Source organism: Rosa chinensis, chromosome 3 (assembly GCF_002994745.2).
Source record: "Rosa chinensis cultivar Old Blush chromosome 3, RchiOBHm-V2, whole genome shotgun sequence".
Taxonomy (NCBI): domain Eukaryota; kingdom Viridiplantae; phylum Streptophyta; class Magnoliopsida; order Rosales; family Rosaceae; genus Rosa; species Rosa chinensis.
Window position 1 is genome coordinate 40,118,132 of NC_037090.1, and position 72,089 is coordinate 40,190,220.

The 72,089-nt window shown below is 39.0% G+C and overlaps 4 protein-coding genes and 1 pseudogene across 5 annotated transcripts; 2 read left to right on the forward strand and 3 right to left on the reverse strand.

Annotated features, from left to right (window-relative positions):
• Window positions 1–27,048: 27,048 nt before the first annotated feature.
• LOC112195025 lies at window positions 27,049–31,371 on the forward strand. 2 transcript variants are annotated; one of them, XR_002934311.2, is made up of 3 exons: window positions 27,049–27,449; window positions 27,925–27,986; window positions 31,011–31,371. XR_002934311.2 is itself a non-coding variant. In XM_024335316.2 (3 exons), the coding sequence occupies exons 1-3, from the start codon at window positions 27,347–27,349 to the stop codon at window positions 30,153–30,155; spliced, it is 396 nt and encodes a 131-aa protein (XP_024191084.1). In that variant the 5' UTR covers window positions 27,049–27,346; the 3' UTR covers window positions 30,156–30,613. The 2 variants fall into 2 exon arrangements, 1 of the variants encoding a protein (XP_024191084.1); XM_024335316.2 differs by lacking the exon at window positions 31,011–31,371 and adding an exon at window positions 29,925–30,613.
• A 6,473-nt stretch (window positions 31,372–37,844) lies between these two features.
• Window positions 37,845–39,626, reverse strand: LOC112194578. The gene is made up of 4 exons (XM_024334800.1): window positions 39,098–39,626; window positions 38,588–38,706; window positions 37,988–38,053; window positions 37,845–37,889 (listed from the first exon to the last, which is right to left on the reverse strand). The coding sequence occupies exons 1-4, from the start codon at window positions 39,624–39,626 to the stop codon at window positions 37,845–37,847; spliced, it is 759 nt and encodes a 252-aa protein (XP_024190568.1).
• A 216-nt stretch (window positions 39,627–39,842) lies between these two features.
• On the forward strand, window positions 39,843–45,007 carry LOC112195020 (glutathione S-transferase DHAR3, chloroplastic). Its single transcript, XM_024335312.2, has 6 exons — window positions 39,843–40,206; window positions 40,308–40,398; window positions 40,508–40,651; window positions 42,808–42,925; window positions 44,034–44,174; window positions 44,717–45,007. Exons 1-6 carry the CDS (start codon window positions 39,999–40,001, stop codon window positions 44,801–44,803), a joined length of 789 nt encoding a protein of 262 aa, XP_024191080.1. The 5' UTR covers window positions 39,843–39,998; the 3' UTR covers window positions 44,804–45,007.
• A 256-nt stretch (window positions 45,008–45,263) lies between these two features.
• Window positions 45,264–46,370, reverse strand: LOC112195019 (geranylgeranyl pyrophosphate synthase 7, chloroplastic). The gene has a single exon (XM_024335310.2). It carries the CDS (start codon window positions 46,344–46,346, stop codon window positions 45,264–45,266), a length of 1,083 nt encoding a protein of 360 aa, XP_024191078.1. The 5' UTR covers window positions 46,347–46,370.
• Window positions 46,371–47,307: 937 nt separating this feature from the next.
• On the reverse strand, window positions 47,308–48,706 carry LOC112194579 (annotated as a pseudogene).
• Window positions 48,707–72,089: the final 23,383 nt, after the last annotated feature.

Genomic DNA, 72,089 nt, shown 5'->3' on the forward strand with positions numbered 1-72,089 from the left:
CGCTGCTGCACCTCGCCTCCGATCCCAGCAGCCCACCGATCGCCTAGCCGCTGCCTCGCCTCGGCCGCGCAGCCCCGATCGCCGTCTCTGACAGAGAGGACCAAGACCACCGGCATCGCCCTTGAGACTCACCGATCTCGAGCATCAGACCCGATCTCGACTCTATAGCACGACCCAACTTCTCAGACCGTATTCCTCTTCGGATTCCGACGTCACTGCACTTGTCTGTAACGGCAACCCGGCTCCGGAAGACCGACGCAGCCGGATGACTCGTTGCTGCCCTCGACCCGATTCGGGTCCATCTCCAATTGGGCTGTTGACCCAAAATCTGAAAAAAAAAAAAGAAAAAAAAGAAAAAAAAAAGGGCCTTGAGCTCAAACAAAAACAAAAAAACAAAAAAAAGAGAAAAAGGGTGGTTGACCCGGCCCAGCAATAAAAAAAAAAAAAAAGGTGTTACCCTGCCCAAAGTAAAGACCCGGCCCAAAAATAAGAAAGAGGCCTTGCGGCCCAGAGAAAAAAAAAAGAGGAAAAGAAAAAAAAACATAAGAAAAGAGAAAGAGAAAAAAAAAACTCCGGCTCACTACTGAAAAAAAACATCGTTACGCACGCCTGCATCAACACGCGCGTGTTCTAGGATTGTTTTATTTTCTCCAAACCAAGTATGTTCTCTTTTATTTATTTAAATTCATACTATGATATATTTGATTATTTATAATTAGAACTTTTGAGCATGTTTAGTTAGATAATTTTGATTCTTTTAAGCATGACTTGTTATTTATGTTTTACATAATTATATGTAAGCATGTTATGCTATTGTTTATACTTTATTTTGAACATGCCATATATATTTTATTAAATATTATTTATGCAATTGTGAGCATGTTTTGTTAATTTTATTTACGCTCATATAATTATTCCTAAGCATGCATTTATATTATGTTATTGTTTTTATTTTATTTTATGTATGATATATTATTGCTAATTATTATGTGTAGTATATAATTTATTGTATATGTGTGAAATTTGAGCATGCCATGTAGTTTATTTCTTATACATGCTATGTTTAAATGTGTTATGCTTATTTTTAGAATGCAACATATATAATCCGCTTTGCCATGATAATGAAAATTCATGAGCATTATACATACATACTTACCGTGATAATGCATTTTCACGTAGCAACGAAAAAAAATGTGACCATTACGAATCTTGGTCTTGAAATCTAATTCATATTTTTTGGAAAATAATTCACGTGGATGTCTTTATGACTGCGTAATTTATATCTTCCCTATTGTTTATGTAGATGGCTGATACAACTCGACCTAAATTTGACATTTTGGACTCAGACGGACTTGAGTACCACCGTTGGGTTTCCGATGTAGAAACTGCCTTCGTGGCAAAAGACTACACTGCCACCATCAAAACTTCCACTGACCCCAAAGACGATGGACCGTCTGACAAGGTGAAAGCAAATGCCTTAATGTTTCTGAGGCGACATATTGATCCTAGCCTACGCTGGGAGTACCTTCAGTTGAAGACACCCAAAGAACTGTGCGATGCCCTTAAGGGACGTTTTGGGAACATTCATGACACCTTGCTCCCAGAACTAACCGTTCAGTGGAATGAAATCCGCTTGCTTGACTATAAAAGGGTCAATGACTTCAACAAGGATATGTTGCGCCTAAAAGCACGTCTAAATTTCTGTGGAAAGGAACTCACAGAAGATGATATGATCCAGAAGACTCTTTCCACTTTTCGTACTTCAGCAATTATACTAGCGAACCAGTATAGGCTGGAGTATGATAACAAAAGAATCACAACCTTCAATAAGCTGATCAACCTACTGCAAGTGGCTGAGAGGCATAATGAGGTTCTTTTGAACAACAATGCCAGGCCTATTGGGACAAAGAAAATTCTCAAGGCTAATTATGGCAAAGTAAAAGATGGAAAGAACCCCAATGCAAAGGGGATTGGACGTGCTGATCCCTACCCACGTGGCAACAATGCACCACGTGGCAAGGGACATGGGGGTCATGATATGGGCCGTGGAGGCCCTCCCAATGTATGGCACAGAGATGGTGGTGCTGGCCCTAGTGGTCATGGAAACAAGGTGCAAAGGGTACCTAAGAACCCTTCAGTCAAACAGAATAGAGTTGGCAATGAACCATGCAATAGGTGTGGAGCCATTGGGCATTTACAAGAATTGCCAAGCAAGCAACAGAGTAGCAGCCCATTACAAGAGGTATAGGGAGTCTAAAGAACAAGAGACTCACTATATGGAAGAAGGAGGCCATGACCCAGACGTCAACCTCACAATTGCAGACTTTAATGGCAACAAGGAACTTGATCAGTCAACCGATGCCTCAGATTTTGACTGATCTGCTTTATTTACTTTATTTTCAAAAAACAGTAGTAAAGGCATAATGCCTTATTTTTAATTAGACTATTACTTGGTCTTAAAGTTTATTTCAACAATGGTTTGATGAATTAGAACAAGACCTTGATTTGATTATCGTTGGCTCATTAATAAATTTTGAATTTTATTCTCAAGCACTGAATTAATTCAAATTTATTTACTACACATATTTACATGGTTCGAAATTGCAATATAAGTACTTTTAAGTACTTTATGGTTCTGGTGGATACTTCGACACACTGGTCACATGTCGCTTTATTGTCCACAAGAAATGCTGCAAAATTCATTTTAAGTACTTTATGGTTCTTGTGGATACTTCGACACACTGGTCACATGTCGCTTTATTGTCCACAAGAAATGCTGCAAAACTCCTAGCACAGATTATACGTTTAAGGGCTCACTACCCTGATAACCCTATCAAGTCTATAAGGCTTGATAACGCTGGAGAGTTTACATCAAAAGTATTTGATGAATATTGCATGCCTATTGGGATTGATGTAGAGCATCCTGTACCCCATGTGCATACACAAAATGGTCTCGCAGAAACCACCATCAAAAGGCTACAGATGGTGGCTAGGGCATTGGTTATGCGCACCAACTTGCCTATATCTGCATGGGGTTATGCAATATTGCACGCAGCTTTACTTATTCATTTCAGACCCACTACTAGCTAACCATTTTTTGCGTACCAGTTGGTAACTAGATATGAGCCTGACATTTCATACTTACGCATATTTGGTTGCGCAGTATATGTGCCTATTGCACCCCCACAGCGCACCAAAATGGGTCCTCAGAGACGATTAAGTATTTATGTTGGATACAAATTTCCAACAATTATCCGCTATTTGGAACCCTTGACAGGCGATCTCTTTACCGCTAGATTTGCGGATTGTCACTTTGATGAGACAGTCTTCCCGTCGTTAGGGGGAGATAGGAAAAAGGATTTTCCAAGGGAACGACAGGAATTATCGTGGTTTGTTCCCACTCTGTCTCATTTTGATCCCCGCACTTCACAAAGTGAAAGTCAAGTGAAAAGAATAATCGATCTTCAGAACATAGCAGATTCGAAGCCTGATGCGTTTACTGATATCGCAAAAGTGACGAGATCACATATACCAGCTGCAAATGTGCCTGCAAGGTTAGAAGTCCCCAACAAGGGGCACGGTGCCGCAGATAGAGGCACTACAACCGCACTTAGTGGAGGTGTGGTTGAGGCCGTGGCTCCCCAAGGAAGAGGGGGAGGTCACTTGGTTCGATTGACACTCACCCAAGGAAGAAAAGGGTGAATAAGGCACAAACCAATCATCAATGTATAGAATCCCTCTCATGAGATTGTCTCTGATTATAGTTATGTCCATGAATCAATACTGGAGACGCTCCGATGTTAAAAATGATTCCAGAGAACAAAGAAATCTCAGAGGATTATGAGAGTGCATATGAGTTGATAGAAAGATCTTCCATACACATTGATGATATATACTGTTGCTCAAGGAATCATAGAGCACGATGATATCGAACCACGTTCTGTTGCAAAATGTCAACAAAGAGTAGATTGGCCTAAATGGAATGAAACAATCCAGGCAGAATTAGATTCTCTGACAAAGAGACAGGTATTTGGTCCGGTAGTGCTAACCCCACCAAGTGTAAAGCCTGTAGGACATAAATGGGCATTTGTCAGAAAGTGTAATGAGAAGAATGAAGTCCTAAGGTACAAGGCTCGCCTTGTGGCGCAAGATTTCTCACAACGCCTTAGAATTGACTACGAGGAGACATTCTCTCCCAAAATGGACGTTATAACAATCCGCTACTTAGTAAGCTTAGTAGTTTTCAAAGGACTGGAAATGCAGCTCATAGATGTGGTTACTGCATATCTCTATGGGGATCTAGATTCAGATATATATATATATATATATATATATATATATATATGAAAGTGCCTGATGGCATTACATTACCCAAGTCAAGTGACTCTAAACCACGGAGTGCGTTTGCAATTAGGTTGAAAAGCTCACTTTACGGATTGAAACAATCTGGGCGGATGTGGTATACCCGTCTAAGTGACTACTTGATTGGGAAGGGATATAAGAACGATGAATTATGCCCCTGCGTATTCATAAAGAAAACAAGTTCTGGATTTGCAATTGTAGCAGCATATGTCGATGATATGAACATAATAGGTACTCTTGATGAAATAAGAGAAACCGCGAGCTACTTGAAATTTGAATTTGAGATGAAGGATCTTGGGAAAACTCGATTATGTCTAGGCCTTGAACTAGAACACCGATTTTATGGAATACTAATCCACCAGTCTGCATATGTCCAAAAGTCAGTCAATTTAACATGGACAAAGCGCATCCTGCTAGCACTCCCATGATCGGTCGAAGCTTGGATGCAAGGAAAGATCCATTTCGTCCAAAGGAAGATGACGAAGAGGTGTTGGGAGTTGAAATTCCCTATCTAAGTGCAATAGGCGCATTATTGTACTTAGCCCAATGTACTCGACCAGACATTACATTCTCAGTGAACTTGTTAGCTAGATTTAGCTCAGCGCCAACGCAGCGTCACTGGAATGGTATCAAGAACATTTTCGATACCTAAAAGGAACCTTTGACTTGTGACTATTCTTTCCCTACAGAGAGACAAGAGGGACCGCAGATGGAACTGCAATCCCTAAAGGAAATATTGATGGCGAAAGAGCCACTCCCTACACCCAAACGCCAAATGACGTTTTGGTTGGTTTTGCTGATACTGAGTATCTCTCTGACCCACATAATGGTTGTTCCGAAACTGGTTATGTATTTACTAGTGGGAACACAACGATATCTTGGAGATCAACCAAGCAAACCCTTGTGGCTACCTCCTCGAACCACTCAGAGATCATTACTCTACATGGGACGGTTCGTGAGTGTGTATGGTTAAGAGCTATCATCACACATATTCAAGGGACTGGTAGTTTGAGTTCTGCCACTGAAGAGCCTACTTGCATTAATAAAGATAATCCAGCTTGCATCGAACAGATGAAGCTAGGGCATATCAAGGGTGATAATACAAAACACATATCACTAAAGTTTTCTACAATCAGCAACAACAAGCCCTTCTCAAGATTCAAGTGAATCAAGTAAGGTCTGAGGAGAATGTGGCAGATTTGTTCACCAAATCATTGCCTAAGGCCATATTTGAGAAACATGTGAAAATCATAGGAATGTGAAGCCTTTCCAAACTCCCTTGATTAATGTAAGGATCAGGGGGAGGTGTAGACGTTAGGGAGAGTCTAACACACACATGTCATCCTCAAATGTAAAAGGTGCGTTGTGCTCTTTTCCTTCGACCAAGGTGTATTTTTTGTCCCACAGGGTTTTTATTGTTACTTGGCAAGGTTTTTAGTAAGGCAACAACTCATGCACCATTTCATCTTTGACTTGGCACAAGGGGAAGTGTTAAAGGAAAAACACATTATGTGCCTTCGTCAAAGTGATTGACGGAGAGGGAATCAAGTAATTAGCAATCACCATCAATCAGCATGCATCAAGGACCAATGTAGTTATTGTCATTGATGTAATCGATATTTTTGTTGTAATTCTCTCCCTATATAAAGGGGATATGAAATGAAATGAGTAGACCAATTCCATCTCATTTTTACTTTAACATTATGTCAAAACAAGGATATAATGTTTTGTTTCATTATTTTGACAATATAAAAGAAAGCATTGGTGGAATTGTCATGAGATTTTAAATAAAAAGGTCTCATATTCAAATCTCATCATTGTAGTTTTTAAATATTTTTAAAAACAAAATGAAATTTTGTGTTTGTAACGGGCCGGCCCACAATATGTCGTGCTCGGGCCGGGCCAATGGGCCAATATTTTTAGGCCCAGCCCGACCGGTTATTTTAACGTGCTCGGGTCGTGCCGGGCCACTAATGGGCTTGGGCCGTGCCGGACCACTTTTAGGCGTGCCGGGCCCGTGCCGTGCTTGTGCTTAGTGGCCTGTTTGCCACCTCTAGTCTACTCATTTCATTTCATAGTCCCTTTATATAGGGATAGAATTACAACGGAAACATCAATTACAATAATGATAGTAAATGCTAATTGTGATGTGATTGCAGTTCCTCGATTCCCTCTTCGTCAGTTATTTTGACGAAGGCACATAATGTGATTTTCCTTTAACACTCCCCTTTGTGCCAAGTCAAAGACGAAATGGTGCATGAGTTGTTGCCTCACTAAAAACCTTGCCAAGTAACAATAAAAATCCTGTGGAAGAAAAAATACACCTTGGTCGAAGGAAAAGAGCACAACGCACCTTCTACATTTGAGGATGACATGTGTGTGTTAGACTCCCCATGACGTCTACACCTCCCCCTGATCCTTACATTAATCAAGGGAGCTTGGAAAGTCTTCGCATTCCTATGTTTTTAACATGTTTCTCAAATATGGCCTTAGACAATGATTTGGTGAACAAACCTGTCACATTCTCCTCAGACCATATTTGATTCACTTGAATCTTGAGGAGAGCTTGTTGTTGCTGATTGTAGAAAAAATTTGGCGATATGTGTTTTGTATTATCACCCTTCAGCATCAGCAAAACCAACCAAAACATCATTTGGGGTTTCGGTGTAGTGAGTAGCGCTTTCGCCATTAATATTTCCTTTAGGGATTGTAGTCCTATCTGCGGTCCCTCTTGTCAAGTAACAATAAAAACCCTGTGGAACAAAAAATACACCTTGGTCGAAGGAAAAGAGCACAACGCACCTTCTACATTTGAGGATGACATGTGTGTGTTAGACTCCCCATGACGTCTACACCTCCCCCTGATCCTTACATTAATCAAGGGAGCTTGGAAAGTCTTCGCATTCCTATGTTTTTCACATGTTTCTCAAATATGGCCTTAGGCAATGATTTGGTGAACAAATCTGTCACATTCTCCTAAGACCATATTTGATTCACTTGAATCTTGAGGAGAGCTTGTTGTTGCTGATTGTAGAAAAACTTTGGCGATATGTGTTTTGTATTATCACCCTTCAGCATCAGCGAAACCAACCAAAACATCATTTAGGGTTTCGGTGTAGTGAGTAGCGCTTTCGCCATTAATATTTCCTTTAGGGATTGTAGTCCTATCTGTGGTCCCTCTTGTCTTTCTGTAGGGAAAGAACAATCCCAAGTTAATGGTTCTTTTTAGGTATCGAAAAATGTTCTTGATACCATTCCAGTGACGCTGTGTTGGCGCTGAGCTAAATCTAGCTAATAAGTTCACTGAGAATGCAATGTCTGGCCGAGTACATTGGGCTGAGTACAATAATGCGCCTATTGCACTTAGATATGGAATTTCAGCTTCCAACACCTCTTCGTCATCTTCCTTTGGATGAAATGGATCTTTCCTTGCATCTAAACTTCGACCGATCATGGGTAGAGGTGGCAAACGGGCCACTAAGCAAGAGCACGGCACGCTTAAAAGCGGCCCGGCACGGCCCAAGCCCGTTAGTGGCCCAACACGACCCGAGCACGTTAAAATAACCGGTCGGGCTGGGCCTAAAAATATTGGCCCATTGGCCCGGCCCGGCCCGGCCCGAGGCAGTAATGGGCCCGGCACGGCCCGAGCACGACATATTGTGGGCCGGCCCGTTACAAACAAAAAATTTCATTTTGTTTTTAAAAATATTTAAAAACTACAATGATGAGATTTGAATATGAGACCTTTTTATTTAAAATCTCATGACAATTCCACCAATGCTTTCTTTTATATTGTCAAAATAATGAAACAAAACATTTTATCCTTGTTTTGACATAAGTATTTTTTCTAAATATTAAATATATGTTTATTAATAACGACTAATCTCATAATAATACAACTATAGAATGAAGGAAAGAATAATAGATACTAAATCTTCATTATATTAATAAAGATTAATCTCACAATAATATACTAAAAACAATATATTTTGAGTTTTTTTTCTTTCTTTCTTATAGTGGAATATAAAAAATTATTAGAAATCTAATCTTAAAAAGCTAATATTAAGAAAAACATTGTAGAACTTAATTTATTTTAATTTTCTAAATAGTTAAATAAAATTAATTTTTATTTGTTCAAATTAAGATTTTAAAATCGTGCTTTATAATGGGTAGGCACGAGCATGGCCCGTTATTGACCCAGCACGAGCACTGCCCGGCAAGATATGGGGTCGGGCCATGGGCCGGGCCCGACTTAATGTTTAAGTAAATGGGTCGGCACGAGCCCGGCACGATAATAAATGGGCCGGCCCAAGCACGGCACGAAGCACGACTAGGCCCACTTAAAATGGGCCGGGCGGGCCCGTTTGCCACTTCTAATCATGGGTGTGGTAGCATGATGCGGTTTGTCCATGTTAAAACGCCTAAGCATCTTTTGGACATAAGTAGATTGGTGGATTAGTATTCCACAAACTCGATGTTCTAGTTCAAGGCCTAGACAGAATCGAGTTTTCCTCAGATCCTTCATCTCAAATTCGGATTTCAAGTTGCTCGCGGTTTATCTTATTTCATCAAGAGTACCTATTATGTTCATATCATCGACATATACAGCTACAATTGTAAATCTGGAACTTGTTTTCTCTATGAATACTCAGGGGTATAATTCATCATTCTTATATCCCTTCCCAATCAAGTAGTCACTTAGACAAGTATACTACATCCAACCAGATTGTTTCAATCAGTAAAGTGAGCATTTCAACCTAATTGCAAACCACTCCCTGGTTTAGAGTCACTTGACTTGGGTAATGTAAGGCCATCAGGCACTTTCATATATATATATATATATATATATATATATATATATGAATTAAGATCCCCATACAGATATGCAGTAACCACATCCATGAGCTGTATTTCCAGTTATTCGGAAACTACTAGGCTAACTAAATAGCGAAACGTTATAACGTCCATTAAGGGAGAGTATGTCTCCTCGTAGTCAATTCCAGGGCGTTGTGAGAAATCTTGCGCCACAAGGCAAGCCTTGTACCTCAGGACTTCATTCTTGTCATTACGTTTTCTAACAAAGACCCAGTTATGTCCTACAGGCTTTACACTTGGTGGGGTTAGCACTATCGGACCAATACCTGTCTCTTTGCCAGAGAATCTAATTCTGCCTGGATTGCTTCTTTCCATTTAGGCCAATCTGCTCTTTGTTGACATTCTAGAATAGAGCGTGGTTCGATATCATTGTGCTCTATGATTTCTTGAGCAACAATGTATGCAAATACATCATCAATGTGTATGGAAGATTTTTCCATCAACTCATACACATTCTCATAATCCATTGAGATTTCTTTGTTCTCTGAAATTATTTCAAACATCGGAGCCTCCTCCAGTATTGATTCATGGACAAAACTATAACCATAGACAATCTCATGAGAGGGATTCTCTACGTTGATGATTAATGGATCGGTTTGTGCCTTTCTCGCCCTTGTCTTCCTTAGGTGAGTGTCAATCGAACCAAGTGTCCTCCCCCTCTTCCTTTGGGGAGCCACGGCCTCAACCACACCTCCATTAAGTGTGGTTGCAGCGCCTCTATATGCGGCGCTGTGCCCTTTGTTGGGAACTTCTAACCTTGCAGACACATTTGCAATTGGTATATGTGATATCGTCACTTTTGTAATATCAATAAACACATCAGGCATCGAATCTGCTACTTTTGAAGATCGATTATTATTTTCACTTTGTGAAGTGCAGGGATCAAAATGAGACAGAGTGGGGACAAACCACGACAATTTCTGTCATTCCCTTGGAAAATCCTTTTTCCTATCTCCCCCTAACGACAGGAAGACTGTCTCATCAAAGTGACAATCTGCAAATCTAGCGATAAAGAGATTGTTTGTCAAGGGTTCCAAGGTAGTGGATAATTGTTGGAGATTCGTATCCAACATAAATATTTAATCGTCTCTGAGGATACATTTTGGTGTGCTGTATGGGCGCAATAGGCACATATACTACGCAACCAAATATGCATAAGTGTGAAATGTCAGGCTCATATCAAGTTACCAACTGGTACGCAGAAATTAGTTGGCTAGCAGTAGGTCTGAAACGAATAAGTAAAGCTGCGTGCAATATTGCATAACCCCAAGTAGATATAGGCAGGTTGGTGCATATAACCAGTGCCCTAGCCACCATCTGTAGCCTTTTGATGGTGGCTTATGCGAGACCATTTTGTGTATGCACATGAGGTATAGGATGCTCTACATCGATCCTAATAGACATGCAATAATCATCAAATGATTTTGATGTAAACTCTCCAGCGTTATCAAGCCTTATAGACTTGATAGGGTGATCAGGGTGGTGAGCCCTTAAAAGTATAATTTGTGCTAGGAGTTTTGCAAATGCAGCATTTCTTATGGACAATAAAGTGACATGTGACTAGCATGTCGAAGCATCCACCAGAACCATGAAGTACTTGAATGGTCCGCATTCTGGATGGATAGGTCCGCAAATATCTCTTTGTATCCTTTGTAAGAGTAGAATGTTTTGTTTTATGTCTTTAGCATAGGAAGGTCTCGATCCTATTTTTGCTAAAGAGGAGGTGTTGCAAAATTAGTGATGTGCCCTCGAAATAGTTAATAAGACATAATGGGAGGGAGGTAGTGCTTCTAGTACTTCAGAAGGCAATGACTGCATTTGAGCAGTACTAGGACCGACACCTTGCAGTGTGACGGATTTTTGTCCCATTTTATTTTTCACTCGAAAGAAGGATGCCTATGTGAGTTCTTTAAAATACGGATCACATGTCACGACTGGGGTGCCTAAGGCGGTCATGCCAAAGCTTGTATGAGTTAGTGTCCCACATTTCATTATTGGTGACAGCATAGGATTCAATGATCCGAATAGTAGTGAGGTACATTCCACTAGATTGACTCATAAGTTTCTCTAAAATGCGTTTCCTTCCATATTCATTAGAGGTAATATAAAGGTACTCAGTTCCATTCTCACAGTGTGTTTCTACATGATAACCATTGGCATGAATATCTTTGAAACGTAACAAGGTTCGATTAGCTCTTAGTGCATACAGAGCGTCTGTGACTTTAAATGTCTGTGCATATCTCATATTCTTTAGAGTATTTCAATTTTAGGTAGAATGATAATCTTTTCATTCTAATATTTTTTCTCTAGATGTATTGCTTTACATCTTTATAGTGCTATTTCGAACCATGTAAATCTGTGTAGTAAATAAAAGTTGAACGAATTCAGTGCTTTAGAATAAAATTCAAAATTTATTAATAAGCCAACGATAATCAAATCAAGGTCTTGTTCAGAAAAATAATTCATCAAACCATTATTGAAATAAACTTTAAGACCAAGTAATAGTCTAATTAAAAATGAGGCATTATGCCTTCACAACTGTTTTTGGAAAATAAAATAAATAAACCAGATCAGTCAAAATCTGGGGCATCGATTGACTGAGCAAGTTCTTTGTTGCCATTAAAGTCTGCAATTGTGAGGTTGACGTTTGGGTCATGGCCTCCTTCTTCCATATAGTGAGCCTCTTGTTATTTAGACTCCCTATACCTCTTGTAATTGGTTGCTACTTTGTTGCTTGCTAGTTCTTGTACCAATGCCCAATTGACTCCACACCTATAGCATGGTTCATTGCCAACTCTATCATGTTTGATTGAAGGGTTCTTAGGTGCCATTTGCACCTTGTTTCCATGACCACTAGGGCCAGCACCACCATCTCTACGCCATACATTGGGAGGGCCTCCACGGCTCATACCATGACCCCCACGTCCCTTGTCACGTGGTGCATTGTTGCCACGTGGCTAGGGATCAGCACGTCCAACCCCCTTTGCATTGGGGTTCTTTCCACTTTTCACTTTGCCATAATTAGCCTCGGGTTTTCTTTGTCCCAACAGGCCTGGCATTGTTGTTCAAAAGAACCTCATTATGCCTCTCAACCACTTGCAGTAGGTTGATCAGCTTATTGAATGTTGTGATTTTTTTGTTGTCATACTCCAGCCTATACTGGTTCGCTAGTATAAGTGCTGAAGTAGGAAAAGTAGAAAGAGTCTTCTGGATCATATCATCTTCTGTGAGTTCCTTTCCACATAAATTCAAAACCTTTAGATGCAACATGTCCTTGTTGAAGTCATTGACCCTTTTGTAGTCAAGTCAGCGGATTTCATTCCACTGAACGGTCAGTTCTGGGAGCAAGGTGTCATGAATGTTCCCAAAACATCCTTTAAGGGCATCCCACAGTTCTTTGGGTGTCTTCAACTGAAGGTACTCCCAGCGTAGGCTAGGATCAATATGTTGCCTCAGAAACATTAAGGCATTTGCTTTCACCTTATTAGATGGTTCATAATCTTTGGGGTTGGTAATGGTGGTAGTGTAGTCTTTTGCCACAAAGACAGTTTCCACATCAGAAACCCAACAATGGTACTCTAGTCCTTCTGAGTCCAAGATGTCAAATTCAGGTCGAGTTGGATCAACCATCTACATAAAGAAGAGAGAAGATATAAATTATGCAGTCATAAAGACATCCACGTAAATTATTTTCCAAAAATATGAATTAGATTTCAAGACCAAGATTCGTAATGGTCACATTTTTCGATGCTTGATGTGGCTGAAATAGCCTCACAATTTAACCGTGCAAAATGTAGTTGTCTAAATAGGATAAGCAGGGATCGTTCAGTCTGGGGATTGTAGGGTACACTTACACAAAAAGGTCAATTAACAAATAAAAGAATAAAATGGGGATTTTGAGATTTGGTTTCTAATCTACTTAAAATAAAAACAAAACAAATAAAACTATCTACAAAAGATAAATATATACATGTGATCGACTTCTTCAGAATTTTCAAACCATATCAACATGCAACGAATTGTTTCAATCTATACAACCTAAAATCGTGCCAACACTAAATATCAGAATTGAATTCGAAGTACAAGTCTGAAGAGATCGAGTACCACTTTAATTCTTCTTTTTAATCTCCTAAGTTAGGAAAAGTCCATAACTTAAAATATTTCATATAAAACATCACGTTAATACTGAAGAGCATCCGTCAACATTAAATACGAATCATTAAGTGCAATTAGAATTCTGAATTCAAACATGTATGCATCCATAAGAAGTTACAAACGCACAAACTTGTAGCATATATTCTCAACCATTGTACATAGCCTTTACCAGTTCAATTTATGCCCCAAAATGATTAGGTGAATCAGAACACAAATTTGGCTTTATTAACCTGCAGATTAACATAGTTATTCAACCAAAATCATATGCTTAAAGATATAAAAGGATGGCACAAAATCAGATTATAAAGATATCATAAACAAATCAAGAACATAAAGAAACAAATCTGAAAATTACTAACATATACTCATTCTTAACAAAAATCCAATTCCAATGATAAAGTTCATAAACAAAATCTGAAATTCAATACTAAAGAGTACGAAAACAGAAATAAGGGCCATGGATTACACTTTTTGATCTTCAAGGAAGCTTGGAGAATGTCAAGAGAATACACAGCTTGGCCTAACAAAAACACGAATAGCCTTGGAGAAGTCCTAAAGCTCTTCACGACAATAGGCTTTTTCTGAATTTTGGAGAGGGTTTTGGAGAGAAGAGAGCTAAGCAATCAACTAAATTTTGTATGAAGAAGTGATGATTTTGGAGTAGAGAATGGCTGCTATTTATAGTGGAATTCTCATCTCTTGTGATGCAATCATGGCCAATCATTTAGAGATGATTTCTCCTCCAAATTTGCTTGATTTTCTCATGACAAAGTCTTGATTTTTCTGATCTTTTTTCCCCTTAATGACTCATTGAATATTCCTTGAATAGTGACCAGATACATCCCTTATTCCTCTCCTTTGAATTGCACTAATATCTTCTTCCAATTGTGCACATAATGAACTCCTACAACCAAGAAAAATCAGAATTTAATTAGTGTTATAATCAGTAGTAAATAAAATAATTAGGAATAAATATTGACTATAAACACTCCATTTTATCTCCTTGAATTCTTCCTGATTTATGCGAGTTTTCTTTTCTTTTAAGTTTTGCTTGATTTCATTAGTCAAGAGTTCTTAATGTGATGGACTCCTAAATTCTCTCTTTAAAACAAGAAAATCAGAAATAGGAAAGTTCAAATGAAGAAAGTTTCCCTAAAACAAAATAGGAAATATTTCCTAAAATGAAAGAGGAAAGTTTCTAAAATGACTTATCCTTAATTTACGCTCATTTCTGCTCTTTTTCTCCTGTTTTCTCCATTTCCGTCATTGAAGTACCTAAAAATAGAAACTATGTTATAATTATTAATTTTAAGAGAATAACTTAGCCAAATGAGGAAAAATACATATTAAAAACGTTACACTTTGTGCTCTTATCAATGCTATGTGAAAATGCTTTATCACGATAAGTGTGTATGTATAATGCGCATGAAGTTTCAGTATCATGGCAAAACGGAATTTATATATTGCATTCTAAAAATAACCATAGCACATTTAATAATAAATAAAACATAGCATAAAAAATAAATTACATGGCATGCTCAAATTTCACAAATATACAACAAAATATATATTACACATAATAATAGCAATAATATATCATGAGTAAAATAAAATATAAACAATAGCATTTTTTGAAGAACACCATGTCGATATATTAATATTACTCAGGCCAGAAATGACCATTACATATCCTCCCTCTACCATCTATGGGTAGATAAAGAATTTGTGGTAAACCACAGTACATAGAGTAGATCCGATCATTTGACGGTACTCATGCTCACTTATTCAAAGCAAGCCTATAACTATGAACTAATCTCGCATAGTAATAGGCTAGTTAAAAAAAAAAACTAATTAAATAATGGGTACAAAGACCTAATACTCATTCTGGACCCAAGAGATCTCGGCCCAAAACTTGATTTCAGAGTTGTAGGCTCAACCAGTGGCCCAAGAAGCCCATGGACACCCCAGCATGCTTTCATTGCCACCAGAGTCGCCGACGGGCATTCAACCAGCCATGATTTGAACACTGACATAGTCAATGGTAAGTCCTTAGTCTTCACCGTCCAAGCCATCGAGAGTTGGGCACGGATAGGAGCCCAAAAGTGACACACCGCCTGCCATACTAATCTGGACACCCAGATCCAATTATGGGACACGAGCCCTAGCCAATGGAATTCCGCCACTAGCAGCCAGCTTCGCCAACATCAGCATCCTCACCACGACATCACTGTCACACGCTTGTGGTAGCGCTCCCCCGTCCTTTGCATTGGTCTCTGGTCCAAACATATCAAACCCTAAGGACCCAAGATCAACATCGCCGCCATACCCAATGGCATCGGCAAAACTCATCTCCTCACTTAATAGTAGCCAAATGGTCTAGGACCAGTGCTGCCATTGCTGTAGCCTCCGGTCTGGATTAGAGTTCCGGTAGGGTCCACGGGGCCGGAGGAGCACCATGGGTAAGTGCGGACGATGATGGGGAGGAAATTGTTGGAGGCGACGTCGTATGAGACAGAATGCGCGGGTCTTCTCTTAGAGGTTACTTCTAGAGTGGGTGTTCAAAGGGGAAGTGTGGGTGTCCACAGAAGAAATTCAGACTTTTCGGGTTTTGTTTTCTTCTGGTTCCAATGGGAAGAAAAAAACATTTAGGGTTTTTTTTTTCGAAGTTAGGGTTTTTTTCTTGGCTATTGGCTCTGAGCCTGTTGATAACGTGTAAAAGTAAAATGAGAATTAGAATTGGTCTACTCATTTAATTTCATAGCCCCTTTATATAGGGATAGAATTACAATGGAAACATCAATTAACATCAATTACAATAATGATAGTAAATGCTGATTATGATGTGATTGCAATTCCTTGATTTCCCTCTTTCGTCAGTTTCTTTGACGAAGGCACATAATGTGCTTTTCGTTTAACAATTTTAATAAAGTTTCTATTCTTAGGTACCTTGGAGCAAATGGACAAGAAATGAGTTTAAAGGCATATGAGAAGGAAAGAGATGTTGGAAAAGATAAAGGCAAGGCACAATGATGCAGAAATAAGCAGATATGAGTTGAAATGAAGAAATAAAATTTTCTTGGTCCAGCTAGGAAATCCTAGTCCGACTAGGAAACCTAGTCAAAGTAGGAATCATGGGTCAACTAGGAAACATGTTCAGAGAAATGAAGAAAAATGGCGAAAAATATAGAGTCCTAGTTGGACTAGAAAACCTACTCCTGCTAGAAAAAGGAATCCTAATGACACAAGGAGTCTCAGTTGAACTAGGAAAGCAAAAGAAGGTTCAAAAATATTTCATGTGAAGAGTCCTTGTTTGACTAAGAATCTTGAAGACATGAGGAGTCCTGATGAGGCTACAAAACCTGGGAGCACTAAGAGAAAAATATGCATGAAAGGTCAAATCAGGAAATCTTCCTGTGCAAGTCAGTCAACTTCGACAGAGTATTGAGAGCAGCTCAGAAGGAACTAGATGATGGTCTTTATATTGGAAAGCTTCGAATGTCTAGTTTCCATAACTTTTTACAGCTTATCAATATCATTTTTCTAGAAGAAGTTATGGTCAATTTAGTACATGAAGGTCAAGCTGCGCGCAAATCGGACTTTTGACGGGAATTTCTGGTTTTGAGGCCCAAATCACATCGGGAAGACCATGACTGAATTTATGCTTCATATTTCAGATAATATTGCACATGTGACGTCCTAGAGGCTTCCAGAAGGGTTTGACATCATCCTTGGAGAGTTTTAAGGGATTACAACATGCAGAAAGGATGGAATCAAGTCCAGATACGTTGTTTGTTGCTCACACCCCTATTTGGCCAAATTTTAGGAGATAAAATAAGAAAATATTCATTTAAATTTGGCAAATATTATCTCCCCTAGAATTAAGGTGCAATTTTAAAGGCTTCTCATTGGTTGGATGACACACAAATGCTGACGTGGATTTATTTGATTGGTTAGAGCTGCATGAACCAATTAGATAATTCCTAGAAATTAAAAGAAGGATCCAGAAGGCTTGAACGATCCCTACTTATTCTATAATGACAACTACATTTTGTAGGGTTAAATTGCTTGCTTGTTTTCAGCGTATCAATTTTTAGCGCCATTGCCGGAGATTGAAAAATCACTTGTTTTTGTTTATAATTGTTGTATATAAACTGTTTGAAACATAGTTCAAATTAACTAAGACGTTATTTATATTGTTGAATACGAGTTTTAATTGTAAGTTGTAAATTGAACGGAATAGGCGAAGTCTCTTTTGTTAATATTGGCCTAAACCTCTTATTGGTACCTATTTCAGGTCCTTTAAGGTTAAGGGAGGCCTTTATTAACACTTGTTGAATTGTCTTTACACTTATGACCTTTTTCATCTCAGTAGGTATAGCCTATGTTGAATGGTGTCTAGGAAGGGGACAAAGTTCATGACGAGTTTTTGAATCCAGAAGTACTTCCAAATGGGCCTAAACCACTATATGAGAGTAGCTCATGCCAAAATGGATTCTGCCTCTCGTGTTCGCCCTCTCCCATTGGGCCATTTTAGTAAAGTTGTCCAAAAGATTTGAAAGGGATTTTGTGTCTAGGCATCTATACTTGGGTCGCAGGTCCACCTTGATTTGCTGCTTGGAATTACATTCGATATCAACAATATTTATAACAAAAGAAAATGTTGTGGTACACTAAGGTATATTAGATAAAACATAGTCTTGAAAAGGGTAGCTGTTTTAGTCCCATTGCACATCGAGACTCCTTGTTCCCGTACCTAAGTGTTGAAAATAGATTGAACTTGTCACGCCCCGAATTAAATTTTGAATAAATAAATTCAAATCCGAAACGCGAGAACAAACACAAGAAAAACACATAGCAAATTTTTCAATCAAATTAAGCAACTAAGCTCACAACGTCAATACCGACTCGTTCTTTAGAGTCACATATTACACTACAAGAGTTTACAAATTAAACTGAACAACACTTCAATGAGTAATCACACTCACCAACCCACTACACAGCGGAAGACTACAATTAGAAGCACCCTTCTACACCCACGCTACCGAACGTACACCTCAGCTTTGATGACGATCACTCGACATTCTAACCTGCACAATAAACCCTACACCATAGAATAGTGCACCGGGATTGAACAAAACAAACCCGGTAAGCATTTTAAGCCCATATGAGTAAACTCAATTAAAGTGACTCACATCACGCATGCTTATAATTTCTCAACTCGTGAGAAGAATTAAAGCAACAATATTTAATTTCACAAAACACAACCAAACATCAAGTTCATATCATATCATATCATATCATCTCAACGACAAATCACATTCACTTCCTCTCAACATAAAGCATTTGTCAAAACGATGACCTCACAACTCACTACAAGTCTCAAACCACAACCGCACTTACAATTGAATTAAGTAAAATTAGTAATCCCTGCATGGAAACTTAGTTCAGGAGATCACATTAAAAACAAACAATAGAATTCATATAAATCCCTGCATGGAGTTTAGTTCAGGAATTTACATTAAAACAAACAATACAAAGAGTAGTAATCCCTGCATATAACTTAGTTCAGGAGATTACATTAAAACAAACAATACAAAAAGTAGTAATCCCTGCATATAACTTAGTTCAGGAGATTACATTAACACAAACAATTCAAAAGACAGTAATCCCTGCATATAACTTAGTTCAGGAGATTACATAAAAACAACAAAAGAATTCAAACAACTCACACCAAAGTCGATGATCACCCATCAACACCAAGTAGATGATCACCCGTCAACTCCAAATAAATCATATTATCACAACTCACCCATAACATGAAAATCAAGTCCCTCTTGGACAATAAAAGAAAGAAACCACTTGAAACTCTCTTTTAAAAAATGTGTACTCAAGGGCCGAGGTTCAAGTATACAATATATGTGCCTCGATCACCAATGTGACAAAAGGTCCTCAGACCGAACATTTAAAAGTCTACATGACCCAAAATGTTACACTCAACCCAAGATACTCTTTTACTACAATTACATCAATCACTCACATGATGAATTGTATTCCATGACACTCAACTCAAAATACACTTTTAATACAATTACATCAATCACTCACATGATGTATTGTATTCCATGACACTCAACTCAATACAATACAACAATCACTCACATGATGTATTGTTTTCCCAAAAATAGTAAATGCTCGAAATAATACTTCAATCAAATCACCATCATTACTTCACCCAATGTCACACCATCCATATATATATTCCATGTAAATATATATATATATATATATATATATATATATATACGTAGTCATTCACGCAGGAATGACCACTAATACCAACTATAGTTTTATAAATTATACTTCTCGAAAATCATTTTATATCAAAACCTTGTTTTAACTTACCCATGAACCGTTGTCGATCAAGTTCATATATTTTAAAACAAATAATTTATTTTGATAGATATGATTTTGCATACTAACAATTAAATCTACTAAATTAAACATAACTAATTTATCGACCGAAACACCATGAGATTTACTCACATCTAAATCCCGCTGCGTCTTCTCTTACAGCCGAGATCACACAATCAACAATTGTTCGCCCAAAACAATTCCATCAAACACCTAATCACATACAATCTCAACTTAGCACATAATTCACCAAAAACACAATTATACGATGATCCAACGGTTGAATCCCCATCCGAGACCACACAAAGTCATCGGAACACTTATACGATAAACATAACAAAACTACAAGTCAAACGGACGGCCAAATCCTCACGGATCGAACATCAATCGAACTGAAAACCCTAAAACTTTGAAAATTCAAAACATGCTCATACGACTTCCAAAAATTACAAACTATATATCGAAACGCTCGTATCGACGAGTAGATCGAAATCAGGAACAGAAACTGTCTCTGGAGTGGCCGGAAGCCACCGAAAAACACCACCACAGTGGCGGCACCGCCGCCAAACAAAAGTCAAAATTTGACAAAACTTCCAACATGAAAGTTCTTGATCTTTACTCCAATTGAAACTTTTATAACTACACCATAATCAGATTATGAGCCAAAAAGTAGAATTTTACCTCGCAAGCCGAAGGATTCAAAAAACCCTAGTTTCAAAAACTCCAAAATTCGATCACCACAGATCAAATCGCTGCAAGCCTTCTTGGGTGTAGCTTCTACTTCCTCTGGGCTAGAAAAGCCCTCAAAGAACTCAAGCTATAGTGGCCGGAGCTGGGAGAACCAAGGACGGCAATTTGAAGCGATTTGCAGCTCCACCGTGCAACTTCTCGGCCTTGTAGCGTCGTCTACTGTGCTTCCCACGATGAATCACCACCACAGACGTGTAAAGGGGACTGAGGAGAGCATGATTCCCTTTAGAATCGAAGCAAAAGGTGGCCGGAGGAGGAAGAAATCGGCCGGCGAACGTGAGGGGGAGAACTGGGGTCGGGACCGAAGAGAGAGAAAAAGTTTCCCATTTCGGAAACTTGTGATTTTTCTGATGTAACGTCCCGAACCTAAAGTTACCAGTTCACGAGTCTTTCGATGGGTAAACGACAATTACATTTAATTTTTGGCTCTGTTTTGACATTTTAGGGGGGCCCTAAAAGTTGACTTTTTGTTCGGATCAAAATTTGAGAAAATGTTCTGCATGAAAGTTGTAGAGGACATTAAACCGAGTGCGTGCATATGTGGTACGTAAAAATCGGAGTTCGTATGCGAAAGTTATAAGCGAAATATGAAAGTTACCGTTTATGGTAGATCGGTATAAATTTGAAAAGTTACTGTAGCCGGGTAACTTTTCTTTCTTTTCTCTCTCCTTCCCCCGTGCTCTCTCAGTCTCTCTTCTGCAACCTCCTCTTTCACCACCTCTAGGCCACCAAATGGCGAGCTGCGAGCATCGATAGACTCGTCTTCTCCTCCTTATCACGCATGTGGGAGTTGTTTACGACGATTTGGCCGGAAATGTGGAGATCGAAGCCAACATTTTTACTGTAGCAAATTAGTCAACGCCGATTTCCGGCCACCTCCGGTCATAAACCCAGGTCCATTAGAAGCGCCTTGAGCCACTCTTCATGCTCGCCAAGTTTCATGATCCAGATCGAAGCATGGAGGAAGAAAGCATAATTGGAAAATTTCACTGTACTTCGGAGTGCTTAATTGTTCGGCTATTTCAAGGTATTTTCTGACTTTATCACAGTTGAGAAAGTTATTGGAAATGTTGAGATGATGCTGTGGATGAAATTTGGTGGCCGGAGGAGGAGTTGGCCGCCGCATGAACAGTGTCACCGCATGAATAGTGCGACGGTGAATAGTGCGGTGTATGAACAGTGATTTATATTCTGTTTTTTTTTAGCTAGTTAAATCATTCCTATAATTTTTTGTAGAGGTTGAATATGTGAATTTGGTTGGAATTGGAGAGGTTTTCAATTGATTATGAATTTCTGGGAATTTAGGATTTCGATTATCGATTTACGAGAATCCGACCGTCGGATATCTCTTGGTTCTGACTTGGAACATTTAAGATAACGAATTGGTATTAGATGTAAAATTTGGGTTGAATCAGAGAAGAAGTGGCGAGATGATTTATGAGGATTTAATTTTGAGAATCGTATTTAATTGTTGAATAGTTATTCACGGAAAATAATTGTGTACAGGGCGACGTACCGAGCTATTGCTCGACGAAGGAACTCGTATGCATGGTCGCCTAAACAGTACTGTGAGGGGACATTTATTTTAAATTAAATGTGCATGCAGTATATTATTATTTTCCGATTGAGGTTTAATTTATTATTTGAATTATTGAGTATTATGATTTTATGAGCTTGATTTCTTGAGATTTATTACGCTCTATGAGTTATGGGATTTTTAGTGGATTTCCTTCCCGAGGGCTTTCAATAGATTTTCAAGCTAATTATTTGTGAGTTATTGAGTTGGGAAATGATTTTCGGGATGTGACTGATTCAGAAAATATTTGAGAATTATTGATTTCGAATATCAGTTTTTATGATGATATACGAGTGCGAAGGATTTAGCAAATATTTGAACATTATTGAATTATCGAGATTTATTGAGCTTTGAGCTCCGCACTTATCAGCCTTGAAGTTAGATTGAGTTTTCTTTCCGAAAGCATTTATTGATTTACAGAGTATTTGATTTTATGCTTTCGAGGATGCTTTCGAGGATTTATTGAGATATTGAGGTTTGATTTAGCGAGATAATCCTGAGTTATGCTTTCGGTGAATTTTTAATGTTTTATTGAAGTAACAGCGAGTTTCTTTCTGAAAGCAAGTAATTGAAAGAGGTTGTTTCCAGTTTCCAGTTTATTGAGGAGGCTATCAGTCAGCGCATGCATGCATTTCCTAGTTGGCATTCCCTTCTAAGTAATAGTCTGGTTGGCAGTCCCTTCCGATGCGTCACCGGGTTGGCAGTCCCTCCCAGGTGACATGAGGTAGTAGTTGGCAGTCCCTTTTCACTACCTGTGGCTAGTTGGCAGTCCCTTCTACCCACCGCCTCCTGTTTTGGTTGGCAGTCCCTTCCGATGAGTCATCTGGGTGGCAGTCCCTCCCAGATGGCATGAGATGACTAAACAGCAGTCCTTTCCAGTCATCAAACGAACCTCTTAAAAATGATGTTTTAAAAAAGGATTGAGGATGAGATTTTAAGAGATTGCAGTAAAGATGATGTTTAAAAGTATTTTCAAGATTGTTACTGCATGTGAGGTTTTAGAGAATAACTTGGGAAGACATTAAGTTTTACTTATACATTCGAAATTACTTATTTTTCTTCCACTCACTCTAATGGTTTTTAAATGTTTTCCCCTGGGCCCTTCGGTTTTAAATGCCCAGTTTGCAGGCCAGTTTAGCTTGAGGTCGAGCGTACATGGGGTTGAGGCATAGCTGTCATAGCTTCCGCATTATAAAAGTATTGGTCGTTTATCTTGTATTCTACCTTCTTGTACGCCTAAGAAATAGATTGCTCTGATAACTCTTGAGATTAATATTCTTAAGTTCAGAATTGTTTGTGAAATGGGAGATGTTGTGATACGGGAAGCAGGGTGGCTCCAAAAGATTAAGGATGGATTATTTTAGAAGTGTAAATGTTTTTCTACAGGTTTTGGGTTGTCCATTTTTAGGGGAAGTTCTGTCAAATTTTTGGTAGAATTTCTTCTAAGGTGGGCCCCGCAGGGCCTCTTCGGATTTCAGGGTGAAATCTGGGGCGAGTCTTGTCAGTTGGTATCAGAGCACTAGGTTGTAAGATTCTGTAGACTTGTTTCAATCTAGTTACCTTATATGCTTGATGTTACTCAGTACCTCCTGAGTGATGGCCCGACTGCAGCGGTTCCCCATCGTTTACTCTTCGGTGCTGAAGTAATCATCAAGTGTGTAAGGTACATGGTTAGTTGAGTTTCCTTCAGGTGCTATGCCTCTTATACACCGACCTCATAGGGATTTCTCTGCATATCAGATTGTTTACGTGTCTTGCACCTTTTCCTGGTGATGTTGATGTAAGATTACCTTACAGGGTTGAGTTATGCTACGAAATGTGATCCGAGGGAATGTGGTGGTTATCTCTCCCTCGATGCCAACAAGTTTGTTGGGGTAAGGTTTAAGGTGCAAGACTGGAGTTCGATTTCGTATTTGATTGTTAGAGTTGAGTGGGCATAGCTTTGGACTGTCTCAGTCTGCTATAAATTGCTTTGGAATCAAAATTGTTGATGGAAATGGAACTAGTAATATTAGTGGTTCTGACGTTGAACCAAGTTTCAGGAGATGTGTTACGTGATGTGATATGGCATGTAAGTGACATTTATGATATCATTGATAGTTGTTGGAGATTACTTGGAAATCATGACTAGTTATCTTGGGCCTTTGACCTGACCATGATATTTGGATTTAGTTTTGTTCAGATTGGAAGGAAATTGATCCTAGATACATTGACTTATATTTGATCCTTTTGAAGTTTTGAATTGTATTGAGTATTGAGTGAGGAGATAGACAGAATTTTAGTTTTTGAAATAGTTTTATGTTTGAAACTTGAGTATTTAGTTGGACGCTTAAAGATTTACAATCGAGTTACGATCTTTGGCAGTATTTAATTGAGAGGATTAGAAACAACTTTTGTATATGAGATTGTATCGATGCGTGTACTTAATTAGTTATCCGTTTTTGGCTTAAATGGTTGTACCTAAAATTGGAGAATAGTGGTAGTGATTTCGTTGGGTATTTATAAAGGTGCAAGTGGAATTACTTATGATACAGAGTATGATTCGAGTTATAAATTGTGGAACCTTGAAGATTAATTGTGATAGACTCTTGGTGAAGCTTTTGTTAGAAAGTTGGATTGTGATTTTGTAAGAGTGGTTAGTGGAATAACTTTAAGGAAATGAGTTTCCCAGTTGGCTCCGGAAATATTTCTAATTAAGGTTTGACCATAATTCTTGTTATATGTTGGTAAAATGTAATGCGGTATGTCTGTGTAGTGGCGTATTTCTACGATAATTAAATGGAGGAATTAGATCGCCATGTGGTTGGATTAAATTTCAGATCCAGGTACCGCTTGGTGTGATACGAGATGTTGGACGGGTGTCTATTTTTCATCAAGGTTGTTGTTCGAAGAAAGACTCTGTGAACGGTGTTTTGTTATCTAGGAAAATTGGTTGTTGCTTGAGTTGAATACGTATATTAACAGTTTGCTTTTGAGGAATTAAGTGAGTTTTTCTACCTTGGTATCGTTATTGGTGGTAATGGGTTAAACAGTTTGAGATTTAGTTCTCACTTTGATTGATCTTTCTACCGTATGGTGGCCCTTGATTGGAGAAGTATAGAAAGTTGTTGGTACGATTGATATTCGGTCACCATCACGGGTTTATAAGTACGATGACTTAGCAGGATGTTGGAGTTGAGTTTGAAAATTAATGGTTTGGACTTAGGTTTTATCAAGGGTTTCAACTGACACTTGAAGTACTAAATTGTTGAGCGACTATGATTGAGTTGTGTTGTTGGATTTATGTTTAGCAAGATGAGGATTGAGAAATTTTGGTGCAATCTTAGTTAGCGCAGATTAGTTTTTGGAATTGTTGTTGTAGCTGGAATATTATTGAATAAGTGTTGTTAGAGGGCGGATCTTCAGCTACTTCATCCTCAGTTTAACAATGACAGTATCGTTAGGGGATATCGGCTTTGAGCCATGCAAGGAGAGTTGGCTATACTCAATACTTGCAAGTTTGACGTTGATTATTGGAATATTATGGTTTGGAAACGTAGAGAAGAAAGAATGGACTACTTTGCTAGCAATCTGGTACATAAATTTTGAACATGAACGGGTGTGTGGTACCCGAAGGGTGTCGCCTTGTGGCAATCAAAGAATTTACATGATTAGGAACTTATCAGCTTGATCGAGGCTATCCTATGACATATTTGGTAATTGGAGGATCTTTATGTGGATGACATTTGACCAGAAATCCAAGCACAAATAGACAAAAAGAAAGTGTGGTTTTGGTGGTTGCTAAGGAAACTATTTGTTTTGGACTTGTTAGTTAACAGTGACTATCGGGTGGTTATCATCATGTTGTTGGTGAACAAGTGGATCTTCACTGTACGAGTTATATGAAAAGAGTATGAATGTTACTATTCAAATTGAATAGTTTGTGATAATGATACCATGAGTTATCTGAACTAGTATTTGACATAAATTTCTTGACGTTGAAGTTGTGTACTTGTGAGTATGTACTACTATATGTTTTTAGTTTCTTGTGTAATTGAGATTGTCTAAATTATCAACTGCTCCAGTCGTTGACTTAAGATTGCAAAGGGAAAACTTAACCCAAAGAAGATTTGATTTTTCGTTATGCAGTTTCAAGGTGTAGTTCGTTCAAGTAATCGACCTTGATTTAGCCTTGAGTCTTTATTCTGGGAATTTTAGTAGGTGTTTCTGCTCATATAGTTGAACCATTTACAGGTTGCTTCAAACATAATGCTTTGACGATGATCTCCCTCAGTTGTTAAGGACTGTCAGTAATGAGTGGAAGCAAATCTATCTCCTAAGACACTGAATTTAGTAAAAACGCTGTGGGAATTATTCAGATCACAATAATTGACAAGATTTCAGGTAGAGGATTGTTTCTTATAAGGGTTGATCTCCCTGTTCTAATTGGTCAAGTCTTGAATCAGTTTGAAGGTAATTTCTACATGATTTGAGCAGACTTCAACATCTTTTCTGTGCCTTATCATCGCCACTGCTGTAGGATTGATGTGCTATTCATCTTCATGAATGTTTACTACGGATTGGTGTGTACTCTTCAACAGTATGAAATTTCGAGGACGAAATTTTTATAAAGAGGGGAGATTGTAACGTCTCGAACCTAAAGTTACCAGTTTACGAGTCTTTCGATGGTTAAACGACAATTACATTTAATTTTTGGCTCCGTTTTGACATTTTAGGGGGGCCTTAAAAGTTGACTTTTTGTTCGGATCAAAATTTGAGAAAATGTTCTTCATGAAAGTTGTAGATAACATTAAACCGAGTGCGTGCATATGTGGTACGTAAAAATCGGAGTTCGTATGCGAAAGTTATAAGCGAAATATGAAAGTTACTGTTTATGGTAGATCGGTATAAATTTGAAAAGTTACTGTAGCCGGGTAACTTTTCTTTCTTTTCTCTCTCCTTCCCCCGTGCTCTCTCAGTCTCTCTTCTGCAACTCTCTCTTTCTCTCTTCTGCAACCTCCTCTTTCACCACCTCTAGGCCACCAAATGGCGAGCTGCGAGCATCGATAGACTCGTCTCCTCCTCCTTATCACGCATGTGGGAGTTGTTTACGACGATTTGGCCGGAAATGTGGAGATCGAAGCCAACATTTTTACTGTAGCAAATTAGTCAACGCCGATTTCCGGCCACCTCCGGTCATAAACCCAGGTCCATTAGAAGCGCCTTGAGCCACTCTTCATGCTCGCCAAGTTTCATAATCCAGATCGAAGCATGGAGGAAGAAAGCATAATTGGAAAATTTCACTGTACTTCGGAGTGCTTAATTGTTCGGCTATTTCAAGGTATTTTCTGACTTTATCACAGTTGAGAAAGTTATTGGAAATGTTGAGATGATGCTGTGGATGAAATTTGGTGGCCGGAGGAGGAGTTGGCCGCCGCATGAACAGTGTCACCGCATGAATAGTGCGACGGTGAATAGTGCGGTGTATGAACAGTGATTTATATTCTTTTTTTTTTTTAGCTAGTTAAATCCTATAATTTTTGTAGAGGTTGAATATGTGAATTTGGTTGGAATTGGAGAAGTTTTCAATTGATTATGAATTTCTGGGAATTTAGGATTTCGATTATCGATTTACGAGAATCCGACCGTCGGATATCTCTTAGTTCTGACTTGGAACCTTTATGATAACGAATTGGTATTAGATGTAAAATTTGGGTTGAATCAGAGAAGAAGTGGCGAGATGATTTATGAGGATTTGATTTTGAGAATCGTATTTAATTGTTGAATAGTTATTCACGGAAAATAATTTTGTACAGGGCGACGTACCGAGCTATTGCTCGACGAAGGAACTTGTATGCATGGTCGCCTAAACAGTACTGTGAGTGGACATTTATTTTAAATTAAATGTGCATGCAGTATATTATTATTTTCCGATTGAGGTTTAATTTATTATTTGAATTATTGAGTATTATGATTTTATGAGCTTGATTTCTTGAGATTTATTACGCTCTATGAGTTATGGGATTTTTAGTGGATTTCCTTCCCGAGGGCTTTCAATAGATTTTAAAGCTAATTATTTGTGAGTTATTGAGTTGGGAAATGATTTTCGAGAAGTGACTGATTCAGAAAATATTTGAGAATTATTGATTTCGAATATCAGTTTTTATGATGATATACGAGTGCGAAGGATTTAGCAAATATTTGAACATTATTGAATTATCGAGATTTATTGAGCTTTGAGCTCCGCACTTATCAGCCTTGAAGTTAGATTGAGTTTTCTTTCCGAAAGCATTTATTGATTTACAGAGTATTTGATTTTATGCTTTCGAGGATTTATTGAGATATTGAGGTTTGATTTAGCGAGATAATCCTGAGTTATGCTTTCGGTGAATTTTTAATCTTTTATTGAAGTAACAGCGAGTTTCTTTCCGAAAGCAAGTAATTGAAAGAGGTTGTTTCCAGTTTCCAGTTTATTGAGGAGGCTATCAGTCAGCGCATGCATGCATTACCTAGTTGGTAGTCCATTCTAGGTAATAGTCTGGTTGGCAGTCCCTTCCAGACTACAGTCCGGTTGGCAGTCCTTTTCGATGCGTCACCGGGTTGGCAATCCCTCCTAGGTGACATGAGGTAGTAGTTGGCAGTCCCTTTTACCCACCGCCTCCTGTTCCGGTTGGCAGTCCCTTCCGATGCGTCATCTGGGTAGCAGTCCCTCCCAGATGGCATGAGATGACTAGACAGCAGTCCGTTCTAGTCATCAAACGAACCTCTTAGAAATGATGTTTTAAAAAAAGGATTGAGGATGAGATTTTAAGAGATTGCAGTAAAGATGATGTTTAAAAGTATTTTCAAGATTGTTACTGCATGTGAGGTTTTAGAGAATAACTTGGGAAGACATTAAGTTTTACTTATATATTCGAAATTACTTATTTTTCGTCCACTCACTCTAACGGTTTTTAAATGTTTTCCCCTGGGCCCTTCGGTTTTAAATGCCCAGTTTGCAAGCCAGTTTAGCTTGAGGTCGAGCGTACATGGGATTGAGGCATAACTGTCATAGCTTCCGCATTATAAAAGTATTGGTCGTTTATTTTGTATTCTACCTTCTTGTACGCCTAAGAAATAGATTGCTCTGATAACTCTTGAGATTAATATTCTTAAGTTCAGAATTGTTTGTGAAATGAGAGATGTTGTGATACGGGGAGCAGGGTGGCTCCAAAAGATTAAGGATGGATTATTTTAGAAGTGTAAATGTTATTCTACAGGTTTTGGCTTGTCCATTTTTAGGGGAAGTTCTGTCAAATTTTTGGTAGAATTTCTTCTAAAGTGGGCCCCGCATGGCCTCTTTGGTAGAATTTTTGGTGGAAACTTTTTCCGAATGTGATAACTTCTTCATACGAACTCCGATTTCCGCGTTCCGCATGTCCACGAACTCGTATCGACGCGCTCTACGATTTCCGTGAAGGAAGTTTTCACAGAATCCTAACGTATAAAAATTCAAACTTCATAACCCCCTAAAACGTGCACTCCGTATAATTATTCGTCCGAAAATAATTCCACTCCACCCTCGAACCACAAAATCGTACAAACGAACACTTTATTAATCCCAGGAAATATTTAGGAATTAATAACAAATTTCCGAGGTCTTACAGAACTCTTGTCTATAAATAAAAATTAAAATATATATATATATATATATATTATTTTCTTGCGTAAATAATTGTTCATATAGTTACATACATTATACGAGTAAATTGTTGTGGATAATAATGGTTGATGAGAGTTTGAGTTTGATTATGAGTCTTTAACCATAACGGAATAGGTGAAGGACTTTGTCTTTAACGTTAGTCATCCAACCATTCTATCTCTTTTGGCGCACCTTAGTAGCACTGGGTGTCTAAAGTCTAGTTTGGATCCAAGAAGTGCAATCAAGTGGACCTCGTGCCCTGCCAAAATCGGTCCTCTCTTCACCTGGCATGGTGTGAACAGAGTTACCAAAAAATTGAGAAGGGAGACTAGTGTTAAGGATAGAGCCCTTGGGCCATACTTTTAAATCTTGGTTGGAAGCTTATAATTGAATTTAAGCTTTTGTTAACTATTTGTTTCATGTTATACAATATACACTTGTAAAAATACTTTTCACATTTTATACTCACTTGTGTACTTAACTTGTGTTTTGTGTGAGAAATTATGTACAATATACTTGTTAATTATACTTGTATTCCGTAATTCATAGTTACTTGTTTATGTATTTTGAATTTCTTTGTTAATTATAGTCACTAACTTTATTTAATGAAGATACCGTCTGACTGAAAAACGTTAAATACAAACGCTGTTTGGGAGGCATACCAATTCAGAAATAGCCACAAAGGAGTCTACAAACACAGATTTACTTTCTCTTTCCCTATTTCTTTTTATTTTTCAATTTTTCTCTTTTGTTTTAGAATTTATTTTCGTAAATGTCTTCTATCTATCCTTATTTGTTTCATTGCATGCTTATAATTAATTACATTGAGGACAATGCAATATTTAAGTGTGAGGGAAGGGATTTATATTTTTGTCTTTTATTTTGAGTCCTATATATTGAAAAATATTATTAAAAAAAAATCGTTTGCTTTTTTAACGTTTCACATGGTCAATTTCTTTCTCATGACATAAAAAATCAACTATAGGAATTGTAATTGGATTTCCTGCATATGGATGTGGTTTTGATCTTTGTTCCTTGTGTTCCATCCCTTGTATATGTATTTTACGTTTTAATTTTGTTTATTTTTATTTTCAAAACCTAAAATCCCCCATTTAATTTCATGTATATATATATATATATATATATCTTCATTCTTTGTTTTATTTTTGTAAATAATACTTTATACTTATATTAATTTTTTATTTATTTATGCAATTACAGGTGCACCCTCAATCCCCGGCTTGAACGATTCCTACTTATTCTATACTGCAAACTACATTTTGCAAGGTTAAATTGAGCGCTTGCTTTTAGCTTATCAGAATCAGATGATGTAATTATTACTGAGTGAGACAATTTGTAAATCGAAGAAGAAAATGAGAGACCCAATGGAAAAAGAAGAGTCCAATAATACAGAGAAAAAATATGCAGAAGAAAAAATGAATTAAACAAGAAAGGATGAAATTGCCCTTGAATATATGCCGCTTGCTTGACGCTGTAATGGAGTTAATGGTTCTACGTACTTATGTTGGGTTGGGGTAAGAATATCATGTACCAATGTGATATATATATATTTTTTAAATTTGAGATACCAGAGTGACTAATGAGACAAACATCAGATACTGTTTGCATTTTTTTTTCCCTTAATGGATTGACACCCCAATCTGATAAAAAAAAAAAAAGTACTAAAGATTTATAACAAAACAATTAATAAAAAAATAAAAATAGTGTTTTAGGAAAACAAAATTAAGAGATAATTGAGTTGTGCTTTCATTGATAATAGGGGTCTCTTTATATAGAGGATTACAAGCAGAGAATATAAGTCTTACAAGGAAACTAAATCGTACAATGATTATGATATCTCCGAAGATATCTGTAAGACTAACCCTATTACAACTTGGACAAGTTACTAGAGTTTGGGCCAAACACATAATCCAGATATACTTGAACACTCCCCCTTGTGTCGCCCAAATGCGGTGCTCCTCTCGTTCCATTGTCAAAAACCTTGCCGAGTAACCAAAACCCAGTGGGACAAAAAAACCTCAGTCGAAGGACAAAAAGAGTACAACATACCATTCACATTTCGAGACCATACATGTAGACATCTCTCTTGATGTCAGCATCTCCCCCTAATTATGACTACGGTCATGAGAGTTCGGATAACTTTCTCAAACGTTGCTACTAACATATTTCTCGAAAGTGGAATTACGCAATGACTTATTGAACAAGTTAGCCACACTGTCTTCAGATCGAACCTAGTTCACTTTGATCTTGAGGAGAGTTTGTTGTTGCAGATGATGCTTGGGGTTGTCGCTTTTGATGTAGCCTTGTTTCATTTGTTCAATGTAAGCAGTATTATCCTCATATATGCTCGTAGGCTCATTTCTGGTAAACTTCAAACCATAATTGCTTTGAACATGCGTAACTATGTATCCAATCTATATACATTCACGAACCGCTTCATGAAGAACAATAATCTCTACATGGTTCGAAGATATAGCGACTAGGGTCTGTTCTATAGACTTCCAAGATATCGCAGTCTTACCTATGGTCATAACCAGTTTGGGAATGACCTTTATGTGGGTCAGAGAGATACCCAGAATCAGCAAAACCTTCCAAATAGAGGGTTAACTTTGCAAAACAAACAAGAATAAATAAAAGGCTTTAAATATCTGCGATATTTCCGATATATCCTTTTTTCGACAAACCGATATATCTTGGGGGGTAAATATCTTATCTTCAACCGTTTTTGTGAAATTTCTCCGACATCATCAAATATCCCCGATATATTAGATATTTGCGATATATCCCCGCTAAAGTGAAGAAATATTTGTAAAATTTGATATAAAAATAAATTAAAAAAACTCAGTAATTCTCTAAATGAAAATCTGTGTGAAGAGAGATCTCCTCAAGGCAAATCTGAGTGAGGAGAAGTCCCCTCAAGGTGAATCTAGGTGAGTAGAAAATCCCCTCAAGGCGAATCTAAGTGAGGAAAAAATCCCCTCAAGGCGAATCTAGGTCAGGAGAAATACCCTCAAGGTGATTTTGGGTGAGAAGTAATTCTCTAAATGCAAATCTATGTGAGAAGAGATTTGGTACTGTGTAGTCTGTGACTATGTCTGTAACTTTGTAGTTGAATAATAAAAAGAATATAAAGGTTCAATTATTCAAATGAGGCCAAATAACATTGCAGAAGGAAGTCAATGAACCATATATGGATGACATAATGAGAAGAGAGTGCAGAGTACGGATTGAGAACAGCTGGTCATGGTGCTCAAGAGAAGACCCGATATGGGAGGAGAACTAAAGGTGCAACTAATGATCAAAGTACCTCATTTGATGTTTCTTCAATTGCCTTAAGTTTTGACTCTATCAGTTTAGGCACAGAGCGCAGTGGGATCTTAAATGAATCTCATAAAAGCAACAATCAATTTGGTTATTATGCTTATGGATATAACCAATATGGAGAAATATATGATCAGTCATCCAGTTGGGTTCATCCTTATTATCCCCTTATAAGGAAATAGTCGGTAGCTCTAAAGAGATCTATAACTATCATGTTCATCACTACAATTCGCACTATATGGGTCATATGTGTTGGTTTGATTATTGCATTTTCGTAGACCAGCGAGTGACTTTTCAACCGCCTAGAGTCTCTTTTTGGATGTAGATGAAGTTGACATTCATATGTATTTATATGTAATTCTAAATTTCTAATAAATTGACTTTTTTCAAAAACAATATATTTTCTCCTCTATCCCCGATATTTCCGATATTTTCGATATCTCCATTTTTCAAAATACTGATAGATATGAAAATATCGATATTTAAAACCTTGGTCATAGCTTATTAATCCGCATAGCAAGATATTGTCCTCTTTGGGCCCTGCCCTCATGGTCTTGTTCTTAGACTCCCACCCAAAATGCGTCTCACTATGGGGAGGCAAGTCTGCACAAATAAGGCACATTATAATTTTTGTATTTTATGACCAAATTTTTATTCAAAAATGATAAAATCACCGACTAATTTCCATCCCATGTACTCGTAAGTAGGCGATGAGGTGATGGGAGAGGAGACATTGGGGTTGTGATCCGCGATGATATTGGTAGCTTCAAAGGAGCATGGTCCAGAATGATCCCTTATTTGAGTTCAGCTTTTCATAGTGAAGTTGAGGCCTGCAGAGCAGGGTTGCAATCCATCAGGGTTGGAAGGAGGTGGAAATAGAGAGTGATTGTTCCATCCTTGTTGCTGCCATCGATAGCCAAGCGGAGGATAACTCAGACGTAAGTCGAATTCTTGATGATTGTAGAGAATATATGCAAGCTTTTGATTATGTTAGGATTCGACATGTTTATCGTGAAGCAAATAGTGTAGCGAATAGATTAGCTAGTCTTGATCACGTTGTGGATCTTTCTTTAGTTGAGGCTCTTGAATTCTGACAGGATGTTCACTATGAGGATTTTTGTAACGCAACTATGCACGCTCGGGGTACAGGTGTTACGTCTCCCCCGATGCTGCAAAATATTATTAATAATAACTTGAGCGTGCGGATGAGCCTTCCAGCTTGACTGAGAGTACTAAACCCTACTACTTCAAAAAAAAAAAAAAAAAAAAAAAAAATTAGGCGATGGGGTGAGCAGTGTGACTCACACATTATCGGTACTAGGGCTGGACTCGGGTCGGTTTTTCAATGTCAAGGACTGAACCCGGAACCGAAACCGATAACTGATTTTCGGTTCGGGTTTGATGTTTTTTGTATGAAGAACCGATGCAGAACCGAACCGACCTTTCTCGGGTCGGTTCCTCGGTTTTTCGGTTCCATTCCAGATCGGTCTCATTCTCGGTTTTTCGGTTCCAAACTCGGATCGGTTCCAAGTTCGGTTCCTCGGTTTCCCGGTTCCATTCCAGATCGGTTCCATTATCGGTTTTTCGGTTCCAAACTCGGATCGGTTCCAAGTTCGGTTCCTCGGTTTTTCCATATAGAAACACTGCTTTTCAGCTGTTTCTACTTTCTAGTTTTCACTTTTCCTGATTTCCATACATACATTCAAATGATTCAATATATCACAATTTATTCACTCATTCAAACTCAATACGGTATCTACAATATACATATTTAACAATCAACATCAACATAGCAAATTAACAATTTCCTGCAAACTCCCAAACTGTCAAAGCATGAAAGTGATGAAAGCATTAAACTAAACAATCAAAAGTTCAAAACTCTCAAACTATCAAACACAAACAATCAAAAGTTTCACATGCATAAACTGCAAACTCAAAGTCTCACATGCAGCAAATAAAACTAAACAATAAAGTGAATAAACTTAGTCCAAATTAAACAATGCAGCTGCATCAATTTGCAGCAAACTTAAATACTGAAAACTAAATCAATTTGCAGCAAACTTAAATACTGAAAACTAAATCAATTTGCTGCATCATTTTTTCTGTCTTTTCTTCTTGGTTGTAGGGGCTGAAGCTGAAGCCTCAGAACTCTTGGTTACTCTGCCACTAGGTGCAGATGCAGATGCAGATGCAGCAGCGATAGTGTTCTTGCCCTTCTTATCATTCTCTCTATCCTTTTTTTCATAGTCTGCACAATGTCAAAACTCAAAACAGTAAATCACATAGATTTTATAACTAATTTCTTGTACCATATTCAAAAATAGTAAACTAAAAACATCAAAAACACATACCTGCTTCAATCTGTTCATATGACTCTATTTCCTCTATAGTTGGAATGTACTCCAACCCCATAATGGCATCAGCCTTCAACCAATTTTGAAGACATATCAGTTTTTCAACTGTTTTTGGGTTTAAAGAGCTTCTATATGGATCTATTACCCTTTTCCCAGTGCTGAAACTTGACTCACTTGCAACTGTTGACACTTGTATGGCTAATATGTCTCTAGCCAATGATTGCAAGTTGGGATATTTACCTCCATTAAGCTTCCACCAATCCAAAATCTTCCAATCATCATTTTCAGCAGGTTTTTCTATAGGGTCCAGCAAATATCTATCAACTTCATGTCCCACCACAACATCATTATTCTGTTCAAGCTGCCTATTCCAGTCTTCTTGCATAACAGCCCTCTTCCCACTAAGAATCCTTGCTCTACTTCTAGTCTTACTAATAGATGTGTCACTAGTAATAGGATCTTTACCCTTAGCCTTGGATGGTCCACCATGTGAACCATTAGACTGCCCATACAAGTCACACAAGTCTACCATAAGCTGCTTTACTTCATCACATTTCTTCTTGATCTCCCAATCACACAAATTCAACATTGTTTCACACAACCAACTAATATTTCTCAATTTATACCTAGGATCTAAGACCAAAGCAACTAGGAAGAGTTGGTTCATGTCATCTAAGTTCCCAAAATACTTGGAATACTTGGCCTTCATCTTGACTGCCATGTCGTACAAGACTTTGTCTGCTTCACTTGAATCAGGCCCTACCCCAATAGAACTGAGATCTTCAAGCTCTGCTTCAATAGTAACAATATCATGGAATGCCTTGTGTGAAGTGGGGGTAAGTGAAGCACTAACATTAAGGGTCACATCATAGAACACTTTCAAAAACTTCACAAAAACAGCTGCATTGTCCCAATCTGCATCACTTGGTGGCCCTACCCTTTTTACAGCCACTTTCTTCTTTTTACTCTGATTTTCAGTTTCATCATCATCTTCAACTTCCTCCTCTTCATCAAAGTAGCTTTTGTACCTTGAATCCTCCTCATCCTTCAATCTATCAAATGCTTTTTTCAACTCCAAAGCTGTGTCCAACATAAGAAAGGTGGAATTCCACCTTGTTGGAACATCTAAGATGCAAATCTTATTGCATTCAACTTTCTCCTGCTCTACACAGCTTTTAAATTCATCTAACCTAGCACCCGAACTTCTAACATATCTCACAGCATTCCTTATACTAGACACTGACCTCTCCATCATATTCAGTCCACTCTTCACAATTAGGTTTACAATGTGAGCCAAACATCTCACATGCATAAACTTACCTTCAAAGATTGGTTTTATGTCCCAATTGCACATTTTCTTCCTAACATAATCAATGGCATGCTTGTTGGCAGAGGCATTGTCAACAGAAATTGTTAAAACCTTCTCTATTGACCAATCAATCAAACACTTCTCTAAGATTTTTCCTATGGTTACACCTTGGTGGTTTGGAACCACACAAAAAGCAAGCACTCTTTTGTGCATCTGCCATCCCCGATCAATAAAATGGGCAGTAATCACCATGTAGTTTATATTCTGACAAGAAGTCCAAGTGTCTGTTGTCAAACAAACACAATGTGACTTCAATTCCCTCCTCAACTCCTCCTTCTTGGCATCATACATGCCTAGAAAGGTTTTGACTATGGCTTTCCTACCTGGGACTTTAAACAAGGGTACAGCAACACTACAAAAATAATTAAACCCCGGTTTTTCAATAAAACTGAATGGTAGCTCATCGACAACTATCATATGAGTTGCAGCTTCCACACAATTATCTTGTGACCAATTCACACTAACCAAACTACTCTGACCTCTTTTTCCATCACTAGTCAAAACTTGTTGGCTAGATTCTATATTAACTCTACCAGGGTATTTCTTACACACTATCTCAATGTGTTTCCTAAGAGTAGATGTGCCATTTTCATATGAATTGCATGCTAAATGAGTTGTACAGTACTTACATTGAGCCCTCTTAGTATGGCCAACCACTTTCTCTACTCCATCAACAGTCTCAATCAAAGGATGATCCACTTTCGTGAAGTGATCCCAGACATCCGACCTCTGCCTGCCTTTCTTCTTCTCTCCTCTTCTTCTCTTGGCAACAGAGCTCCGAGCAGTAGAAGCTTTTGTTGGTTTACTGGAAGTTGGAGCAGTGTTGTTGGCTGCTAGTTGAGATGTTTCAGGGTTGTTGTTTGCAACCACAATTTCATTGGAAGCGGCTGGTTCAAAATTGGAAGCGGATGGGTCAGAGGAGCTAGCAGATGCTTCGGACATGGAATTAGATCTCCAACTCCAAGGCAGTAAGCAAGAAGCAATCTGTACCTACAAATTCTGCGACTCAGATCCACGAAAGTAGGTCAAGATTTCCTGCCAATCCGGATAAACATGACCAAATTAGCTAAATTGTAAACACAGGACACCAAATTGACTAAAAAGCAAGGCCAAATTAAAAGTTTAAAACAGACCTGATTAGTATATGCATTGCTACACATGAAGATTCCTCTGACAATCTGACCAGTCCCTCCTGCAATCTGACCAGTCAACAACATTTAAAATTAACATCAAGATCAAATCAGTTAAAATCGATCAAACATATGTATACCGTAAAACATCCTATACCCAACAGATTAGAAATTAATTTCTAATATATGTATACCCAACAGATTAATTTCTAATAAACTCAGTTCCAAAAGTAACAAAAGCAAACTTTGAACATTTGAACTTGCAAACTTAAAAAAAGTCGAGCACACTTCACTAGTTCACTGGCACTAAAGAACCTATTTTGATCATTTGTACAAGCTCAAGGGAATGGACTGGTATAGTGGTTTTATGTCCAGTTTCCACACAAATCACACATACAAGTTCACACATTAACAAACACAATCATCTACGAATCCAAACCGCCACTGCAATTCCACTCAACCACACAGACCCTCACGAAGCAACTTCTCATCCATTTCCAAAACCAAATTTCTCATCTTCTAAAACAGTAACAGTACTATCTCAAAGTTTTCAAATTCTCATCATCAATAGGCCGAAAACCAAAAGAATCCCCCAAAAGATACAAAACCAACACTACAGCCAATATAACCAAGTGGAACTCCAGTAAACAAAGAAAAACAAAATGGAAGTATAGCTCCTCTGTTATTCTTGTAACCACTGATCAAGGGAACTACAATGACAACTACAATTTATTGCATCAAAACTGAAACACTAAATACAATCACATGAATACCAAAACCATAGAAGAGTAATTAAACCCATCAAACAAAATCACAAACACATGAAGTCTGCAAAAAAAATTCAACCATAGAAGACTATCTTCCCAACTCGGCCGAATCAACCTAGTCAACTATACCCATTCAAAATCGAAGTATTTCCCACAAGATTAAATGGAAATCCAAGTATTGAACCCAATTGTACAGATTAGTTGGTATTAGAATTCAGAAACTCAGAAGAGAAGAAGAGGAGGAGCGGGGCTCGGAGAGGGAGAGAGAGATAGTGAGATACCTAGGCGGAGACCGGAGGACGTCTGGGTTTCGACGGAGGTCGTCTGGGTTTCGATCTTCTATTACAATCGAGCCGAGGACGACTGGATCTGGATGAGCAGAAGGAGCGACGAGGACGACTGGACGAGGACGACTGGACGACTGGATCTGGATGAGCAGAAGGAGCGACGAGGACGACTGGACGACTGGACGAGGACGACTGGACGACGACTGGATCTGGATGAGCAGAAGAAGCGACGAGGACGACTGGACGACTGGACGAGGACGACTGGACGACTGGATCTGGATGAGCAGAAGGAGCGACGAGGACGACTGGACGAGGACGACTGGACGACTGGATCTGGATGAGCAGAAGGAGCGACGAGGACGACTGGACGACTGGACGACGACGAGGACGACTGGACGACTGGACGAGGACCGGATGACTGGATTGATCGATGTATGATGAGGGAGAGGCCCGAGCGCCGTTTGTGTTTCGAGAGACAGAGAGAGTGAGAGTTTGAGGGAACTCGGGAGAGTCGAAGAGATAAGTCAGATAGGGTTTTGATCGAACGGTTAGGATATTATGAGAAGAGATGGAAGGCTCTGATTGCATTTGGAAGGCCCGATCACATGAGAAAGGGTCTATTTTACATAAATAAGCTCACCACTAATGTCTACTTATACAGTGACATGTGTAATTCGGTTCCAAGGATGTTTTAAAAACAAGAACCGGAACCGAACCGATCATATGACTCTAGGAACCGAACCGAAAAAAATTTGTATACATATGTTGTAGAACCGAACCGAACCGAGAATTTCGGTGCGGTTCGGTGCGGTTCCATCGGTTTTACGGTTCCAAATCCCAGCCCTAATCGGTACCAGTATCAGGAAAGCAGCGAGTGAGGTGTACGGAAAGCACCGTCGTTCTTTTTTCTTTGATAAATATTTGCGTTGCGTTGCCTTGCTCACTCTCCAAGGCAACAAGATGTCGACGACGACCGTACGAATTCATCCAACAGCCTCTGCTCTGTCGTCCACCATCAAACACCACCTCCTCGTCCGACCATCTCACCGCCACGTCGTCTTCAGAAACAACAACTCCTTCTCTCGTCGCGGAATGGTCTCTATGGCTGCCACCCCTCTCCCAGTTTGCGTCAAACCGTCCGTCACTGTCCCCAACAAGCTCGGCGACTGTAACCCTTTCCTTCTTTCTTTCTTTCTTTCTTTCTTTCTTTGTTTTGCACATAATGCCATCTCGTCCATTGGAGCTCTTACTGGTACAACCCAATTTCAGGTCCCTTTTGCCAAAGGGTGTTGCTGACTCTTGAGGAGAAGCATCTCCCTTACGAGCTCAAGTTGGTGGACTTGGCCCACAAGCCAGAATGGTGATTATTTCATTTCTTTCTTTCTTTCTTTCTAGATGAAAGGATTAAGTTCAAATATCTTGTTCTAGTGTTTTATCAAGGCTTGTTTATTATCTGTTTCCTTGTTTAGGTTCTTAAAAATTAACCCACAAGGTAAAGTTCCTGTGGTAAAACTTGATGACAAGTGGATTGCAGATTCAGATATTATCACACAAATACTGGAAGACAAGTACCCAGAACCGCCTTTGACAACCCCCCCTGAGAAGGCTTCAGTGTATGTTTCATTTCCAGCTCTAATATGCATTACTAATATGTTTTACTCATCACTACTTGAGGTCCAGCCTAGTGGCCAAAAATGGGAGTCATAGCGGATTTCTGTTTGCATTAGACACTTTTAATATCCATGAAATGCCTTAAAATTTGCCATTTTTAGGATGAGAATATAGTTTGGATGCTTAACTGATGGAGGTGCACTGTTTGACTTTTCGCTGATGTAGAGGAGGTAACTCAGATGAGAAACTTAAAGGAAGAAAACAAAAAGATCATAGTTATAGAGTTTACTTCTCTATTCATTCTTCTCCTTACCCAACACCCCAATCTCTATCACTTGCATATCATTTCACCAAATTCTGTCAAGCTCAGGATCTCTTCTACGATACAATGAAAATTTCTGCATCTACAGATGCTATCAAGTGTTTGCTTTGTTTGATACCATCGAATTGTCTGGCTTATTATTCCTAAAAGCTTAAAAATTAGAATTTTAACCGTTATGTGTTTTAGATTCTAGATAATGACTAAACTAACTGTGTATTAAGTGATAGTTATCACGCATGACATCAAAACTAAACTAAAGTTTTGAGATTATGTGGTCTGAGTTTGCTTTCCCTTGAGCTTCTTGTTTGCCTTTTCTTCAGATTCATGTTATCTGCAGTCTGCATCAGTTTCGCTAAATTTTTGAGATAATGTGGTCGTCTGAGTTTGCTTTCCCTTGAGCTTCTTGTTTGCCTTTTCTTCAGATTCATATTGTCTGCAGTCTGCATGCATCAGTTTTGCTTAATTGGGAAAAAATGATCTTTGAGTTTTGTTACATAAGTAACAAATATCCTACTTTCTTTAAAGCATTAGAAGGCGGAAGCATGCTTTCTTTCTTCAATGGAAGAAACATGCATGTTATTGAAGTCTTGCTTCCTACTTCCCCATGAACTTGTAGTTATGAAAAGAACTGGCCTATTAATATAGAAGCCTCCTTCAAAATGATGTAGATGCAGTCCAACAATAAAGTCTTAGAGGAAAATGAAGTAATAATCTGAATTTTAAGATAATGTGACCTGAGTTTTGCTTTTACTTGAGCTTCTTTTTGGCTGCACTATTTTTCTCTAATGCAGAAAAATCATCCTTCAGTTTATAGCGCTTAAGTGACAAATTTCTCACTTTCTCTATGGCAATGAAAAGGAAGAAGTGAATTCTTGCATTCTTTAAGGAACATATATATTAAAGGTTAAAGTCCCCTTGCCTATGAACTTGTCAGTATGACAAAAGTTATTTATGTAGATGTAGTGTAGTAATAACATTAGGGCAATGAAATGTCAAAAGAAAGAAAATCAACAATGTTGGTAATAGCAATGGAAAACTGAAGTACAGAATATATCTTAGTATCCGTGGTACTACTTTCCGGATTGTATTTCACCTGTGGTAAATAGGTATTGTAGTCCATGGTATATCATTATTATGTTACTTAAACATGTTGCAGTCCCCAAATTTTTTGTTATTTTTTTAAGCTGATATATGCTGCTGTTAAAAAAGTATCTTGTGTTACGAAAGAAGATCGCTATTGTTTTTGTTTCTCTTAGCCAGTGTTTTTTGTGTTTGGTTTTGACTTTGTTGTCCTGTTATAGTTTTATATTGCAGTGCAATATATCTCCCTGAACTATTGGGGTTTTTCCAATTACCCAAGACTTTTTTTGGTGGTCAATTCTATGATGTGAACCATATGAAAATAGCTACCTTGCCTATCTATATTTACGTATCCATCCAAATTCCGGTCAAATGCCAAGCATGTGACCCATGTTCTAATGGCAAATTGGTCATAAATTGATTATGGTATTAAGTTCTTGGCCAAAATGTTTCTTCATGTGTCAGTTTTAATGCAAAATTGCTTCAACTATTAAATGAGCAAAGGTATGACCAATTTGCCTATGAAAAAGTGGTTATGCCCTAGGCATGTTAACTGTTGAGGGAATTTGGATGGAATTGTTTAGAGTTACTGTGACTGTAGGTTCATATAGTTCATATCCTAAAAAGACAAAAAAAGTCTCTGGAGATAATATTCACAACTCTATAGTTCAGGGAGGTTGCACTAAACTCTAACTTTTAATTGTTTAGAATCGTATATGAAGCACTGTGAGATGTAACTTTGATTCTTCTTCACAGTGGGTCAAAGATCTTCTCTACATTTATTGGTTTCCTTAAGAGCAAAGACCCCAAAGATGGAACAGAGCAAGCATTAATCAGTGAACTTAGCACTTTCAATGATTACCTCAAAGATAATGTAAGCCCTCTTTGTACTTTATTTCCAATTTATATGCATACATTCTTTTTGCAGAATTTATCATTCAGATCCTGTGATTTACTGTTGCTTGAGTTTATAAAAACTTCGAGATCAATTTGGGTATTCATAAAAGATTAATTTGGAAATTGTTAGAACAAGTTCATGTGTCATTTCAAATTTTGTTGCATTTTATTTCTAAACCAAGCTCTGCATATGTGTTGGATTTTATTAGCTACATGTTTTCTGGAAATCTAGAATTCTCAATCACATTATTTTATCAGAAGCTGTTATTGATAAAATCTCGAAATGAGAAAACAACATCGCACATTAGAGGAATAGTGTAAGTGGATTTATATTTCTTATACTAAAAAGTGTGGATGGGCTTGTATGCAGCATGGTTGTTGAAAAGTCAACACCCAAGTACATGACTATAGAAGTACTGCAATAGGCTGACAGGTTGAAAGAATCTATATCGACACTTCCTCTCAAATTGCATAGTAAATATTAATAAGAAATTATTCTGTACATCTGAGACACCACGTTGGCAGTGTGATATTCCACTCAAATGGCGTTAATTATAGAAATTAAACTACCGATGACATTAGGATTTAGGATTTATGTTTCAAAAACATCAAACATGTTGCACCATTTGGGTGTATTAGTACACCACATCAGTGATGTATTGGATATGAACAATTCCCAGCATTTTGTAGATATAATTAGAAGCATATTTTTCAGTAAAGATGTTAGGTGATCTGTTACCAGAAAACAAAAAAGAAAAAGAACATCAGAGTCTGGATGTACTCTAAAGGTCTTTTAATGCCATGTGTATTTTCTGAAATTACTGGAGATGAACAACTCCTAGATCTTGTAGATAGAATCAGAAGCATACTTTTTTGAAGGGCCTTCTGTAAAGATATCAGATGATTTGTTACCAAAAAATGAAATATGAAAAGAAAACAGAGTTTGGATATCCTTTAAAGGTCCTTTTATGTTTGTTTTGTGAAATTTGGTCCCTTCTTGTACCAACATGTTTAGAAAAATCGAAAATAGTGGGTTCTTTGACACTTTTATGTAATTGGCTATTTGGTTTTTGAATTCTTTTCAGGGCCCTTTTGTCAATGGGGAGAAAGTTTCTTCCGTAGACCTGTCACTTGCGCCCAAGTTGTATCATATGGAGATTGCTTTGGGGCATTATAAAAGTTGGTCGGTTCCAGATTCCCTTCCATATGTGAAGTCTTACTTAAAGGTTTGTACAAGCAATATGTTTACATATGTCATATTCGTGCGTGCCTAACAAGTTTTGTGGTAACGAACAAGATGTTTATCTATACTCTAAATATTTGGCATTACAATATTCTTCGGGAAGTACTAAGCATTCTAAATAGTTCTCTCCAAATGCAGCCTGCACATGGGAAGTTCTGAAGTTGGACTTGCTCAAAAGTCTAGTTTGATCTGGATTTATCCCTTATCAATAAAAAATTTGTGGTGACATCTTATATGGAACTGTAGTGGAAAAGAACCCTTAATTTATCCTTACCAATTATGATCTACCTATTAAGCAATTAGTAACATACTAACATGCATCTAGCTTGGAAATGCCCTTTTTAAAAATTTGGTCTGGAAACCAGATGCACAGATTATGGTATTGTTGGTTGAAAATAAAAATTTTGTAGATAAAAATTCAAATTAGTAGTTACAATGCAGAAACAGTTTATGTTGATATACGATGCAGAAACAGTTTATGTAGGTTATGTCCTGTGATCCTGATAATGCTTCTTTGACATGCAGCGTATCTTCTCACTGGATTCATTTACTAAAACTAGTGCCTTGAAAGAAGATGTCATTGTCGGTTGGCGTTCCAAAGTCTTGGGTTAAAGTAAAGTTGTCCCGCTACTGTTCTCTTTCTCTGAGGTGTATGTCTTTTAGTGTTTCATCTAAATTGACCTATATACCTTGATTTTATGTTTTCTGTGTACAAGACGGGCGTAAATTGAGTTGGTAGGTATATAAAATTGTCCGTGTGTAAGAATTGCTATTTGGTGATTTTTATTGTTACCTGGCATATGCCAACTTTAACAACTGAGCTGAGATATATGCTAATATGATGAAATGATCTAAGCAAATATCGAAATGGTAAGGCACTGAATTGAGCAGTTTTATAAGACTCTGGGCAACATCTTTAGAGTTTTGCCTTATAACCATACATTAGATATGAGACAACGGATGTCATATGATGTAAAGTAAAAGGATTCTTTAAAATTTATATACTGTTCAAACATTAAAGAAACTAAATGAGTGATGGTAGAACGAAGAACTCTTGATCTATTGTTCTTGTCTATGTCTGCCTTTTTGCAATATAATTAGCTAAATAATATAGTGGAGCAGCCTTAGCACCATCAAAATAAGCAAGCTCTTCTATTGCTTGAGCCACTAATTCGGCAGCAAAGTTCTTGGCCCCTTCGATGCCAATGAGCTTGGGATATGTCGCCTTATCACTCACCAAGTCTTTTCCGGCTGTCTTTCCCAATTCTTCGGATGACTTTGTGACGTCCAAAATATCATCCACAACTTGAAACAAAAGCCCTATACACCTTGCATACTTCCTCATCTTTTCAACTTCAATTTCATTCCCTCCTCCCATTATTGCTCCACAAACCACAGAAGCCTCGAGGAGTCTTGCAGTTTTATGAACATGAATGTACTCCAACTCTCTCAGTGTTACTTCCTTGCCCTCACTGTGAATGTCCACCATTTGACCTGCAACAAGGCCTAACGAGCCAACAGCTGAACCGAGCTCCACAATGGTCTGAATCACACGTTCAGGTGAAACATTTGTGGTCTTGGCTGCTATGTGCTCAAAGGCAAGTGACAGAAGAGCATCACCAGCTAGAACTGCAGTCTCTTCACCGAAAGCCTTGTGGTTCGTGGGTTTTCCGCGTCTAAGATCGTCGTTGTCCATGCAAGGAAGGTCATCGTGAATAAGTGACATGGTATGAACCATTTCAATGGCACAAGCTGTTGGGATTGCTAAAGATTCATCCCCTCCAACTAGTTCACACGAAGCGATGCATAAAACTGGACGCACACGCTTTCCGCCTGCTAATAGGGAATATCTCATTGCCCTGTGAATTTTCTTGGGATATTGCAAAGGCACAGCCTCATTCAATGCTTTGTCCACCTTCTTGGCCTTGGTGGCCATGTATTCGTCAAACTCGAATAGGGCTTCATCTTCAGCGAGCAATGGTTGGACTAGAGACGAGTCAGCTACTTGTGCATGTAACAAGGACTTGTTTTTCATGGGAATTATAATTGATCTGAGGCTACCAACTGGGTTTTTAGAGGGACTTTTGGGACAAATAATGGGGTTTCTGTGAAGAGCTGGATGTTCATAGCTTTGAATCGTTGCAAAAAGGGCCATTGGGATTAAGGAATCTAGATTGACAAGAATTTCTTTGTTGATGTTTTCCGGAATGGTGTGATCTCGTGTGTGGAGTTATAACTTATAAGCAGACGAATGAACTGAAGATGCTGTTTACTGTGTCAATTTCTACAGCTTGAGTTATTCCTTCTGCTGCGGCTTGGACTATATTGTATCATTTTGTTCACACATGCACGTCATTTTATCGTTTTAAACACTTATATTATTTTATGTATTTTGGTTTTTGGATGTTTTTGTCATGACAGCTGATCAATCATATTATATTTGAGCTTCAGATCATCAGTTGTTTGCTTCATTTCATACCGAGGGGCTAATCCTTTGGCTATTCATAAATCATTAGATAGTCCCCCGCGCTCGATGCTGAGGGTGTTTTTTTTGGGAAATGATCATTTTCCTAATTTTAATAATAAAATTGTCCACTTGCTTCACTAATAGTTTTTTAATCTCATTTACCCAAAACACTCTAAGGGACTATTTCCCTACTACCCAATTAATTCTTTTTTATTATTTTTATTTATTTTTGAGACTTTTTTGCCCTCTCCTTCTTTCTCACTTAGAGAGAAAAGTTATCCTCCACCTTGCTGTGCTCCAGTGACCAGTGGCCGGCCGCGGACTCCTGCAACAGGTGACCGGAATCAGACGACCGTTCACCGGAATCCGGCTACAGGATTGGTGACAGGATTCCGGCGTATGAATTTATTGCCCCCTAATAATACCCAGTAACCATATTATTGCCCTCCAGTAATCATATTATTGCCCCCCAATACTCATATTATTGCCTCTCAATAATCATATTATTGCCTCCAATAATCATATTATTGTCGTCCAGTGAATTGTATAAACTCCCAAAACCAAAATGAATACACTACAAGCACAATTGATCAATTTATAATCATATTATTGCCCCCAATAATCATATTATTACCTCCCAATAATCTTATTAACGAATCGTCTTTTCGAACTTTTGGTTCTTTCTCTTCTCTCTATACCTCAACACCCTAGCTTCTCGTTCCGCCGATGAAATCTGAACCGCCGGATGCGTTAACTGATCACCGATCGACTTGGGGTAGGGATCTAACAACTCCGTCAGCATGTTGCCATCTGGCACGACGCTAACATCCATAGAGGATGATGATACCTGACAAAGAGAGACACTGTTAGATCAGATCGATAATAAGCAGTAACCAATTCACAAAGATCGAGGAAGGTGTCTTATACTCTGGCTTAAATAGTGGCCATGGTAGCCGTAGATGAAAGGCTTGGAAGTTGGCAACTCCATTTCAAAGCTTTGAGGCTGGACAGTCTTGCTTTGCACAGGGACCACTCCGTTAGTACCACTACTGTTCTGCTCCTCCGGATCTGGAGCTTTCGGATCCACTGCCTCGTAATCCAGATCCAAATAAGGATCCATGTCCGAGAACATGTATTGCCCCAAGTTCAGATCCGTAGGATCTGGGAGCAGCCACGAAGCAGCCTTAGCTTCCTCTCTGCTGACCTCAGTCATCTCTCCGTCTCCGTCTGCGTCGGACAAGTAGCGGTCATCGAGGAAGTTGACCGCAGCCTCAGATTTGATTGCGGTTGAGTCGTCCGAGTTCAGCGAGTCGTAGAACGGAGCCACCAGAACTCTCGTGTCGGCAACTGAGGGGGGTTAGCAGAGTGGATTTCTCAGTCGCAGGTGACGCAGAGCGTTGCATCGTCGGCCTTGCACGTGACGTGGGCGGGAACTTGCTCGCACACCTCCCACCTCTGGCCGGAGGTGGAGAGAGAGAGAGAGAGAGAGAGAGAGAGAGAGAGAGAGAGAGAGAGAGAGAGAGAGAGAGAGAGAGAGTGAAGCTGTAATTTTATAATTAATTGAATGTTAAAATTGTCATTTAATACTGAATTGGGTAAATGAGGTTAAAAAACTCTTAGTGGAGTAAGTAGGCAATTTTGAAGCTGAAATTGGGTAAGTGGTCACGACCCTTTTTTTTTTTTTTCCTCAAACTTTGTTTAAGGTAAAGGAAAATAGTTTTTGCGTTTCATATCAATCAAAAGTAGAGAAGGCTAATGGGAAAAACAACAGTAGCGCTCCACTTTTCGAGGAGCTGTATTCCGAAACTCTAGTTTCGTGAAGCAGGGTGGCGGCTTCCTCCGTTTGCCTTTGACGTTCCGACGTCGCTATCTCGGTTCGGTAGAGTAGGTGGGAAGGAATTCTCCTGTCGAGTTGTTGATAGGACCCTCCCCGGATTTCACCTTGAAATCCAAAGTGGCCATGCGGGGCCCACCTTAGAAGAAATTCTACCAAAAATTTGGCTGAACTTCCTTTAAAAGTGGATTACCCAAAACTTGTAGAAAGACATTTACACTTCTAAAATAATCCACCCTTAATCTTCTGGAGCCACCCTGCTCCCTAAATCACAACATCTCTCATTTCACATGTTATTCTGATACGCAAGAATATAAATCTCATGGATTATCAGAGCAATCTAATGCACAAGCGTACAAGAAGATAGAATACAAGATAAAGGACCAATACTTTTATAATGCAGAAGCGAAGACAGCTATGCCTCAACCCCATGTACGCTCGACCTCAAGCTAAACTGGCCGGCAAACTGGGCATTTGAAACAGAAGGGCCTAGGGGAAAAACATTTGAAAATCGTTAGAGTGAGTGGATGAAAAATAAATAATTTCGAATGAACATGTGAAACTTAATGCTTTCCCAAGTTATTCTCCAAAACCTCGCATGCAGTAAAAATCTTAGAAACACTCTTAATCATCATCTTTATTGAAATCTCAATTATGTAATGTTGATCATCTCGAAATCTCTTTAAAATCTCAATCCCTCAAATACATAATGATAATTCAGACATCTCGTTAAATTACTCAAATCTCAAATCATATCTCAAATAGGGATAACTAAAGGGGACTGCTGATTAGTCATCTCATGCCATCTGGAGGGGACTGCCGACCAGTGACGCATCGGAGGGAACTGCCGACCGGACGAGGAGGTGATGGTTAGAGGGGACTGCCGACTAACCATAGGTAGTTAGAGGGGATTGCCGACTAACTACCTCATGTAATCTAGAGGGGACTGCCGACCAGATGACGCATCGGAGGGGACTGCCGCCCGAAATATTCTGGAGGGGACTACCGACCAGAATATTGTCTAGAGGGGACTGCCGACCAGACTTACCTGGAGGGGACTGCCGACCAGGTAATGCATGCATGCGCTGACTTATTTACCTCCTCAATAAACTGGAATCAATCTCTTTAAAATAATTGCTTTCGGAAGGAAACCCGTTATTAATCCAATAAGTCATCAATAATTCACCGAAAGCATAACTTAAAATATCTCAATAACTCAAAACTCAATATCTCAATAAATCCTCGAAAGCATAAATCCTTGGTAAATCAATAAATGCTTTTGGAAAGAAATCTCAATATAACTTCAAAGCTGATAAGTGCGGAGCTCAAAACTCAAGAAATCTCGATAATTCGTTCATGCTCAAATATTTTCTAAATCATTCATACTCGTATCTCACCATATAAATCGATATTAGAAATCAATAATTCTCACAATATTTTCTTAATCAATCATTTTCTGAAAATCATTTCCCAACTCAATAACTCATAAATAAATAGCTTGAAAATCTATTGAAAGCCCTCGGGAAGGAAATCCACTAATAATCCTGTAACTCATAGAGCATAATAAATCTCAAGAAATCAAGCTCATAAAATCATAAAACTCAATAACTCAAATAATAAATTAAACCTCAATCGGAAAATAATAATATACTGCATGCACAATTAATTTAAAATAAATGTCCACTCACGGTTTGTGGTTACAACAGCCATCCAACTATCCCGTCCTCAAACTCGCATATCCGTCGTCCTGAACAATCAATATAATAAATAATTGTTTCTCAAGAATCAAGACTTAATTTACGATTATAAGTTCAATACCCTAAAACCAATAAATCATTGGATGCTCGAAATCAACACGGAACGAGCCCAAACTTCATACGTTATATCCAATCAATAATTACATCAACATATCAAAAATAGGATCGATCCAACTGTCGGATCTTCCCAAATCAAAATCCAAACTTTCCAAAATTTTGAAAATTCCTATTAATATCCAAACCTCCTCCAATTTCCACCAAACACCTATTTATATAATCGTAACATCATATGCTATCCAACAGACCAAAACAACTTACCAGGAACGGCCGGACGCGTCCTCACGCGCTGCCACAAGCGGCTGCGCCTGGGCCCCACGCGCCGCCGGTCAACCACCATATCTGGCTACCAAATTTTACCAGCATCATCAACTCAACATTTCTAACAACTTTCTCAACTGTGACAAAGTCAGAAAATACCTCTAAGTGGCAGAACAATTAAGCAACACGAAGCACAGTGAAATTTTCCAATTATGCTTTCTTCCTCCACACTTCGATCTGGGTTATGAAACTTGGAGAGCATGAAGGGTGGCTCGAGGCGCTTCTAAAAAGTTTGGCTTTGTTGCCGGAGGTGGCCGGAATTGAGAGAAACCGGCTTTGACCTCAATTGCTACAGTAAACTTCTCGGCCTTGGTTCGCTATTTTCCGACCAAGACTCGAAGAGCTACCACCGCAGGCGTGTCCAGGAGGAGGAGAGGAAGCCAACGGTGGTGGCGGTTCTCTCTCAGGTGGCCGGAGGTGCAGAGGAGAGAGAGAGAGTGGTAGAACTGATCTACCACAGTAAATTTTTGAATATATATACTAATTTATCATGAACAGTACATTTATATTTTCGCTTATAACTTTCACATATGAACTCTGATTTTTACGTACAACATATGCACGCATTCGGTTTTACGTCCTCTACGACTTTCATGAAGAAAATTTCCTCAAATTTTGACCCGAACAAAAAGTCAACTTTTAGAGCCCCTTAAAAGATCAAAACGGAGTCAAAAGTAAATTTGAATGTCGTTTACCGATCGAAAGACTAGTAAACTGGTCAATTTTGGTTCGGGATGTTATAGTTGTGGTGGAGAGGCCACGGTGACGGATCCGAGGCAGATCTTTGACGCGCGGTGATCGGTTTGGTGTCGACGTCGGGTTCTGAATTGGTGAGCTTGCGTGCAGTCGCTGCAAACGTGGGTTGGCGGTGGTGATCGGATCCGTGCAGCGGATTTGGGAGTGAAGTCGGGTCAAGGCTTAGAGGAGGACTTGATTGCCGATGAGGTTTGGTGACCACCCACACCAGGCTCCGTCATATTCTTCCAATGGCTGAAGGGCGAGGCCGATCGCCGGAAATGCTGGAATGGCAGAGGACGGTTGTGTCGGGATAGCAGCGGCTCTGGCAAGCCTACTAGGGTTTCGGTGCTCTCCGTTCCAAACTTTAGAGTGAGGGAAGTGGGAGTTAGGCTAGGCTTTTGGGCTTAAGCCCACTTTCCCTCCTCTTTCTGATTTGGGCAGAAGTTAGGTCGGGCCTTTTGGTGGGCTTGCTGTGGGCTGGGCTCAATATGACCCTATATTGAGGCTGTTCACTGCATTGATCAGTGGAGGGGTACACCAAGATGGTCTTAGGCCCCAAGCTAATCAAAGCAGATGCGAAGAACTAGGATTCTGTTAGAATAAATTTAGTTGTTAGTTTTGGCATTTTCCTTTTGGTTTTTAGTTTGCATTTTCCTTCTTGGATTTTAGTTGTTGCATTCCCTTTTAGGTTTTAGTAAAAAAAAAAAAAAAAAAAAAAGGTAGAGAAGGCTAGGCATAGTTGTCAAAGAAACAATCGAAGATAGGGGAACAAAACTTGACCAATCTATAATTTTTAAAGTAAGATCCTGATAAAAGATTAGCAAACCTAAAAGTTCATATGTACATCAATCTCATAAGCTTTCTTGTTATAGATTTGCCATTGATTTCACAATACATAATTTCCCTGCCTATAGCCTAAATATGAAAATTGAGCCATATGCAAAAGACATAAACCAATTGAAGTGAAAGTATTATAACCAAAAAGTAAACTTCCTCTCACTAGATTTGAGATCGTCTCTCTCTCTAGAAATAGAGTTCATCCCCACTACCAACAGTGCAACCCCCACTACCACCAGTGAACTTCCCAGAATTAAATCCGACCCTTGCTTAACTGCATCTGCTTTGGTTCAACCACCAAGTCAAATCAATCAAATCCGCCGTATGGCCATTAACTCCTACCATATATCCCATTGTGCCTAGATTTAGCTTCAATGCAACCAATTTTATGTCCATTCAACTTGCTCCGCCACACCATCTTTACTCCCACATCAGTTCAAACCTCCCAGTTTTTCTCCAGTTCGCCTTCAATTTCTCAGTAAAGTACTCTGTTTGCAGCCTATCACATCTGAACATCATCAAACATATACCATTTGTCCCTTGTAAGAAGACCTAATACGATCTACCATCTGGTTTACAGATTATATAGCCTTTAATCTGGTTTTCAAACTATGGAGGAATCCACTTCTCCCCCTCCACAATTAAAGCCCTCCATCCATCACATACTCTATTTAAAGGCTGTAGATCGATCACTTCCACCTTCCAACATAAACAATTTCAAGCTAAGACACAGTCAATACACTGCCCCACAAAAGCTATTCCATCTTTCACCTCTTATGTTTTCACCCAGCAACATGGAACCCAACCAGAATGTCAATCCAAACCCAGAGAATCCAAAACCTGATGATCAGGTTCTCGATCTGAATCAGCTCGATCCCCAAGCTGAGCAACCTCTTACTCTACTTGGCTTCCTTATTGCTGACAAATTCCTCAATGTAGTGGCTGTGATCCGGATCTTGACCCGTGCTGGGGCAGATTTTGGGAAAGTCCATGATCACTGCACGTTTACCATCGCCCCTATGGAGAGGGAAACAGGATAGCAGCTCCTAAATAGAGGTCCCGGATCTGTCATGGGACACACCATCAGTATCAATATGTGGCCTATCGAAGCCAGACTTGAGGATGTCTAGGTTCACCTCTTGGCTATTTGGGTCTAAGCTCACGGGCTCCCAAGGGGACAGATAACTCATTCCAATGCACAAACACTGGGAGCAGTTGCAGGCACTGTTCTAAATGTTGAAAATCCTATTACTGTCAATGGATGGAGGGGCTTCCTTCGAGTCCGGGTGAACATCAACACTCAAAACCAGCTGGCTTTGGGGGTGTGGATCAGATGTGGCTCCAGCCCTCCTCTATGGGTGGAATTTAGATATGAAAGAATCTCCTTACTCTGTTACAACTATGGCCAAATCAGTCATAGTGAACGGTTCTTCAATCATGCTCGATCTTCAACAGCAGAGTGCTTGGGTGTATGGATGATAACTTCGGTTGCTAAACGTCTAGCTTCGGGCTCTCAAAATGATGGGGATCGAGGTTGGGATCGTTTTCATGGACAGTGCTTCCACGCCCGGCAAAACAGTCAACAATTTCCATCCTCCCACTTGAATTCTCAACCTCTGCTCCAAGCTCTGAATCCGTTTTTCACCGCCAACCGGACTCATCATTGATTGTCCCTTGTGATCTCTGACAAAACTCCATCGCCGGAAAGGGAGGTGCACTTACCCGGTCCTTTGCCTATCACTCCAGTGGCCTGTTCTTCCCATGGTTCTCTTGACAAAGGTAAATCTATGATGGTTTTTGATGATGAACTGGTTGTGGATACAGACCAAGATGGAAATTCTCGGTGTTTATACGGATCTATCCCAACTCTGTTCCCCACCTTGGGCCCCTCGGTAGATATCAATATGGGACACACCCAATTTATCTTTGACAACTCATTCAGTGAGTTTGTCCCACTTCCCCCACCATCCCACCCATACCTACTCAACCATACACACAACCCTATCCAAACACAATATGCCCCACTTCACTTATCTTCCCCCACTCATTTTCAAAATCTGAACCATCCAGACTTTTCAAGTTTGCCCATCAGCACATTTAATGCACTAGTGGTTTCTAACCCACCACCAAATCCAAATCAGCCATTTACACCTACACAACCCACAACCATATCACCTGCACCACCACAAAATGATAATACCATTACTGGGATTGCATCATTCCTTGATCAACTCTGACTAAAGCGTTTGGCTGATGGCATCCCAAAAGAATCTGATTCGAAGAGTAAGATCATTATCCTCTTTTGATCCGGATCTGTCTCTGGCCTCTGCTTCTTCACCAAGCCATTTTGCCTTCTTCTGGGTTTACTCTTGACGATTCGAGATCTCGTAGCCCTAAGGCTGATGGTAAGACTCGAGGACTGGGAAAAAATTGGGGTACTCGTGGCCGTGGTCTCGGTGGTTGCCGGACTGTGATTAGTGCATCATCGGCAACCCATTCTGAGAGGGATGCCCTCCTCAGAGAAACACTCGCAACTACTGAAGGTCTATGTGCGGTTAAGCTCATTTTAGCAGAGAACACTCACCCGTCACCCTCACCACTGGATCTCAACAAAACAACCCATATCTCCACTAGCCACAACTCACCATCTCCAATCTCTGCTCTAAATGGAACCCCTCTCCTCCATGTAAGGGAACAGACTATCCTTCAATCAGGAAGCTCTCAAGAAATTAGCCTGCATCCCCCTCCTCTCTTGGCTTTGGAAGGTGTTAACTTGTCTTCTTCTGGAAGCCCTCAAAATGATCTTGTCCCCCCAGCAGATCAAGGCACCGGTGACTGGCCTGATGCAGTCACGGGTCCCCCATGAGGCTTCTATCTTGGAATTGTCAGGGCCTAGGGACGGACCTGACTGGAAAAACAATTCGACGTTTGGTTAAACATCATAGCCCCTCTATGCTTTTCCTTATGGAGACTCGGTAGCAAGAACCAGTGCTCAAACTTTGGATGAATAATCTCTTGTTTGACCACATGTTTGTAATCAATCCATCTGTCAATGGTGGTGGTGGTCTTTCTCTTTTCTGGGACAATTTTGTCCAAGTTTCCTCTGTTTTTGGCACGGTTAATTATATTAATACTTCTATATGTTTTGTTTCAGAAGCTTTCCATTGTAAAATATCGTGGTTCTATGGGAATCCCCAAGTTAATCAAAAAAATGCTTTCTGGCGTTCTTGTTACACATCTTTTCATTCAATCCTATCCTGGTTTTGCTTGGGTGACTTTAATGAGATTCTTTGGCTTCATGAAAAATGGGGAGGCCTTGCTCAGCCAAGATGGAGATTGAAGCTCTTCAATGATTTTCTTGCTCATTGCCAATTTTCCGACCTACTTTATCGGGGGCCGGATTATACTTGGTTTTGCAAACAGTATGGTCAGATTGTCATTAAGGAGAGGTTGGATAGGGCTTTGGTTAATAACTCTTGGATTGCGAATCAATGTCATTCCCAGCTCTTCCATCTCCCTTTCCTTGGCTCAAATCATCGTCCCATCTTATTCGACACTTGCCCAACTGAAATCAAGGCTCCACCTCTTTTTCTGTTCAAACAACTATGGACCAATCATCCTGCTAGCTTTGATATTTTCAGGTCAAATTGGAAGTGCGACACTCAGTCCCCTAATGATCTTTGGATAACCAATTTACATCACTGTAAGTATGCTCTTACTCTTTGGGCGAAGAATACCTTCCCCAATTTTGGTAAACAGGTTAGTGAGAGCCAAAACAGAACTGAAGATTTACTTGATTTGGAAAATGTGGAGGTTCAAGCTGAAATCTCCTCCATCACAGCACAAATAGCTTCCTATTGGTCTCTTGAAGAGGACTACTGGAAACAAAGATCTCGCATATCTTGGTTGGCAAGCGGAGACCTAAACACTCACTTCTTTCATCAGACCACCTTGATGCACCTTAGATGCAATAAAATTTTGCGTATTGATGATGGAAATGGTACTTGGCTCACTCAAGAAGCGGATATTGTAGCACACATGAACAACTTCTTTCGTGATATGTATCAGGCAGGCCCTACTGACCATATACACACTGTCCTTGCCTTTATTGATCCGGTAGTCACGGTGGAAATGAATATGGCTTTATTGGCAGATATTACCACTAAATAGGTCAAAGAAGCTGTGTTTGAGTTGGGAGCCCTTAAGGCCCCTGGGTTCTCAGGCACATTTTATCAAACATATTGAGATATTGTTAAGCAACTTGTTCATGAAGGTACTTCCATCTCCTTCTCTTCATCTACTGTTCTTGAAAGCTTCAATAATACTTTCATTGCCTTAATTCCAAAGGTGGAGGTCCCTCAGTTTGCATCCCAATTCAGACCTATTGCTCTTTGTAACTTTGCCTACAAGATTCTTGCCAAGATCATTTCCAATCGACTTAAGCTCTTCATGCCGAATCTCATCTCCGATAACCAATCTGCTTTCATATCTGGACGCCAAATCCAGGATAACATATTGGTGGCACATGAACTCTTTCATCATCTAAAGCTACTCAAGTCATCAAACAGTACAGGGGAATTTGCTCTCAAATTGGACATGAATAAAGCTTATGATCGTGTTGATTGGAATTTCTTGGAACAAGTTCTACTCAAGATGGGTTTTCACTTGAGGGTCCGTATGGTTATGGCTTGTGTCGCAACTGTTTTGTATTCTCTGATCAATGGCTCTCCGGGTCGTCGCTTCAAACCAACAAGGGGATTGAGGCAGGGAGATCCCCTCTCTCCCTTCCTCTTTTTAGTTATCAATGATGTGTTATCCTCTATGATCAGGAAAATTTGTTGACAGGACCCGCCCCGGATTTCACCTTGAAATCCGAAGTGGCCCTGCAGGGCCCACCTTAGAAGAAATTTTACCAAAAATTTGGCAGAACTTCCCCTAAAAATGGACAACCCAAAACCTGTAGAAAGACATTTAAACTTCAAAACCATCCATCCTTATTCTCCTAGAGCCACCATGCTCCCTAAAACTCAACATCTCCCATTTCACAATTACAAATCTCAACCGAATAACATTTATCTCACAGGTTATCAGAGCAATTCTAATATAAAAGGTAAACAAGATAAAATTGATACGTAGAAGTTGTGTTGTTCGCTATACCTCAACTCCATGTACGCCCGACCTCAACTATTCTAGCTTGCAAACTGGGCATTTAAAACTGAAGGGCCCAGGGGAAAGTATTGAAAAACACGTTAGTGTGAGTGGACAAAAATAAATAATTAAGATGATTTAAATGAAGCAAACTTAAATACTTTCCCACTTATTTAAATTTATAAAACCTCGAAGCATGCAACGTTTATAAAACATATTTCTTTAAACTCAAAATCTCGTGAAAACACACCAGGCCCGCTGGTTAAGAGAAATCGGACTAGGCCCCGCTAGTCAAGTAATAATAGGATATGGGAAAGAGATATCACCATACGGGTAAAGGAGTCCCTTAGGCTCTACCTATCCACGACTACCACTCACACATAGATTGTGTGAGGAGGATAACTAATAACCTCGACCACCACTCACGTGAGGAGGAGAATCCTCGACTGCCACTCACAAACACAAATTAAGTGAGGAGGAGACACTAATCGAATGATCCGAGTATGGTGAGGAAAAACAATCGAAAACCAGTAAATTCATAAAGCTTCCCCAATATCTCACGAGAAAACAATAAGTATACTCTAGTGACGTGGCCCAGCACGCCAAAATATTCCCAAATTCAAAACCAAACCCGGAAATTAGTATGAGCGCAAATTCCTTGGAAAATCTCATTTCCAAAAGTATTCCAGAATATCTCAAAATTGACTACTAAATATAATATGTAATCCGGAAATCATCTCGGTAAAATAAATCATAGAAAAATCACGTAAATCATATTTCCAAAATAATAATCATATATTCCAAAACCAATTCCGAATCTCTCTTGAAATCTCAAGAATTGATAATTAATTATAATAAAAATTTCTGGAAATTACCACCGAATAATAATAAGGTAAATATCACATAAATCAAAATTCTCAAATCGAGCATGATGAATCTTAATTCAAAAATTCAAACAAAAAAAAAATCAATTAATAATCCAAACCAAATTAAAATGCTCGATAATTAAATTGATAAATCAATAAAATCAAAATTTGCTGAAACTAATTTGCATGCATCAATTAAAATCAAAAGTCCACTCACAGTACTATTTAGGCGATCATGCATACGAGTTCCTTAGTCGAGCAATAGCTCTGTACGTCGCCCTGTACATAAATATAATTCGTGAATAACGATTCAGCAATTAAATACAATTCTAATATCTTATCCTCCTAAATCAAACTTCCAATTTCTTTTCCAATTTAATCCAACTTCACCCCTAATACCAACTCATTAGTTTAAAGGTTCTAGGGCAGAACCGAGAGAAATCCAACGGTCGGATTCTCGTAATTCAATGATCGACATCCCAAACTTTGGAATTACACAATCGATACAAAACTCCTTCAATTTCCACCAAACTTCACATACAAGCTCCACAACACTTATAGGATTTAATTGGGCTAAAACAGGAATTAAAAACCTACCCTACTCACCTCCACGTGCCACCAACAGTGGCAGCGTGTAGGCCCCATGCGCCGGCGGCCACCTCACCTCCGGCCACCAAATTCCATGTACAACAACATCTCAACAAGTTCCAATTTTACCTTAAACCACTTGAAATCGGCGGGTGAAGAAAACCCAGAAAATTCCTCAAACCCTAGGATCGAAAATTGTTCGATTCGATCTCCACACTGAGAATTGGAGCTAGAAACTTGAGAGGGAATGTTCCATGGCTCGAGGTGCTCCTATTGCGCTTGGTTTCATCGTCGGAGATGACCGGAATCGGAAGAATTGCCCAGAAAACCCCAATCTGCTACAATTTTCTTCAAGCAGTCGATTCCCACTTTTCCGGCCAAATCGCCGTGACCCACTGCTGCTAGCGTGTGGAGGAGGATGAGGCACGCCAGTGATGACCTGTGACTCATCCCCAGGTGGCCGGACGGCGGGGAATCGAGAGAAAAAAGGTGAGAGATCGATGCGGGGGAGAGAGGGAGAGGAAGAGAGAGAAAGTCGGGGTAGGGGGTAGGTTTCCCGAAATGGAAACTTACCTTGGTAACTTTCTATATATATAGAAAGTTACCGTGAACAGTAACTTTAGTATTTTGGTAATAACTTTCGCATACAAACTCCGATTTAAGCGTACCACATATGCGCAGACTTGGTTTAATGTCCTCTACAACTTTTTTGAAGAAAATTTTCTCAAATTTTGATTGAACAAAAAGTCAACTTTTAGGGCCACTAAAAGTATCGAAACAAATTAAAAAGTGAAAATAGTTGTCGTTTACCGTCCAGATAACTAGTAAACAGGTAAATTAAGATACAGAACGTTACATTTGTGATGCCAACTTATTGGATGCAGTTAAGTTGAATAACGAGGGGTCATTGGTTAGTCACCTCTTCTTTGCAGATGACTCGATCTTTTTTCTCAAAGCCACTCTATACAATTGTGAAGCATTGTCGGATACTCTTCACCATTATTGTAGTGCATCAGGGCAGTCCATCAACTTGCAAAAATCTTCACTTTTCTTTAGCCCAAATATTGCTCCAGAAATTGTACATCTCCGTAGCGCTGTTATGGGAATTCGTACAGTCCAAAATCCAGGCTCATACTCGGGCCTTCCAACCATTTGGGGAAGATCCAAAGTTTCTGCTCTTGCCTAAGTTAAAGATAACAACACCAAAAAGATTGTGGGGTGGAACAATTCTCATCTTTCACAGGCTGGGAAAGAGATTATGATCAAATCTGTAGCAATGGCGGTTCCGGCCTATCTGATGTCAGTTTTCAAGTTTTCCACCACATTATGTAACAAGATCAATTCCGCTCTTGCTGATTTTTGGTGGGGTAGTTCTTCTTCCCCGGGAATACATTGGAAAAATTGGGGTTCTTTGTCTCTTCCGAAATCTAAAGGGGGCATGGGATTCTGTGGTATAGCTGACTTCAATCTAGCTCTCTTGGCCAGACAGGGTTGGCGTATCCTCTCCAACCCGAACGCTTTGTGGGTGTCTATTCTTAAAAGCTGCTACTTTCTCAAAGCTACCCGAGGTTCCTCCCTTTCTTGGGCATGGTGTAGCATCCTTGAGGGCCGAGAGATATTGAGCGCGGGTTCTTTTTGGCAGATTGGATCAGGCCGAAATATTGACTTCTGGCTGGATAATTAGATACAAAGGTACCCTTCCTTCAACCTTCACTCACACATGCCTACGGAGGCGCCTATTGTATCAATTCATCAGGTTATTAATAGACAGAATGATTCTTGTAATTTGCTTTCTTTAACAAACATACTGTTGGCGTCAGCAATTGATGCAATCATGGAAACCCCTTTTGGCTCCATTAATGATATTGACAAACTGATTTGGTCGACTACTTCTTCGGGAGCTTACACGGTTAAATCCGGCTACAGGTTCGAAATTTCCACTCAAATCCCATTTCACTCTTTACACCCCTTTCATTCCCATTCCATTAATATCAAGGTTTGGAAATGGCTATGGGCGGTTAGGGCCTCTCCCAGAATTAGACATTTCCTTTGGCGGGCTATTTCAAATGTGTTAGCAACGAATGATAACCGTCATCGGAGGCACCTGTCTTCTTCCTCTATGTGCCCTATCTGTGACACACATCCGGAAACCATTGAGCATGTGTTATTTCTTTGTCCATGGGCAACTACGGCTTGGTTCTGTCACCCTCTTTCATACAGGATTGATCTTCAAGCTATTACAACTTTGGATAGATGGATTCTTGCACTTTTTGGTGATCATCTTGATATTCAGGATGCTCAATTTCCAACTCATGTGGTATATTTTTTATGGTATATTTGGAAGCAACGATGCAGCATTGTTTTCAATCATACTCCCCCGGATCCAATTGCAATTGCCAAGAGGGCTTTTTTCTGCGTCCCAGGAGTTTCTCAAGATCCCAGTTGGCTTTCATCATCAAACTCCATCCAGACCCCCTACTCAGACATCTCAAATTCTTATTTGGGTTGCTCTTACTCAGGGTATGCTGAAAATCAATACTGATGCGGCTTGGGATTTAGTGTCCCTTGCCTGTGGTTTGGCAGGTGTTCTTCGTGATTCAACAGGTACTTTAATTGGTGGATCCTCTCACAACACGGTAGCCTCTTCCTCTATGGCTGCTGAAGCTTTGGCTATCAACCTTGGCCTCAGTTTAGCCTCCTCCCTCTCTCTTTCTTCTTTTTAGCTGGAATCCGATTCTCTAGTTCTGATTTCAGCCTTTAAAAACCCTTTATCGGCGGTAGATTGGTCGGCTTCACAGATTGTTTCTCGCATTCGTGTCTTTGCCAATCAGTTTATCCGTGTTAACTGGCTCTGGACCAGTAGGTGTGCAAATGCTGCTGCAGACTGTGTGGCAGCTTTAGCATCTCGCAGGGTGTGTCCGGTAGATTGGGTCTCCAATCCCCCCACCTTCCTAATGTGTATTCTGCTTTTCGACACGGCTGGCCCTCCTCCATAGCTTGGACTATGTTTTTCTGCTAGCTTTTTAGTTTTTCCTGTTTGTTGCTTAGTTTCATTGTTCTTTTAGCTCTGTCTCTTTCCCTTATTGCCGTTTTGCGCCTTTTTTTTTTGGGAAATGATCATTTACCCAATTTTAACAACAAAATTGCCCACTTGCTCCACTAACAGTTTTTTAACCCCATTTACCCAAAACACTCTAAGGGATTATTTCCCTACTACCCAATTAATTCTTTTTTTATTCTTTTTATTTATTTTTAGGACTTTTTTGCCCTCTCCTTCTTTCTCACTTAGAGAGAAAAGTCATCCTCCACCATGCTGTGCTTCGGTGACTAGTGGCCGGCAGAGGACTCCGGTGTCCGGTGATCAGAATCCGGCGATCGATTACCGGAATCCCGAATCCGGCTATCGGACTGGTGACCGGATTCCTGCGTCTGATTTTATTACCCCCAATAATACCCAATAATCATATTATTACCCCCCAGTAATCATATTATTGCCCCCTCAATAATCATATTATTGCCTCCCAAAAATCATATTATTGCCTCCAATAATCATATTATTGCCGTACAGTGAATTGTATGCTCCCAAAACCAAAATGAACACACTACAGACACAATTGATCAATTTATTATCATATTATTGTCCCCCAATAATCATATTATTGCCACCCAATAATCATATTATTGCCTCCTAATAATCATATTATTGCCCCAATAATCATATTAGTACCCTCCAATAATCATATTATTGCCCTCAAATGAACCAAAATGAATACATTACAGATAAAAAAAAAAAAATCTCATTATACCAAAAAAAAAAAAAAAAACTCCTCTGGACACCCACCGGACTGTGAGGCAGATGCAGGAGTCGTCGGGGCGTGTTTTAGGGTGACGGCGACATTGGAGCGGAGTCGTTTCGGGCTGGGTTCGAAGTCGGATCGGAGTTGGGGGCTGAGTTGTGGCTGTGGGCCTTTGGAACGGTGGATCTGTGGTTTGGTTGTTGGTGACGCCGGAGGTGGATCGATCAAGGTGTTGGCCTGAAGCCGAAAGTGGGGTGCCGGATCAGCCATGGCAGTAAGAGAGAGAGAGAGAGAGAGAGAGAGAGAGACTAGGGGAGAGAGAGCCTGGTTCGGGTGACGGCGACGCTCGGGGGTTGAGTTTCTAATCCGGATGCAGTGCTCCGATCTTGGGGTTGGCTTGGGGGACCCATGACGGTTGAGATCGTCTCTGATGGAGGTGGAGACTTGATGGAGGTAGTGGCCCGAAGCCAGAGGTGGGGCGCCGGAGCAGCCATGGTACAGAGAGATAGAGAGAGAGAGACCGAAGCCGGAGGTGGTGCGCGGCAGAGAGAGAGAGAGAGAGAGTTTGAGAGAAAAGAGTTATTATAGGGGGCAAAACTGTCACTAGAGGTTAGATTAGGTAAATGAGGTTAAAAAACTCTTGCTGGACTAAGTAGGCAATTTTTAGTCTAAAATTGGGTAAGTGGTCACGGCCTTTTTTTTTTTTCTTCATTTGTAATACCAAAAAAAACAAAAAAAAGTAAATTTCTACCTAAAACCTTAAATGAGCACTATACTGATACAATTTCCATTGTCAATAACCTTAAATTTAAAAAAAAAAAAAAACAAGCAAAACAACATCTGACTATTTAGCTGCACTTTGCAACATTGGATGATCATAAGGCGCTGTTAACTACCGCTAGTTACCAAGTTACGTCCTTTCTTCAAACCACCACTTCCTTGTAATTCAAATTTATCAATAAACTCCCAATATTTGTTAGATAATTCATAAAACGATGTAGGAGTATTATAATGAGTAGGGCGTTCTATGTGCAATGCATATACATGATTTGACTATGGATATTTATTTGGCACTAAAAAACTGTGCATTCAGACAACTGTGTGAGGTTTACATAAAGTCACAACAATATCAACCTTATGTCACTCGCTCTTTTTCAACTGAAAGTTTCTTTCGATGAAACGTATGAGTAGTCTGTTTGAAACAAAATAGTCAAACATGCCATAGTATCAAAACGTTAAACTATAAAGCCTTTTCCACACTATGCATTTACATACATTATAGAAGATAACATTAGATGCAAATGGAGAGAAGCAAATGTGATCCAGTTAGTTCAATAGCTGATGACAATGTCCCAATTCAGGTGGTTTATACATATGGCTACAGTGCAGGTGTGAGGCTATGTCCTGTTTCTACTGTCTAGTCAGAAACTCATCATAATGGAAAGGTTTCAACATTAATCACCAAAACAAACAAAAAAATGGTTCTAATTTCAACTCCCATTTCTACACCAAATGGCTAATTGAATTCATGAACTGAACATAACTAAAGCTTTTGTTGACAACCAATCAATCCATAATTCCATATGTTAACAGGCTTTAACCTTCCTAGCAATCACACAAGTTTTAAAATCAAATACTCTTTTTCCTCTATAGTCATCGAGGAAGACATACATGTTGCATCTAACTTCACTCCAGATGGATTGAGACGTTGTGGCCTTTCTAGTCATAAATTCTTCGACTTTAAACTACCAATTTCACACTAAATTCCCAAATCAGTTGAACAAAATTGAATAAATTTGAATTAATTAACTCCCATTATCTCACTTTCAATGGAGTCACATGCATTTTGGACCTATTCTCTACTACAGATGCATGTATATGAATTTAAGATACTGTTTTTTTTGGTTGGCATGCAATTCAACTTTGCAGTCTCTTCAAAACATAGACTTTTATTTTGCCGGAACTATTAAATAAGTTTTATTCACCAATTATTTTTCTTTTGTTTTCTTTGAGCATTACATACATGCAAAGGGGAGAATTCTTACCCAGGCCATGCAGCCTAGATCAGATATAATTCGATAATTTTTCCGTCTTTGATTTGTCCGGAAACTTATCTGAAGATTATTGAATCTTTGCTGATATGAATAAGCTCAATCATGATCACTATACCATTAAAAACTACAATTTGTTGTCAAATGTATTTTTTTCAGGGTAGGGTAGGGTAGTTCTATTGAGCTTTAACCCTTACAGGACATATTAAGAATAGAATAGCTACGAAATTTGAGAAAGACAAGTAGTCCCGAAAAAGACGCTCTAGAAACCCTAGCGACTATTCTGTCACTCTAGTCGCCGTCACTGTGCTAGCGCCTGTCCGGCTACGCCCCGGCAATGGCGATGGCCTCTGGCCTAGCCAACGCACGTTGGGTGCAGTCGGACGGGTAACTGAGGCTGTGTTCCAGGCTTGGAGGAGGAGATCCGGGGATGTCCTACTCTCTCTCTCTCTCTCTCTCTCTCTCTCTCTCTCGGTGAAGGAGTAGGGGCTCTGCTGGGGAGTAGTGGCGTCTCGTGATGGTCAGAATTTGGCGGGCCATTTCAATGGAATGGATCGGATGTTGCTCGACTGGTTGTCGGTGGTGATCGGACTACCAATTTGGTTATGGCGCAGAGTTCAGGGTTTAGGGATGGTGTTTGGTGGCGTTTCTCGCCGGTGGGTCAGGCGGCAACGACATCCTTTTCTGTCCGGCATCAGTGGTGGAGGCGCGGCGAGGCTGGTCTAGGCCGGGAAGGGTTGGGGATTGCCACCTTCTGGGTTTGATTTTCTGGGCTTTGGCACTGGCTGTGGGCCCATTATGGGCTGAAGTTTGGGTTGGGGTTTTTTGGGCCCTGCCTTTTTATATAGTTTTTTCTTTAGTTTTGTTTTTTCAATAATTCCCTATTGTCAGGGACAGTCTAGGCACTTTTGTGCATCTAGTTTCTAGCATTTGATCTTGGTCTTGTCAACTTAATTCTTAGTGTCTCTGGTTGTACACCAATTGAGGCCTCTAGGCGACTAGTTTCACTAGGTGATAGTTAGATTGGGAGGGCCGGATCTTTCTACCGCCTCCAGCGTAGTACCAAAGGGGGATCCCGCTTTATCCAGGTATCTGATTGTACATTAAATAGGTCTATTTTCTATGTACCATTGTGGGTACTACCACTATCTTCTTGTCTGTCTAGATGGCAGCAGAAAGGTATGTAACGGTCTATTCTGGCTTTTATGGTATATATTCTTTTGCCCTCGGGCACTTAAAAAAAAAAGAATAGAATAGCTACAGCGTTTTGGCGGAAAGTTTGGAACACTTTTTCTGTACACATCCATAAACTCTGCATGATAATATATTACATATCAGAACCACAACAACATGAATCTTAGATCTGTTACCCGTCGACAGTTCATTCAGCCAACCAAGAATTAGTTGGAGTAAATGCTAATACTTACCAAGAAAGCAAAAGGCAGCAATCCAGACCTTAGAAATCAGATCAGACCAGTACTCTTAACTGATCTTTATGTTTGATGAAAATCCAAGTAGATGTAGAACACTTAAATTACCACAATAAAAACCAAAAACTGATGAGCACCTCTTTGATAGTACAAAAAACTAAACAAATCTCAAATGGTTATTTGATTAAGTATTATTAAGATCCTTTCAATATTTGATGAACAAATATATGCCTATGGTAATACCATGGAAGAAGATGCCAGCAAGCTGGTAAACATGAGTAGTTAGGTCACTGTTCAATTCCTTTTATTTCTAGGGTTCACAATTTTATAGTCATGATCATATGTTATAACAATTCCAATAAAAATGCAGGAAAGTGCCATCTGATTAGGAATTTCAGTTAATTTTGTTTAGAATGGGCTACTATCACGTTGCACCTACATAGGAATCATATATCAAAGAGTCTCACTTAATTATAGGATATCAAAGAGTCTCACTTAATTATAGGAAAAGTAATTTAAAAAAGATTGCAAAACATTACAAATGTGGAGTCGCTTTGTGTTTTATTTACCCATAATGTTTTAGCAACTATGATCACCTTCCAAAAAAGCAGAGTTCTTCCTTTTTTTTGAAAGGAGGCAGAGTTCTTCCTTATCCTAATGCAATCACCTCACAAAACAATTTCATTTCTATCAAATATAAGATACGAACTGGCACTTGCAATCTATATCAATAGTTCATTGACAGATCGTACAATGAATACTACAATAGTTCATTGACAGTTCAATCTATATCAATAGTTCAATATAAGATACCAACTGGCACTTGCAATCTATATCAATAGTTCATTGACACAGTGAATATAATGAATACTACAAAAACAGGGCACATCTGTTAAATCGTAATAATTTCAACAAAAACATGGATGATAAATTTAAGGTTCAGAAAACTTCAGACTAAGATAGCAAGGCCAAAGCATTGAGGGATAAGACATTTAGCAAACTCAAGTCCTATGGTCTACAGTATTAGTTATCAATAATCCACATGCTTGATCTCCAAGGTCTCTTCTGTTTGGCAATTAGTAATTCACCCTTCAAGCACCTCAGAACCAATAGTAGAGATAAATAAAGATGAACCACATAAAAAAAAAAATACTGAAATTTGCAAAACTATTGACAAAAACAAAACTCACCAGCTAATAGTAAGTAAAATTACTAGAATACCATTCAATCAAATTGAGAGAGATTCAACGCCTTTCCATAGCTCAAGTCTTGTGTTTGTTCTCTGATGTATCTCTTCAACCTTTTCACTGAAACTGTGAAAGGCAAATATCCCCATTTTCATGAACAAAACACAATAACAATGCCAAACATATCACTACAAACTTTGTTTCAAACTATTTACAGATGAAAACAAGAAGGAATCATTACAATGATGATGCTAGCAAATACCAATTCAGACAAACTTTATTAGTCATTAATTTTTTTACTATATATCCAAATACTCGTAAAAATCTGAAGGCCTAGCATCAAACAAAGCAACAAATAAAATATCACACCTGTTGGTAAGCTTCCCTTACAATGTCACTTGTGGCAGAACTAGTATCACTTTGACTATCTAATTTTAAATTAAGGAACTTGATGAAACCATGACAGGACCCGCTCCGAAATCTCACCCTGAAATACGAGGTAGCGCTGTGGGGCCCACTTTCTGAGAAAATCCTACCTAAAATTTGGCAGAACTTCTCCTAAAAGTAGACAACCCAAAATCAGTTAAAACAAATTTACACTTCTAAACAAACCTCCAAAAACTCCTGGAGCCACTGCTCCCAAAACCGAACAATTCCACAATTTAGAGTATCAAAATAATTCAAATATCTCAAGTTTACAACCAACCCATAGTTTGCAATATTAATATAGAAATCCCATGGTTATCAGAGTAGTCTAAGAACAAGCAAAATGATACACAATGTAGGTTAGCTAGTAACCTATAGATGATAGATGGCAGTGATGGTGCTGACACGCTAAATGTAAGCGCGCAATTTAACCATGAAAAATATTATCGTTAGTATATGGTGAATAGGAACCGTTCAAACCGGGGATTGAGGGTATACTTGTCATTATAAAACAAATAAAGAATTAATAAAAGTATAAAGTATTATATTTACAAAAATAAAACAAAGGATATATACAAAGTAACGAAACAAAGGGGGTTTTAGGATTAGGGTTTGGAAAATTAAAATAAATAGAAAGAAAATGTAAAAACATATGTACAAGGGTGGAATGCAAGAAACAAAGATCAAAGCCAATTCCATACGATTCAATTCAATTAGAATCCTATAATTGATCATCTAAGTCATGAGAGAGAAGTTGATCATATGAAACATTCAAAGCAAATGATTTCCCATATTTTACTTTCCTTAATTAATTAATGTAAGTGAAAGCACCTAAATCAATCCTATTAAACATGTAATCAAAGTCTAGAAAGCTAGCTAACCAATACATGTCCAATGCAATAAGCATAGAGAAAGGTTATCAATTTGAGTGCACAACCTAGTATGAATAAGTTCATCTATTTGCAATCCTCTTCAATTGATTTCGACTTTTGTCCAAAGCCTTTACTACTTTTGATTTAGGGTTACAAAACTATTAGGTGAATCGTTAACCTAAATCTAGCACCAATTACATGTAAATCCTATAAGTGTCGACCCAAACAAGATTAACATGTAAGAGATATCAATCAAGCAAAACCAATTGAACAAACTCACAAAAGCAACTTAGAATCACAATCATAGAATTTAAAATTTTTATTCAAACATAGAATTGGGCTTAAACTTTGCCCTAAACGTTAGGTTAACTAGAATCAAGTTCATACGAATTCAAACAAAGGAACCAAAAGAGGTTACAAGGAAAAAGATTGAATTAAACCATGAATGGAGATGGTGGTGGAGAGCTTGAGGCGTTGGACTTTGAATCTTGAAAGCAAGTCTTCAAGGCTTCATGGCTTCAAGGTGGATGATAGTGGCTAGGAGGCTTCACGTCCTCTCCTTCTTCTTCCTCTCCTTGCTTGAAAACGCAGAGAGTACTTGAAACTAGAGAATGGAGAGAGAAAGAGAGAGAGAGCTTTAGCGTTTGGAATTTTTCTGAGGGAAGAGGTGTGTGTAAAATGTCCAAGGAGAGGGGGTATATATAGGGGGACGGCAAGGCTTCATGAATCTTCTTTTAATTTCCCCCAGAATTATCTAGTCATGCCACACAGCTTCAGCCAATCAAATAATGCCACATAAGCCCTGCTGCTTCATCCAACCAATCAGAGGCTTCCAAAATTAAGTAAATTAAGTCCAAAATTCTTCAAAAAGATATTATTGCCGAATTTCCCAAGATTTTATCTGATTTTTCTCTTAATTTTCGGCCAAAATACTCTTGAGTGAAAATAGGAATGAATCTGGACTTGTTTTGGACCTTTTCTCTCTTAAATCTCTCCATGGCGTCATTATCCTTGATCCTCTCTTGATTTTCAATGTTAACTCCATGATTTCCATCCATTTTTCATGGCAAAATATATATTCTCCCCAAAAATATCTCTTTTACGTCCAAAAACCCTAAATCAATTGAACTTTTTCCCATTTTGCCGAATTTCTCATTTAATCTAGAAGGATCTTGGGCCTTTATGCGTCATCTTCAAGCCATGTGGTCTCCTAGTGCCTTCAGGACTCCTCATATTTCACCATTTTTCTTCATTTTTCCGACAATGCTTCCTAGTTGACTCAGGAGTCTTACTTTGACAAAGTTTCCTATTTTGAACAGGATTTCCTGGCTAGACCAGGAAAACTTCATTTATTCGTTTCAGCTTATTTTTGCAGCCTTTGTGCTTTGCCTTAGCCATCTCCAACGTTTTCTAGCTTTTCTTTCTCCTTTGAGCTCATTTCAGCTTCATTTGCTCCATGAGACCTAAAAATAGAAACTTTTATTAAAATTACTAAAAATAGAAACTTTATAAAAATGGAAACTTTCCTAAACAAGAAGGATTTATTTAAGGAAATAACTAAGTAAATATGAGGAAATAACAATTAAAACGTCGCATTAAAATGCTCCTATTAGGTGCTAAGCCTCAACTCCTAAGCCGAATAGCTACACTGCGAACTGGGCATTTAAAACCAAAGGACCCAAGGAGAAGTAGATAAAAAACGTTAGCGTGAGTGGACAAAAATAAGTAATTGTAAAGAAATAAGGATTTTATACATTCCCACATTTATTTCTTTAAAAGTCCAATGCATGCAATATTTATAAATTAAAAATATTTCTTGCAACATGAAAATTCGTGAAAACATTCCAGCCTCGTTGGTTAAGAAAAATCAAACTAGCCCCCCTAGTCAAAATAAGTATAAAGTATGGGGAAGAAGTTATCACCATACGTATAAGGGAGCCTCCTTGGCTCTAGAACCTCCCAGGTTCTGCTCAACTCAGCCACAAACACATAGTAAGCGGTGAGAAGTACAAATAGGCTAGCTAGCAATAAAATAAAACGACCCAGGTATGGTGGGTTAAAAATCCACGAAAATAAAAAATCAGAAAGGCTTCCACAAAATCTCACAAGAAAAAAAATACCAATGACATGATCCCACACGCCAAAATATTCTCTAATTGATAAATCAATATGCGAGAAATAATAAATAAATATAATTCTAGAATCACCTCGGAAAGACTCGTCAAAATTCAATAAAAACCACAAGTCTAAAGTCGAGCATAACAATTTCCAATCCGAAAGTCCAATCGATAAAAATAATTCAATATTTAAAATTGATTAATATGCTCAATAATTTAGAACGATAATATAATAAATTCTTAATTAAGAAAATAATTACATGCATTATTTAAAATCAAACGTCCACTCACAGTATATGGCTAAACCTGCCGTCGATCCGAAACCTCCTCATGAGAATCCTCCTCACATCCTGTATAATGCAACACTCATAAATAACTAAGCACATAACGGAATTTAAATTTATGTCAAATAACAACCGAATCCTAACATTGCCTTTGTGCCCTAAAGCCTCCTCTTCACCACTAATAACGATTCAATACTTTTAAGGTTTTAGGGCAGAACCGAGAGAAATCCGACGGTCGGATTCTCATAAATTGCTAATCGAAAATCCAAATACCGAAACATTCACAATCGAAGCAAAACTCCTCTGATTTCTACCAAACTCACAATTACAGATTCTACAACTCACAAGTAACTAATTTATCTAGCTAAAAACAGAAGCTAAAATCTTGCCCTAAGCGCTTCCACGCGCCACCCATAGTGGCTGTGGTGGGGCCCACGTGCCGCAGGCAACCTCCAAACCGGAACCCCAAAATCTAGGTACAACATCATTTCAACATTTTAAACACTTTTCTCAGCTACCACTAAGCCGGAAAACACCTAGAATTGTAGGAAAAATAAAGCAAACAATAAACCCCGATTTGAATGGTACACAGAATTTCAAACCTTTGATTCTTCCTCCAAGCTTTGAATCGCTTCAAGAGGTTTGGGGAGCTTCAAGTGCATCTCAAGGTGCTTCTATAAACATTTCTTTCATCGCCAGAGGTGGCTGGATTTGAGATAAACCGGCGTTGACCTCTTTCTACAACAGTAAACTTCTCGGCCTTCGTTCGCCGTTTTCCAGCCAAAAGTCCGTGAGCTACCACCCCAGAAGTGTCTAGGAGGAGGAGTCGCATCTAACAAGCCCGATGGCACACCGTCAGGTGGCTGAAGGGCGGAGATACACCGGAGAGATCGAGAGAGCAGAGGAGAGAGAGAGCGCACAGAGGGAGGAGAGAGAAAGAGAGAGAGATTTACCGAGTGGTAGGTCAAAACCTACTACATTAATTTTTCAAATATATACTAAATTATCATGAATAGTAACTTTAGTTTTTTGCTTATAACTTTCGCCTACGAACTCTGATTTTTACGTACTATATATGCACGGACTCAGTTTAACGTCCTCAATAACTTTCATGAAGGATG

What these genes read in the sequence shown, in the direction of transcription:
- LOC112195025 (XM_024335316.2), top strand. Translation starts at nt 27,347, where the DNA reads ATGCTCGCCAAGTTTCATAATCCAGATCGAAGCATGGAGGAAGAAAGC. An exon ending in AATTGTTCGGCTATTTCAAG is followed by an intron (nt 27,450 to 27,924) that starts GTATTTTCTGAC and finishes AATTTTGTACAG; the next exon opens with GGCGACGTACCGAGCTATTG. An exon ending in ATGGTCGCCTAAACAGTACT is followed by an intron (nt 27,987 to 29,924) that starts GTGAGTGGACAT and finishes ATAACGGAATAG; the next exon opens with GTGAAGGACTTTGTCTTTAA.
- LOC112194578 (XM_024334800.1), bottom strand. Translation starts at nt 39,626, where the DNA reads ATGCAATCAGAGCCTTCCATCTCTTCTCATAATATCCTAACCGTTCGA. An exon ending in CAGTCGTCCTCGGCTCGATT is followed by an intron (nt 38,707 to 39,097) that starts GTAATAGAAGAT and finishes AATAAATTGTAG; the next exon opens with TTGTCATTGTAGTTCCCTTG. An exon ending in GCAATGCATATACTAATCAG is followed by an intron (nt 37,890 to 37,987) that starts GTCTGTTTTAAA and finishes CCGGATTGGCAG; the next exon opens with GAAATCTTGACCTACTTTCG.
- LOC112195020 (XM_024335312.2), top strand. Translation starts at nt 39,999, where the DNA reads ATGTCGACGACGACCGTACGAATTCATCCAACAGCCTCTGCTCTGTCG. An exon ending in TTGGCCCACAAGCCAGAATG is followed by an intron (nt 40,399 to 40,507) that starts GTGATTATTTCA and finishes TTCCTTGTTTAG; the next exon opens with GTTCTTAAAAATTAACCCAC. An exon ending in ATGTGAAGTCTTACTTAAAG is followed by an intron (nt 44,175 to 44,716) that starts GTTTGTACAAGC and finishes TTTGACATGCAG; the next exon opens with CGTATCTTCTCACTGGATTC.
- LOC112195019 (XM_024335310.2), bottom strand. Translation starts at nt 46,346, where the DNA reads ATGGCCCTTTTTGCAACGATTCAAAGCTATGAACATCCAGCTCTTCAC.